Genomic DNA, 72089 nt, shown 5'->3' on the forward strand with positions numbered 1-72089 from the left:
TTTCTCAGTGCTTTCTTTTTTGATGATACCTTACCAGCCTGCAAAGGTTAATCCAGCTCCTACCTGATATAAGAGACCTGCATCCTGAAAGCCAGGTTAACAGTACCAGGCAGAAGCAAGAAAATGTCAAAGGACTATGATGGTTAATGTGGCAAGCAAAAACAGTTGGGAGAAGTTGAAATGAATCCTTTTTCAAGGGAGAAGAAATAAAGAATGTATGAGTGAGACAAAAGTGTTTTGCAAAAATGTGGGTCTTATACTACCTGCATCAGAATTACCACGAGAGTCTGTTAAAATTACAGATTCTCATTCCCTACTCAGAGCTCTGGGGACAGTGACTAGGAATTTGTATTTTATTTTATTTACTTATTTTAGAGAGAGACAGAATTGGCACGCCAGGGCCTCAGCCACTGTAAGACTCCAGATGCTTGCGCCACCTAGTGGGAATGTGTGACCTTGCACTTGCCTCACCTTTGTGTGTTTGGCTAACATGGGATCTGGAGAGTCAAACATGAGTCCTTAGGCTCCGCAGGCAAGTGCCTTAACTGCTAAGCCATCTCTCCAGCCCAGAGTTTGTATTTGTAATGCATGCCTTAGTAAGTCTGGGACCGGGCATGACCAGAAGCTAGTGAATGAGCAGCCATTCAGTGTCGTTTACTTGTTCTATAAAATGAGGAGGTGAAGGCCTCAGACAGGAGGAAGAATGATCACATCTAAACACGGAGAAACCTAGAAGGGAAGGGTGTCCTTGACATTAACACAAATACGCACATGTGCACACTCACAGACATCCACGGAGTCCTGTACTTCCAAATGGAGGTGCCTGGGGCTTTTTGGTATTTGCTGGACCAAAGATTTTTAGCTGGTTTCTATGCCTTTCAAATGGAGAGATGCTAAGCTAAAGACTTTCCCAAATGCGACTGAGTATGGCTCCCACTGATCCAGGTCAGTTCTTGTGCAATTGCTCCTCCAAGTCTGTGGAGAGTTCTATGAGTTACCAAAATAAATAGGCTCCTAGACCCAAGTAGGTGCCATTCACTTTCAGGGACAGGAAGATAGCACTGGAAGGACAGTCTGTTTTCTCTGACTTTGTTTTCTCTCAGAGCAGCAAGGTGCTCGGCAGACAGCATTCTGCATATTTGATGAGGGCTGGAGAGATGGCTCAGCAGTTAAGGTGCTTGCCGGCAAAGCCTAGTGATCCAGGTTCATTCAATTCCCCAGAACCCACTCAAAGAGCCACCTGAGGTCGGGCGTGGTGGCGCACACCTTTAATTCCAGCACTTGAGAGGCAGAAGTAGGAGGATCACTGTGAGTTTGAGGCCACCCTGAGACTACATGGTAAATTCCAGATCAGTCTGATCTACAGTGAGACCCCACTGTAGATAAAAAAAAAAAAGAGCCAACCAAGAACTGAACAATGCTGTAGTCTTTTACCATACAAACAAAACCCAAACAACTCCAGTTATAGCCAATGATTACAGCTTCAGAAAGTTTGCAAAAACAAGTATGATTTATTATAAAAATTAAGTGACATTGGGCTGGAGAGATGGCTTAGCAGTTAAGCGCTTGCCTGTGAAGCCTAAAGACCCCAGTTTAAGGTTTGATTTCCCAGGACCCATGTAAGCCAGATGCCCGAGGTGGCACATGCATCTGGAGTTTGCAGTGGCTGGAGCCCTGGCGTGCCCATTCTCTCTCAATCTATCTGCCTCTTTCTCTGTCTGTTGTTCTCAAATAAATACATAAAAATAAAACAAAAAAAATAAGTGACATATTTTTATGATCCAATAAATGGTATTAGAAACTAAGACCAAAAGGCAACAGATACTTAAAACTCATTGGTTTCTATTGATTTTCCTATGTGCTGTAATCACTGGCTTTCACAAGCTGGTATGAGCCACCTCTGGCATTCTCACCCCATGCCCCAAGAATTTCTCTGCCACTAACCTGTGGCCAGAGATGGAAGGCCATAATCAATCCCTAGGAAGTCAGTCTCAGAGCTGATGAGAGCCCACGGCTCTTGGGGAGGGTCCTTCTGAGGTCACCACTGGGTGGCAACAGAGCCTCTTCTCTCCCTGGATTATGTCCTCCCTAGGCATAGCTGCCTCTCTTGAGTCGCTATAGAGCAAGCAGTAGGTGTCCCACAGGTCCTTTTCAGCACAACTGACTCATTGCAGTACTGGACCCATGGTGGTGATAATATTTCTTTCTTTAAACCCCTCTCTTGTGTGGGCATGTGTGCATATACACACGTGATAGGGTCTCTTGTGTGGCAAAAGAGCTTCATTCTCACGGGCCACTTTTTTTTTGCAACTGGCTCTATGTGTGTGGCTGGGGAATTGAACTCAGGCATCAGGCTTAGCAAGCAAGTGCCTTTAACTGCTGAGTCATCTCCCCAGCTCAGTCCGTAAAAATTGTTGAAAGAATCACCATAGAGGAATGCCCTGGCCCAGGAGCTGGGAGAGCTGGGTTCAGGTCTTGGTTCTGCCATTATTAGGTTGTATAACTTTGAAGTCTTTGGGCCTCAGTTTCCTCATTGTATAAGGAGGGGGTTCACCCCTAGGATCCTGAAGTCTCTACCAGTGATCTGGGACTCTTGTCCATACCAAAGGCCCCGTCCCGGTACTGACCCAGCTGGCTCACTCCCAGGGTTTGCCTTCCATGGAGCTCACAGGGTAAAGGAACCCTCTGACCCCAGGGCCACCTAGGGAAGAGGCTCCGATGCATGGAAAACTTCACTGAAAACCCAGCTACCTATTCATGGCGAGAGTCCAGTTGGATGGACAGGATTCCCCCAGAAATTCCAGACAGGGTGTGGCTGTGCCAGTGGCCCACAGCAGACCTTGGGACCTCAACCTGGGTTGCCTTGGAAACATGCCAAGGAAAGTTCCAGCTTGGGGCCCTTACTCTCTCCCTGAGGGGAGGTGCCAGCAGGATAAGAAGTCCCAGGGAAGAGTGAGTCAACTGAATGTCACTGGATGACTCACTTCTAAGTAGCAAATTTTAAGTGAACTAGGTGAATTACATTTCAGTTTTTCTTACATGGAAGGTGTACATGCATGTATTCACATGTGTGTGGGGTTCATATGTGTGGGTTTGCACATACACAGGAGGCCAGAAAGTTGACATTCAGTATCCTCCTCATTCTCCACCTTACACTGCCAAGATTACGGGCATACCCCATCAGTGCCAGCTGGGCATCCAACCTCAGGTCCTTACACTTGTGAGGCAATCACTTTACCCACTGCTGACCCCTGGCCCAGCTCTCAAGTTTTAAAACATGTGAATACTTCCCAAAGCAAGGAAACAAGAAAGAGGGGGAGGTTGGAAGGTAGACAAAGGTGAACACATGTTCTAGAATTCTCCAGCCAAGTTCTCTTACAGGGCTTCCCTTTTGGAACAGGAGTTGGGAGTGAGTGTGTTTATTCTGTCCCCTGATGTAGCATATTGGATAATCACTGGATGAGCTTCAGGTGAAACCCCAGTGTCCAGTACTAGAAGAATGGGAGGTCAAAGTGAAAAACCCACCTTGCCCAGAATCAGGAGCAGTTGCCCAGCTCCAGCCCTCCCAGAACGTCCATCTGTCCCAGCTCTGGGTTCTTCGAACAAGTGGTGCCTAGGGGTTCTGAGCCCCCTCCCCCAGCAACCCTTAACCCCTGTGGAAAAAAAAAAAAAAAAAAAAAAAAAAACCTTTTCCTTTTTGTTGAGCTGGATCTGAGGTGGAATTTTCCAAAAGAACTTTTCCTCTGAAACCCAGGGGAAAGAGAAGCACAAAGTCCTTACAAAAACGCCACTCCACCAGAGCGTAGATTTCCACAGCAGTCCAAGCACAGACCAAGGTTTAGGGGAAGGGCTAGTGGGTCTCTTCCTCTGGCCTCAAATCTGAGCAGGGTCCCCAACCATGAAGACCACTCCTCTGCTGTTCCCCTGCCATCCTGGGATGTTCCAGAACCCAGCTCCAGACCTGCCATGAAGCCATGTGCAAGGCTGGGGCTGTTGGAGCTGAGCCTTGAGCAACAGACCCTTTTCTGAGGGCCTATGCAGAGCATTGTGTTGTTGTTGCTGCTGCTGCTGCTGCTGCTGCTGCCGCCCACGGTGGGTTTTAGAACCACAGAGGAGGGCTGGAGAGATGGCTCAGAGGTTAAGGCGCTTGTCTACAAAGCCAAAGGACCCAGGTTTGATTCCCCAGAACCCATGTAAGCCAGATGCACAAGGTGGCACATGTGTCTGGAGTTCATTTGCAGTGGCTGGAGGCCCTGGAGCACCCATTCTCTTTCTCTCTCTCTCTCTCTCTCTCTCTCTCTCTCTCTCAAAGAAATAAATAAAAGTAAAATAAAGTATTAGAATCATAGAGGAAAAGATCTGGCAGATGGCATAGCTGCAACTCCTTGTTCATGCCCACTCTCCATTTTCCAGTAAAGCCACATAGATCCAGATGGCTGACATCTCTTTCCTAGGATCAATCAGGACGACCTGTGTGGCCTCTGGGCTGGCCACTAGGCCCAGGACATTCTGGAAGCCAGGATGGACAAGCCTTCTCGTGGCTTCTCCAGGACTATAGTGGGCGGAGAGGGCCAGGCCTCCTCCTTACATGGCCTGCTACCCAGAAGGACCTCGTGGTCAAATGGCTGGCAGGAGGAAACAAAGCGGCCCATAGCATCGCATCATGTCCAGGAATGCTGCTCACTGGCGCCCTCTTGAGGAAGTTGTTGGTGGCGGTGGCTGCTGATTTATTATGGGTAGGGTTGGACCAGAAGGAAAGGAACCCAGCAGTCTCCCTGAGGGCTGGGTGGCCCTGCAAATCAGAAATACAAATGGAGGGCTGGAGAGATGGCTTAGCGGTTAAGCACTTGCCTGTGAAGCCTAAGGACCCCGGTTTGAGGCTCTATTTTCCAGGACCCACATTAGCCAGATGCACAAGGGGGCACACGCATCTGGAGTTCGTTTGCAGTGGCCGGAGGCCCAGGTGTGCCCATTTTCTCTCTATCTGCCTCTCTCTCTCTCTCTCTCTCTCTCTCTCTCTCTCTGTCCGTCGCTTTCAAATAAATAAATAAAAATAAACAAAAAATTTTAGAAATACAAATGGAGAGTTGAAGGGATCACTTAGCGTTTAAGGCATTTGCTTGCAAAACCAAAGGACCGAGGTTCAGTTCCCCAGAACCCACTTAGGCTAGATGCACAAGGAGGCACACGTGTCTGGAGGCCCTGGCACACCCATTCTCTCTCCCTCCCTCTCTCTTTCTCTGCCAAATAAATAAATAAATAAATAAGTAAATTTAATTTAATTTGGAAAAGAAATACAAATGGAGGGTCATCCTTAGGCCCCCTCCAATTTTAATCATGCAGCAATTCTAAACTAAGATGGACGTTATGATCCACATACGCTCAGCCTATGGGAAAGAATCGAGTTTTTCGTGGGCTTTCATGTTTGATACAGCTTTGGTTGGCTGCCAAAAGGTGCCCCTGGCATGCCTGACTCACTCTTCGCAGCCAATTGGTAGCTGTACCTCTCCAGCTCTGGCAGACCTGGGTCCAGCGAAGAGAAGGCAGTAAGGGAGCCCAAGGAGGCCAAAAGGACAGCGGATTTCTCATCTGAACGAATAAATAGTGAAGTCATGAGCCAGACTGGGGGAGGAATCCACTGGTGGAGCTTGCACTTGACTCCAGATTCATTTTCTGCCTTGTAGGGCATGGAGCACATTTTCCAAATGTGGTATCTATGCCACCTCCATCAGAATCAGAGTTATCAGGCATAGTTGATAGAGGTGAAAATTCAGCTGGAGAGATGGCTTAGTGGTTAAGGCGTTTGCCAAAGGATCCTGATTCGATTCTGCAGGACCCACATAAGCCAGATGCACAAGGGGGCGCATGCGTCTGGAGTTCGTTAGCAGTGATTGAAAGCTCAGGCACGCCCATTCTTTCTCTCTCTCTCTCTCAAATAAATAAACTAAAAATAATAAATAAATACATTTTAAAAAGCTGTAAATTCTACTGGCCCACCCAGAATCTCAAGGAACAAGAGGTTGGAATTTGAAAACACTTGGTCTTAGAGATTCATGACTCTCCATCTCCACCATCGACTACTCTTAAATTTGATGTTGGGGATACAGGAAGAAGAGCAAGTTTTCGGGAGATTACAATGCGTTTGATTTTAGAGATGTTTAAAAGTCTAATAGGCAATTAGATATTAAAAGCTAGATCCCAGGAAACTGCTAAGGCTGGAGTGGATAAAGCTTCAAGAATATAAGTGGAGGAATAATTTATAATTGCATGCAATTTTCCTCTTTTGTCTTCATGAGTCTATATGACCTTTATACACAGACTGCCCTAGGCAGCCATATGTCTGGGAAGAGATTAGGGCTTCTTACAGAAAGATTGCTTAGGAAAAGGCCAAGCTGATTACCACCTTTGACATTTAGAATAGGAGAACATCATGGTAGGGCAATAGTCTTCAAACGAATATATTATTCTGAGAGAGGTTTCACTAAATTCCTTTCCTTTCTTTCGCCCTAACTGCTCAGGACAAACAAAACCCTCTTCCCTATGCCTGTCCCCCTTTGAGAGAAGGGAGCATTGGAGGCTGTAAGATGGAGCAGGAGGCTGAGGGGACTCCTGTTATTGACAATTGAGGGGTGCTCAATCATCCAGGGACCTCACTGGGCCCATGTTGACCAAGCCCAAGTTAGACAGCTGTGAGTTCAAGAACAGGGGCCATGAAGACACACAGTGAAGATGTCAGTAAAAAACTGTCAGCCAAGTAAAGAGGCCTTTCAGAGAACACAGTCTAACAGAGCCAAGCCAGACCACATGGAAGGCTGAGCAACAGAACCCAAGAAAGACTTGAATACCTACGGGAGTTTTACAGTTGGTTATCCATCCTGGTTAAATTTCCTAGGTTATAGGCCTTATTCCTTATTTCTAAATTGTGATTTTACTCCTACATATTAGAGATGTGGTATAAGTTGAGTTTTCAGTTTCATGGAGGGTCTGTCCATAGCGATAAGAAAAGCTGTGGGGGAAAAAAATTGACTGAGCTAAGGAAGTTGGAGAAAACAAGGATATAGGCTTCCAGAGGAAGTACAAAAAGAAAAAAAGCAGTCAAAGCTATATGGAACAATGGGCTGGAGAGATGGCTTAGCGGTTAAGCGTTTGCCGGTGAAGCCTAAGGACACCAGTTCGAGGCTCGATCCCCCCAGACCCTCCTTAGCCAGATGCACAAGGGGGCGCACGTGTCTGGAGTTCATTTGCAGTAGCTGGAGGCCCTGTGGTGCCCATTCTCTCTCTCTCTCTCTCTCCCCCTCTTTCTGTCTGTCACTTTCAAATAAATAAATAAAAATAAACACACACACACACACACACACACACACACACACACACACAAAGCTGTATGGAATGAGACTGGAGATGTGGCATCGGGGAGCAGAATGGGTCATTGGGCAACTAAGAAACAAAAGCGACATTGAAGAGTAATGACGGGAAAGAGACATGTCAGTTACATCTACGATATCAGGGGTGAGTGGGCGACAATACGGAAGTAGCCAGAGGGTTTGCTTTGAAGAGCTTACGAATGGAATCAGTGTGAAACGATGAACTGGGTAACAATTTGCCTTGGGGAGCTTATAGAGAGAATTGAGGAGCAGGGCATGGCATGTCTGTGGCTGGATAGAGGGGTGTCTGGGCTTCTCCAGCTCTGGTAGCCCTGGTTCAGTGATGGAGAAGAAAAGAGCAAAAATGTTAGATAAAAAAGGTCACTTTTGGGCTGGAGAGATGGCTTAGTGGTTAAGCGCTTGCCTGTGAAGCCTAAGGACCCCAGTTCGAGGCTCGGTTCCCCAGGTCCCATGTTAGCCAGATGCACAAGGGGGCTCACGCGTCTGGAGTTCGTTTGCAGAGGCTGGAAGCCCTGGCGCGCCCATTCTCTCTCTCTCCCTCTATCTGTCCTTCTCTCTGTCTGTCACTCTCAAATAAATAAATAAAAAATGAACAAAAAATAAAAAAAAAAGTCACTTTTATTTGGCTTTGTTTTGTTTGGAAGACAAGATCTTGGCCTTAAACTCACTCTCTGTAGCTGAGGGTGACCTGGAATTCCTGATCCTCCTGCCTCTACCACCCAAGTTCTAGGAATACACTCCTAGAGCTCCATCATGTCCTGCCCCAAACAAAGCTTTAAGCCCATTACTGTTTATATTCTTTCTTTTTTATCTCATTGTTATTATTTAGTATCATCATTACTATTTTGTTTGTTTATAACAAAGCCTCATGTAGTCTAGGCTTGCCTTGAACTCACTATGTAGCCTGATCCTCCTGCCTCCACCTTCCAAATGCTGGAAGGGATTACAGGTATGTGCCACCATGCCAAGCTCTAAAAGGAGCCATTTGAACATGATAACTGAGTGGGCTATCACAGGAAGATTAGAAGGGATCATGAAAGGAATGGAGGCGAGGAACTGACCTTGTGAAAGAAGAAGGGATTCTTTCCTTAAAGAGAGTAAGAGAGCAAACAGGGATTCTGAGGTGGAGACGGATGTTTTTGAATAGAAAATACCAAGCCCAGCGTGGTGGCGCACGCCTTTAATCCCAGCACTCGGGAGACAGTGGTAGGAGGATCGCCATGAATTTGAGGCCACCCTGTGACTGAATAGTGAGTTTCAGGTCAGCCTGGCCTAGAGTGAAACTTTGACATGAAAACCCAAACAACAACAACAACAACAAAAAAAAAAAATCCAGAGATGTGCCACTCTCCCCCTTTTTCTTTAGCAACTAAGAAGTGAAATTGTATGTAAATGAGGCCCACATCAGGATGGAGCATGAAGGATTGAAGAGATGTACCCTGATGAACAGTGCCTATGTGTGATGGGCAGCGTGTGTCTGTGATGACAATGACCATGAGTTCACAAGTGATAGAAGGGCAGTTGAACTGCTGGAGAGATGGCTTAGTGGTTACGTGCTTGCCTGTGAAGCCTAAGGACTCTGGTTCAAGGCTCCATTCCCCAGGACCCACGTTAGCCAGATGTACAAGGTGGCACATGCATCTGGCGTTCGTTTGCAGTAGCTGGAGGCCCTGGTGTGCCCATTCTCTCTCTCTCCTCTCCCTCTTTGTCTCTCTCTCTCAAATAAATGATTTCTTTTTTTAAAAAAAAGGGCAATTGAGCATGCGTGATGGTGTGTGTGTGTGTGTGTGTGCCTGATGGGCAGTGCATATGTGTGGTTGACAGTGAGCATGCACCACGGACAATGAACATACATGCCAGGCAATGAATGCTCATGATGATGGACAGTGGACACTCATCATGGGCATGGGGGTGTATAACAGGGAATGAGCATGTGTGAGGGATGGGCAGAGCATATGTTTAATGAGCAGTGGACCTGAGTACCACACATGCCCACTGGGTACTTTGGCTCACCTCTGACCTATCTTTCACATATGAGTGGAATGTTGCTGATGCAATTATACACTGTCAGCTGTGAGGCTAACATAATTGTATATATGAAGAGCCAAAGGAATGGGAGTGATTCCTGAAGCTTTGTCTGCCTGATTCCTTGTCGATATAAGTGTATTAATTAATTTCTACTCATTGCCCAAAGAACATGACAAATTAATAAATATTTTTTAAATCAAGCATTCACTTTTTTTTATGTCTTTCCAGTCCTAATTCTAATACCCTAATGATTTCTATGTGGATGCAGCTGATACTGTGTTAGATGTCATTTTCTAAAACGGGCCACAATATACCAGTCCTGCATGCTCTTCCAGAAATCTGCCTGTCTTCATAATGAGTGGCATTGCTTTTCCTTCTCCTGGAAGACCTGAGGGGCCTTTGTGACTCTCAGTGAAAAGAGATGGACTTGATCTTGCATAATTGCCAAGATTGGCTTGTATGAAGCGAATCAACTTCTGTTTGGCTCTCTCTGGAGACTTTTGCCCTTGGAATCCAGCCACCATAGCCGAAGACAGCTTGGGCCACGCATGGTCCGGCCAGCAGGGCCAGCCAGCCAAGGTCTCAGCTGATGCCAACATTGATTGCCAAAGACATCAGCGAAAGGACCTCAGATGATTCTAGACTTCGCTAAACCCAGCACTGCAGGCCCAGATCAGCCCTTGTACTATAATCTGACAGAATTCCCTGTCTGCAGTAAGTAGCTGTTTCATGCCACCAAGTTTTAGGGTAATTTCTCATGCAGCCATAATAACCGGAATACATAGAGGGTTCGGTTTGAAAGCTTTTGCTTTCATTAGCATGAGCATTTTCACATGTTGCTTTACAGTCATCCTAATTAGCTAATTTGTTACACAGTATTTTCAGTTGAGGTAGTATACTTATTTAAATATTGTACTATTCTTTGCTATTTAGAAGGCATGTCATCTTTCACTATTTAAGTGATGGTATTAAAAAGTTGTGCTTAGAGAAGTTTCTTTTTTATCGACTTGGTATGTTGGGACAAATTCCCAGAAGTGGGATTACATTTGGGTAGGAACATTTGCATCGCATCCCAAATGTAATACCACTCCTCAAGCAAAGTTACATCCATAGATTCTGCTATTAATTACACTTGGCAATTTCAGGACATAAAATCACCTCAAATTCACTTTGAATCGAAGGGGGGCATATCTATATAGCTGCGCAAAGAGAGACCTTTATTGCATTGGCATCAATGTTAGACACCCTCATTAATTTCAATTTTGCTAACTTAATCAGTGGAAATTGTGTTTCATTGTTGTTCAGAATTTGTATACCTTGGGTGAATGCTAAGGCAAATTTCCATATTTTAGAAATTGTTTTCAATTCTATCTGAAGTACCTTCATGTGAATTCTATCCAATAATGAATTTATCAGTGTTCTTAGTATCATTGGTTTTTAAGTCACAAGTAGTAGACTATGAACTTGATTAAGCAGTCTTAAATAGTATTAAATTTTTTAAAAACTTAGACTCAAGTAGAATGAAATACAAGAGAGTCCCACACACAGAAAATTATTTTGTGTGATGCACGACCCATTTACATCAACAAGGAGGGTCCAATGGGAGGGGGTAGATCATGGATGAACCTAAACAATGGTACCAAACTGCCTGTATTTGCTGAAAAGAAAACTAACAAATTAAATTAAAAAGAAAATTATTTTGTGTGGAAGACTTCTCATTTCAAGGTGTGTAGCAAGCCATATAAAATAAGTTATAAAATATTCTTAGTGCAAAAAATGTTTTAAAATATCAGCCTTATAAATCATATTTATTAACCTTTTCACATTGATATAAACATTTCCCAGGCTGTGACTTCCCTTTTTATTGAATTATCTTTCTTTTGCACTCCTTTAATTTTTCATGCAGTCAGACCCAAGAAATCTTTTGTAATTTCATAGTTCTGTCAAAACCAGAAATTGATATTGTTTCTACAAAGGTGATAAATGATCCGTCCTGTGTTTTGTCAACTCAAGTCTTACTGGAGCATTCTCTGGACACCCCCGCACGTGCAAAAATTTCAGTCAGCTCAGCAAGATGCAAATGAAGATCCTGGCTCCAGCACTGGTTTGGAGCAGGCAAATGGAGAAGAGCAGCGAGATCACGAGAGCAAATAACCCAGTTATCACTTCCCATCATCAGGTTATGTGGCATCGACAAAATGATTTCTGGGGCAAAAGCTGGATTAGCACATATTATAACAGTCACCCAAAGATAACTACACAAAGATGAGAAAAGCAGAAGGGGAAGTCAAGAATAAGACGAGAAGACCTGACCTGATCTTGGAAACTAACTATCACAGTAGAGACTACTAAAACGATCTTGATCATCATAGTAATTATTGACTATTGGAGAGTTCTCAAACTCATTTGCTTCTTGTGGTCTACTGTGGCCTTTTCACAGATGAGAACACTGAAGGGGTAAAAAAAAGCTAGGTGACTTAACCAAGGTGACCTGGTTAACAGGTGTCTGGAACTTGACTTTCAGCCATATGCTTTCTTCAACCCTGGCCCCGATACCTCTCCTAAAGGAGGATGGAGGAAAAGAAGGGGGATGGATGTCTGGGAGGGGAAGGGACTACTTACAACACATGTTAAAGGGATATTTGGGCTGCCCTTCTACTTGGGAATGTTTCTCCATAAGTAAAATATAGTCATGTGGAATGAAGATAGTCTCTACTGAGATATAGGCTGCTGCTTTGTAATCCATCTGTTATTTTCCTGGATTTCATTCAGATCAAGAAAATGCCTAGCTTGATGTTCTCTCAAAGACATGGTAAAGCTGGTGGCTCAGAGCTAACCCAGCAGCCCAACGTGGAACTGATATCCACCTTGGCCTCATTGTCTCATGGGATGTTAGGCAAGGTCTCCTCCTTTGTAGAGGGCAATGCTAGTCCAAACCTCAGAGGTCTGTTGCAAGACAAAACCTGGTCCACTGTAAGGAGTTCATTAATGCTAGTTATTATTATTATTATTATTATTATTATTTTGGTTTTTCGAGGTAGGGTCTTGCTCTAGTCCAAACTGACCTGGAATTCACTATGTAGTCTCAGGGTGGCCTCGAACTCACAGCGATCCACCTACCTCTGCCTCCCAAGTGCCGGGATTAAAGGCATGTGCCACCACACCCAGGGCTAGTTATTATTGTATGCTATGATCATTTCTCTCAAAGCTGATATATTATACATAAATTATCTTTTGTGATTTCTGCTTAGATTCTAGGAGACAACCTAGTCTTAACAGCAGAATATTTACAGGTAAGGTGAGATTTTATGTTGGTTCTTACTTGTTTTTATTAAGTAGAAACTTGGTGTGGACAAATCATGTGTTGGTACTATTCCCCTCCTTCCCACCCCCAGCCCCCTGAGGGTCCTCCTCAGTGGGGCTACTTGTGTTCATCATGGGGTTACGGTTGTGAGTTGTGAGAATAGCAGTCATTGTTGCCAGGGGAGGGACAATGCCTCTGGGTACTCCTTCCCGTTCTGTGGATCTTACAAGATTTATATCTCCTCTTCCGCAATGGTCTCTGAGCCTTGGCAGGTGTGTTGTAAGTCTACTTTACTGTTGAGCTCCCGACAAATTCTTTTATTCGGCTTCCATGTGTTTTAAGTGTCATCAGTGTCTCTCGCCCTTATTCTAGTGCAGGTTGTCAGGCTTGCCTTGAGAGCAGCGCTCTCGCACAACTAGACAATTCCTCTGTGGCTTCACCTGGACCCTGGCTGATGTGCGAGACGTGGCTCCTCCCACGGTAGGGGAGTCAGCTATCTTTTCTTAAGCTGGTTCTTGTACGTTCCATTTAATCACCTGACATTTTGTATCTATTTCTTCAATTTCTAGGACACATGCTAATTAAGTGGAGTGGCCATAAGTCCTGGTTTACTTCTGTTAATCTAGAATAATTATAAGTGGTGCCTTTTTCACACTCAAAAATGCCCTTGCTGCAAAGATAAGGTACATTCTCAGTCTACCTGAAGAACAGCAACCCCTCCCACCTGGGGTCACTGCTGTATTATGTGACCTGGGTCTGAGGCCCAAAACTGTCATAGTACAGTGGTTTTTGTTATTTCTCATGCCCTTTTGGCAGGCTGAAAAGTTCTATGGAAGCCTTCTAAGAATACTGGTTTTAAGTGCATAAAGTTAAATGCACATAATTACAAAGGATTTTCATAATTTTGAAAGCCTGCCATCAAAATATCGAGACAGGGCTGGAGACATGGCTTAGCGGTTAAGCACTTGCCTGTGAAGCCTATGGACCCTGGTTCGAGGCTCAGTTCCCCAGGTCCCACGTTAGCCAGATGCACAAGGGGGCGCACGCGTCTGGAGTTTGTTTGCAGAGGCTGGAAGCCCTGGCGCGCCCATTCTCTCTCTCCCCATCTATCTGTCTTTCTCTCTGTGTCTGTTGCTCTCAAATAAATAAATAAAAAATGAACAAAATATCGAGACAAAACAAATTTGTCATGCAGCAATACATATGCTTTTCTATTAATGATCAAGTAACAGGTCTAGTGATTGGCTTAATAGGTATTGTGATTTCAAAATCATGATAAGCATCAATAGCATCATGAGGAATTTGTAACAGCAGGTATGTGATACAGAAATAGCTGTGGTTTTCTATTAGTGACAATGACACCATCATTTCTATCCTCTTTTGAGATTCACAGTCCAGTCTCATGTTTTCCCTGTCCATGTTCAGTGATCTCTTGAATTTTATCTGGCTTCAGAACCACCCCGTGAGTGTGAGGTAAGCAGGAGGGAGAGAAATTGCAGAGACCAGAAGAAAGACAAATCGAATGTGAATTTGGTTTTTGGGCACAGGAAGTGAAGTAGTGTGCAGGTTAGAATGTAAAATGTCCTCCATGGACTGATGAATACTTAATCTCCAGTTGGTGGCACTGTTGGGGAAGGCTGTGGAAACTTTAGGACGTGAAGTTTTGTGGAAGAGCTGTGTCACTGGGGGTAGGTGTTATAGCACAGCCCTGCTTGTCAGCCTCTCTCTCTATCTCTCTCTCTCCTTCCTCTTTACTGATGTGATGATGTAATACCAGCTTCCTGCTCCTACCATGATTTCTTTGTTATGATAGACTCTGCCCTATGGAAGTGAAGACAAATTAAATCCTTTTCCTTCCATAAACTGCTTCTGGTTTCATCTCATCCTCTTCTTTTCCTTCCTCCCCTCCCCTCCCCTCCCCTCCCCTCTCCTCTCCTCTCCTCTCCTCTCCTCTCCTCTCCTCTCTCCAGATGTGATAATGGGGCCACAGCTTCCTGCTCTTGCCATGATGAACTTCTCCTCAAAACTGCAAGCTTCTCTTGGCATGGTGGTGCATGCCTTTAATCCCAGCACTTAGAAAGTAGAGGTAGGAGGATCACTGTGAGTTCAAGGTCACCCTGAGACCACATAGTGAATTCCTGGTCAGCCTGAGCTAGAGCAAGACCCTACCTTAAAAACACACACACAAAAAAAAAATCCTGCAAGCTGAAAATAAACTCATTCCTTCTTTAAACTGCTTCTGGTTGGGTATTTTGTCCCAGCAATGAGCACATAACTGATATAAGGAGAAAAAGTGATGCATGAGGGCTGTTAGGATATGGAAGGATGAGAACAACAAGGCACATCTGAGCTATCAGATGGCTGGTAATCCAAGGTACCCCATCTGTGGTATATATTGCAGGGACCATGAATTTTCACTGGGACCAAGAACATGAACCTTAAAGTCTTACAGCTGGGTTTGAACCTCATTCCTGCCTGTGCCATAGTTTTTCTTTTCTCTGGTGGGAGCTAAGATACTTAAATCAAAAACTCACTGAGGATTAAAGATGGTAGATATTAAAGGCTTAGTTTCATTCCTACATCCTAAAGCCCTCCATCAACAATGTTGGCAATAGTCTTGTCTTATAACTAAGAAGATCCCCTGCCCTGTAGAAAGCAGGGACTCTCCACCAAGTCCCCAACAATTACTAGCCAGCAGAGGGAAGCATACACCAACCTATAAGCTTAGGAAGCTAAGATGTGGTGAACTTGATTAGAGAATTAAGAGGCAGAAATGTTGATGAGCTGTGAAATATTTGGCATATCAATGAGTTTTTCTTAATTTAAATTCGTCTGTAAAATTAGAATCATAGCAAGTATATTATATATGTATTTCACAGACTTGGTATAAAGATCAAATGAAAACATTTATGCAGCAAACATTAACTTTTATTACAAAATACATGCACAAGCAAATCTATGTAACATTGAAAGATTGAAAATAAATACATATGGACTGGAGAGATGGCTTAGTGGTTGAGGTCCTTGCCTGCAGAGCCAAAGGACCCACATTCCATTCCCTAGGACCCATATAACTCAGATGAGCTAGGTGGCACATGCATCTGGAGTTTGTTTGCAGCAGTTGGAGGCCCTGGCACACCCATTCTCTTGCTCTTTCTCTCTCTAATTGAAAAGGAGTTCAATGAAAGGGGAATGGGGAAAGGAGATAAAAGACAGCAATAAGAGGGTATTATGACCAAAATACATTATGTACATATATGAATGTCAGTTAAGAAGTTCACAAAAATAACACAAAAGAATAGTTTAGGCACTCTTAGAACAAATGAGTATTTAATATTTTTTGTTCATTTTTTAGTTATTTTTTTTTAACTTTTTTAAAATTAATTATTTATTTATTTGAGAGTGACAGACACAGGGAGAAAGACAGATAGAGGGAGAGAGAGAGGATGGGCGCGCCAGGGCTTCCAGCCACTGCAAATGAACTCCAGACGCGTGCGCCCCCTTGTGCATCTGGCTAACGTGGGACCTGGGGAACCGAGCCTCGAACCGGGGTCCTCAGGCTTCATAGGCAAGCGCTTAACCACTAAGCCATCTCTCCAGCCCAGAACAAATGAGTATTTAAAAAAATACTTTTATTTATTTGCAAGGAGATGTAGAGGGAAAATGAGTGTGTGCCTGCGTGTGTGCCAGGACCTCCTGCCTCTGCAAATGAACTCCAGATGCATGTGCCACTCTGTGCATCTGGCTTTATGTAGGTCCTAGGGAATTGAACACAGGCATTTAGGCTTTGCAAGCAAGCACCTAAACTGCTGACCCGTCTCTCCAGCCCCCAGATGAGTAATTTAATTAGACTACCCTTTGCTAAGAATGACTACTTTCTGAGTACCTGATAGTTTTTTTTTTTTTAAACTGGACATTTTGTTTCAGAATTCCCAGGAAAATTGTGGAGGTGGTATAACAAGTTTCCATATACCTCATACCTCCTTTCCTGTTCTTTTTTTTTTGTGGGAGGGGGGCTGAGGTAGGCTCTCACTCTAGTCCAGGCTGACCTGGCATTCACTATGGAGTCTGAGTGGCCTTGAACTCACATTGACCCTCCTACCTCTGCCTCCTGAGTGCTGGGATTAAAGGCATGCACTACCACACCTGACTCCTTTCCTGATCTTAACAACTGGAATTACAAGGATACACCTGGTGTCTGTAGTAAAGCAACAGGGAAACATATTAACTCAAGTCTATACTCTGCTCAAATCGCCTGATGTTCTTTTCCCACCCCAGGATCTCCTAATATTTAACCATCACATCTCTTTGGTGTATCCTCAGTTGTGACAGCTCTCAGCTGTCCCTAAATTTTGATGATCTTGACAGTTTTGAGAAGTTCTGGTCATGTCTGTAGAGAATCCTCTATTTTTGTTTTTGTGTTTGCTTTTGTATTTGTATTTTTGTATTTGTGTTTGCTTTAAAAAAAATTGGGAATTTCAAAGGGGAAAATGTGGGGGGGAGAGGGAATTACCATGGGATTTTTTTTATAACCATGGAAAATGCTAAAAAAAATAATTAATTAGGGCTGGAGAGATGGCTTAGCGGTTGAGCGCTTGCCTGTGAAGCCTAAGGACCCCGGTTTGAGGTCCCACGTTAGCTAGATGCACAAGGGGGCGCACGCGTCTGGAGTTCGTTTGCAGAGGCTGGAAGCCCTGGCGCGCCCATTCTCTCTCTCTCTCCCTCTATCTGTCTTTCTCTCTGTGTCTGTCGCTCTCAAATAAATAAATAAATAATTTTAAAAAAATAATTAATTTAAAAAAATTGTTTGTGTGTGGAAGAGCGTGTGTAGGCCCATGTGTACTCGTGGGGTCCAGAGAGCACCCCTGTGTTTCATCCTGAGGAACACAGCCTACCACGTTGAGACAGCGTTCCTGATCTGCCTGGACCTGGAGCTCGCAGATTTGAATAGACTGGTTAGCCAGCAACCTCCAGCGATTGTCTCTCTCTCCAGTGTTGGGGTGACAGTTGCAAGCCACCACACCCAGCATTTTAAGTGGGTACTGGGGATCAAACATGGGTCTTCACTTCATAAAAGCAAGCACTTTACCCATTGAACTATCTTCTCAGCCTCTTTTCTGATATATATATAATTTGTTTATTAGAATGGTTTGGGGTTAGGTGACAGGCATTGGGTGCCATTTTCACATCAGATCAAGAGTTCATATTATCAACAGGACCTATCACTGTAGAAGTTACCTTTGATTACCCGACAGTACAATTTCACACATGTGTAAACTAGTGTAATTTTAGTGATTATATTAATATAATAAACAAGACTCCAAAGACCTGTATTGTGGACCCCTTTCTACACTCAATTGCTCCATGGGCTTTAGTTGGCCTCACTTCACCTGCAAGCTGAAAAGGGACTGTGGCTTTGCTCCTCTTCATAGCAGGTGGTTGATTACAAATACATACTGATTTCAAATGATTATAACAATGAACATCAGGAAGAGTGGCTGGCTTGTTTTTGACTGATGCCTATAAGATGCACGGGATACAGGAAGGTCCTTGGCATTGCCTTCTTTAAGCCTCGAGGTCATTATATGCTAAGCATTTCATAGATTGAGGAAACAAATTAAAAAGATTCACCAGTCATAAATTAGAAAAAAAAAGGAGTTGCAGCTGCAACTCTGAGATTACAGAACCCTTGGCCATTGTATGGTGAAGATGGGCCAGGGAAACTTGGCAGCAATCTTTTGTGGCTGAGATGTACTGGAGGAGGGAGGTGGTTCAAAGTCGTTTTGGAAAAGTTCCTGATTCTTTTCCTAAGAGCTGACTCTAGGGTCAGGCCTCGTTCTAGAAACTACAGAAAGGTGAGGAAAAAAACCTGGGACTCCCCTCAGACTAGGCTGGGATGTTGGGCTGGAAGACGGTCTTTGATGTCATCATTTGCTTCACTGTTCTGAAACCAAACCCCAGCATGGGGAGAAATGGGAAGTTCCCCGTCTGGACACCCCAAAAACCAAGGGGTTCCTGCCTTGACATGCAGCTAGAAATGTCCGCAAAGGAAAAGAAAGCTGATGTGAATTACTAGGGCTAGCCCCTACAGAGCCAGGGATCCCCAAGGACAGCCAGCCAGCCTCTTTAGGAAAACCTCCCCCATGTAAAGCCAACATTGAGTGTACTTGACCTTCTAAAGATCTGACAATGAGAATCAGAATCACAAGGGCCAGGGCAGCTGCTCCCATAGAGGGCAAGGACAGTGTCAGAACAGCTGTGTCAAAAACAAACAAAAAAAGCCCCAAAGCTTTAATGTTGAAAAGCCAGGGTTTCTTTGTTTTGTGAGGTAGGGTCTCAATCTAGCCCAGGCTGACCTGGAATTCACCATGTATCTCAGAGTGGCCTTGAATTCATGGTGGTCCTCCTACCTCTGCTTAGCATACAGAGTACTGGGGTCCATCCCTTGCACTGCAAATAAACCTTACCCGTGATCGTCTTCAAGTTTTCCCATTGTCTTCAGGCCAACTCCTAGCTAGTTGGGAGTTGCGCATTATCCAGCTAACCTGTCCCGTGTGTCAGCCTGCTCTTGATTATTAGAGGGGACTGAAGGCTTGCAGTTCGACTTGATCGAGACTTACCTATTCTCACAGGGGAACCTGGGCCACCTCTGCCCAGATGGCAGAAGGCAGGCTCAGACGAAGGGCCACCAGGTAGCCTGTGTGAGTGGGGATCTCAGTCCCCATGATGTTTGACTCCAGCTCCTGGGGTTAGGCGCTTTCCTCCCTCCCCAGACAGGGCCCAGAAACCAGTGCAGTCTGGACTTTTGGGGATGCGTCTTATCAGTAACCTACAAAGCAGTTCTCTATGCGTGACCAGATGGCTAACCCTTAAACCAGCAGACGCTAACAAAGCCACCGACTAGGAAACATAAGGCTAACACTGTGTACATTTCCCTCGCATCCCTTTCCTGTCCTTTGTCAACTTAAACCCGGATGAGGAAACATTAATCCCAGGAACAAGCAACTGTACCAGGGGCTCAAATCCTACTCTTGTAATCTTCGAGCTTCATCTGAATCCCACTGATGCCAATTACTTATGCTTCTCTTGCGTTTTGTCTAGACGGCGGGTTTCAAAGACAGCAGTTTTTCTCAGGTAGATCTGTCTGGTAAAAGCCCACTTACTTTGGCCTTCACACATGGGCGGTCTAGCCAAGCAACCCATGAAATCCAAAGCAGGTGTGCATCCTGCCTGGGAGCTGACACTGCGGTTCTCAGCTCTGGCTGCAAGTGAGACTCCTAAAGCCCTTGGACATCACCCAGCTGGATTTACTGAGTGTCCAGTGGCAAGGTAACTCGCTCAGGCTGGCACGACTGACCACGTGACGTTTTCTGTATTTTATCACGTCAGCAAACGTTGAAGCTCCACATGTCACTTGTGCACAGCCAGGATGTGGCCCACCACCCTAATGCTAAGTGGTAAAGTGCCGGGGTGGGAGAAAGGGTCCTCGTTCCTCTTCATAGCTCGCCTGCCTGCACTTGGGTATGCAGGGAAGGGAAGCTGGGAATGGGAAAGAAGAACAAAAAAAAAAAAAAAGAAAAGAAAAGGGGGACACCACCAAGGTCACAAAAGCGCTTTTTTATTTGAGGCAAACAGAAGTCTGGTTGAAAGGGTCACAGTTCCAAGCACTCAAACCTTAACTGTTAGTGGCACTATTTTGACCATAGGTCTTGCTTCTCTTGGGTCGGAAAAAGGTAGTCAGTTTGAACTTTACCCAGGTAGGCAAGAAGAAAGACAGAGAAAGGACCGGGAGAGAAACCTAGTCTACAGACGCTGCTCTTCAGAGCCCACAGCAAGCTAACATGCCTCAGGGTCTGGTCTGCCAGCTGTTGCCTCCTGCTGAGGGACACGGGGACACCCTACACTTGCAAGGACACTGAGTCGGGAGGAACAGGTCCAAGTCCCTTGGGGAAGAGGATTATCCACAGCTTCAGAACTCCGCGTGGAAGGGGTAATCCTTGTGGTTGGCGCAGCTGTTGGGAGAAAAGGAGCCATAAGGACATTTTAAGAGGAAATCACCAATGCCCAGACATGGGCATCTCATCACGGGGGAAAAAGAAGACTCAGAGGCAATAAGCCAGTTTTGTGTCTCAACCCATGTAGTGGTTTGATTCAGGTGTCTCCCATAAACTTAGGCGTTCTCAATGCTAGGCTCCCCAGCTGATGGCAATTGGAAATTAAAGCCTCTTAGAGGCAGTATATTGTTGGGGGCAGGCTTATGCGTGTAAGAGCCACTGTCCCGTTGCCAGTGTTTGGCACACTCTCCTGTTGCTATTGTCCACCCAATATTGGCCAGCGGGTGATGCCCACCCTTTGCTCATGCCACTGTTTCCCCCTGCCATTATGGCACTTCCCCTAGAGTCTGTAAGCCAAAATAACCCTTTTTTCCCACAAGCTGCTCTTGGTCGGGCGATTTCTGCCAGCATGTGAACCTGGCTGCTGTAGCTGGAAGCAATGACTCCGTCTACTCGGCAACAAGTGTGTGACAGATGCAGCCCTGATTCTTGCCTCCTTACACCTCACTTTAGCTAGCAGGATCATATATTATCTTACCAGCTTTTCTGGTTTGCTTGTTTTTGAAACAGGGCCTCATGTAGCCCAGGCTGGCTTCAGACTTTCTATGTAGCTGAGGATGACCTTGAACTCTTGAATACCTGCTTCTACCTCCCAAGTGCAGGGATCACAGTGACACCACGCCCAGTTCATCATATCTTAGACAGTCAGGGGTATACAAGAGCAGAGAGCTCTTAATACCACAGAGGTGTTGGAAAGCTGTAGGAGACTGAACCCCTGAGGCAGCAATGCTCCCAGGACACAGAGAAGGCACCTCCGCGTCAGCTGGAGAAAAGTGAGTCCAGAGCAGTGGCTGCGCACTTGCTGCAGGTAACACAGTAGGAGTCAGCCCACAGCCAAAGCTCACAGTCTGTCTGGTGGGGACAATGGCTTGTGCTGAGAAGAAAAAGGCAAAAACACCGGAAAGACTGGCCAGGCAGGGTGTGGAAGCCCAGGGCTGGACCATATGTAACGCTTATAAAACTTTCACAACCATTCATAAACTGCCTCGTGCCTTTCCCTGCATCCTACGAACGTGAGACTGTCTCTGGCAACACAGCCTCGGCGCAGAAATACGTGCCTACTGGCGAGCTGACTTGTGGATAGATAGTAAGGGAAAACCTCAGGGTATTAAAGGCAGCCTCCTGCTGCCCACACCAACCCTGCTCCATGCCCACTCAGCCTTGCCAGCCCACAAAACCACCAGGCAGCTGTCTTAGCATAGCCCAGAAGGAGCACTACCTAGATATGGAGGTACCAGTTAGAAAGCACCACGGATGGGAACGGGAAGACCAAGTGCCAGAGGCGGGCTCTGAAGAACAGATGCCCTAGCAAATGATTCATTTCTCTCTTGCCCACTACATCTAAAAAGGATCCTCATGGCAAAAGGTAAAGCGCCATTAACATTAGAACATTAGAAAGGGTCTTGAGACTACGTGGCCATCCCACCCTAAACGTGTCTGAGCTCGGAAGCTAAGCAGGGCCAGGCCTGGGGAGTACTTGGAAGGGAACAAGGTCTTGACCGGGACTCTTGGTTGGCTTTTTGGGTCCTGGAACCTGAGGTGTTTGTGACAGCAACAAGCTCACAGGCAGCATCAGCGTGAATCACAGGAGCTGCTGTCTAAGACCTACGCCTCGTGGTGGTGGCTGCAGCCACCACAGTGAGCAGACACCGGGTGACCCTGGAGACTGGGGAGAGGAAGTGCGCCCCGAGGCCATCTTGGGAATAGCAACTGCTTTCACAATGGGCCAGTAGTACTCCCGCATGGGTGGAGGACGAGAGGCCAGGGCAGGTAACTTGGCAGGCATTTCCCTTGGGTCTACACACTTCTTCCTGTTGTGCACGGATGAGGAAGTCATGTGCAAAAGCAAGCAGGGCGGAGCTAAGCATCGGGCCTGAGAGGCCCGCCCGCAGAGATGGCTTTGTTCCACCTATATAGCATGTTGGTGTGGACAGGTCAGCACGCCAGGCCTCACTCACCTCACCAAGGCACAGACTCTCCAGTTCCTGTTGTAGCTGAGTAAGGTGGCCATGTCCTCGCTGCTCAGCTCAAAGTCAAAGACCTTACACACAGGTGGGGGGGGGGGGGAAAGACAGTCAGGTCTGCACTCAAAACCAGACACAGCACCATGCAGGTCCTAGGGAAGATGGCTGTCCACTTTCCCGAGGGTAAAGGGAACATAGACAACATCTACCCTGAGCTGCCACCTGCCTGCAGGGGGACCATGTGGGACTGGCACCAATGAGCTACATGCCCATGGTCGTGCCACGCTCAAACCAAAGCTCAGGTAAGGACTGAGGGCCCTTGGCAGAGCTGCTGTGCTCAGAGGGGACACACACGCGGGGGCTGCCAGGGCCACCCCATAGCAGCTCCTCTCCCAGCTGGCCTTCTCGCTGGTGCCAGCGGCACTGGGGGGGGGAACGACACCAGGCAGCACGGGCTGTTCAAGGACACTCTGAATGCCCGTGCCCGGCACCCAGACTTTCCCACGCTCTGCCCATGACTGCCCGGGCAATTTGCAGAGCCAGTAGGTCAGTGTGTTCTAGAAGGCTCTGTCCATGAACTCAACAAAGATTCCCTGAGCACCTACTGAAGCGCTTACCAGGTGTCGTCAAGTGCTCTCTGCACATCATCTAATTGAATCTTCACACAAGCCCTTAAAATAGGTCTTATTTGATTTGCGTGCAGTCAAGTGACTTGCCCAAAGTCATATAGCTGGCAACTAATGGAGCACCAGGGCAAACGCAGGCAGCTTCCTCTAGCTTAACATTTACTCAGGACAAATGGCCAGTGTCCTTGAGGAGCCTTAACAAAGGGGAGTGTGTGTATGTGTGTGTGTGTTTGTACATATGTCTGCGTGCATAAGCATGGGGAATTGAAGCACGAGGCTCATATCAGCGCAGGAATCCCACCCGTAGGAAGTCACTACCCGGAGACCAAGGTTTGCTCACTGCAAAGTACTGAGGCTGATACCATGGCTCGGAGGATGTCATGACGGCGGCAGGGCATGTGGGAGGGTCCCACAGATGTGACTTCCCAGGGTCGGGATGAGGAGCCTGGAGAACCGCCCGCTATACCAACTCACACACATTCACCGCCAGCTGAGATCTTACATTGAAGTTCTCAGCTATGCGTGCTGGTGTCACAGACTTGGGGATCACCACCAGATTTCTTTGTATGGGGAACCGGATCAGCACCTGTGGACAGAGAGAGATGCTGAGTGTGTACACACACCAGGCCCTCTGTGTCGTGACGGCTCTTAATTGTACGCGCATGACCCGACAGTGACAAACAAACTGCGCAGGTGAGAACAAAGGGGAGGGTCAGAGATGCCCGAGTCATGCCCACTGACAGGGAGGATCACACCCAGGCCCGGATCTGACTCCAGAGGTCTGGCAGTGGCTCCAGATACACCATGAGGCCACAGCAGCGCCAGTCACTTCTGGGGGCTCATACCACCTCGCGGGAGAAATTAACATTTCAGTGGATAAAGAGCTCTTCTACTTGTACAGATGAGTTTTCATGAAAATGAGTGAATGACCTCTTAAACCTTAAGCTGTCTGTAGGGACAGAAGAAACAGACAGAGACTGCTGGCAATCTTCTAAAGCCCGGGCCTGTGCCTTTAAGACCCAAAGACCCAAGCCACACTTCCGAGAGGGCTTGACGGGCTCAATATCAACTCCCTCATGGCTGACAGGGTCCCTGTTCTGGCAATAGTCACGTGTGTCTGGAAATATCCTTACCTGAGCTGTGGTTTTATTGTACTTGTCTGCAATCGCCTTGATTCTGGGATCCTCCAGAATAGATGGGTCCTCAGGCTTGGCCCTGGAACAGCAAGGTACTTGGATCAACAACCAACTCCAATTCCACTCAAGGCAGCTGGCCACCCTAAACACGACCTTCTTGACGCCTTCAAGGCAGTCGACCAGTCTCTAGACCAGAAGCTGCTGACTCTTGGCAAAGGGTCCTCATCTTACTGCTAGAAATGTCCACCTCCCAGCAAACCCAAAGGCATCAGGGGAAGGTCTGCACATGGCCCCGGAAGCATTCCCCTTGACCTTCATTCTTCCTCACACCTGACCCTCACCAGTGAAGGATAACGTGACCCCACAGGACGCTCACCAGGGCCTGTCAGGAGAACCGAGAGGACTATAGGCAGTCACCACAATGCCCTTGGAATGGCAATACTGGATCAACTTCTCCCCTGTCAAGTATGGGTGGCACTCGATCTGCCAATGCAAACAGGAAAGGGCTGATGGCAGCCATGGCACAAGATGATGTGACTTGAGCAAAGTCATGTTAGGTTGCTTCCCTCCCTCTATACAGAAAGTATGTTTCCCAGATAGGCTGCAACAACTTTCTACAACCCCCAACCTTCACATTAAGAACAATAATCTTGTTACTTGTGTTCCACGGCCATATGCCCTGAAGGTGTTCTTTGGCCTTCATCATTTATCAGCTGTTAACAGGCCCGAGGATCTTGCTAGCTGCTCACTCTAAGAAGTCACTCAGTCAGGCCGACCTCAGACTCTCTCTCCCTGCCAGCTTCTGCTCCCAGATGTGCCCATCACGATAAATTAGATCTCAGGACTTGCTTCCTGATTATGCCCTGGGCCCTGTGGACCTTGGGTAAGATGAAATGTCAAAGACGCCAGGCTCCCTGGGGAAGGTTTACCTGGTTGACTGCTGGCTTGTACTTTAAGCCGGGTTTGTTCAAGATCCTCTCAATCTGGAGATGGTTGAAGTTGGAAACGCCAATTGTTTTCACCAGGCCTTCATCCACCAGCTGTTCCATGGCCTGCAAAGCAACAGAGGGGGAGGCGAGAGCCACAGCTCAGTGGATGAGCGCTTGCCACACAAGCATGAGCACCTGGCTTCCTTGGAACCCCCATACAATGCTGGGTGTGGGGGTGCCTGTAATCTCAGCACTGCAGAGGTGGAGATAGGAGGATCCCCCGGGCTTGCTGGCTACCTGAAGAGGTGACCAATAGGGTTAGAGAGACCTTGCCTCAAGGGATAAGGTGGAGAGCTAATGAGGAAGCCACTTGATATTGACCTCTGGCCTTCACATGCACACATCCAGTGTGCATCTGCTTACACACATGTACCTATGTTCATACATGTGCATGCATGCACACACACACACACAATGCATAAAATATAAAAAGAGAAAAGAGGGTCTGTTTGGTGCTGAAATGAATCCCAACAGAGTGAGGGCTAGAAGCAGCCTCATGGGTCCTGCCCACACCATTCAGGGCCAGCTCTTTGGACTTTAAGGAACAGGAGAGAAGTGAAAGGCAGGTTGGCTTCCTCGAGATGAAACAAATAAGACTGGATGAGATAAGCAATGCAAGAAGCGGATCACTCACAGCTGACTCACAAGCAAGGACAGGAAACCAGCAGTGAGAGGTACGGTCCCAGCCACGGCCATCTTACCGTCCAGGTGTCCACAAAATCGGTGTCACTGGGAATCACGTTGCCAGACGCATCCAGTGGGAAGTAGTCAGGGCCAGGCTGTCGTGACCAAAAAAAAAAAAAAAAAAAAAAAGACACCACAAAATCAATCAAGAACAGCTCTTTACAGCCCTGTGAGGGACCTCTGTCTAGATGTGGAAGATGAAAAGAGGCCTATCTGGCCAAGAGTACAGAAGGAAAGCAGCAGGTTTGAGCTGTGAGCCTGTCAGATGGGGAGCTGGCCACCCTCGGTCTGTGACTAAGGGTGCGTGGGAGCAGGGGTTCCGCTACAGGCTGGAATTCAGGGGTCTAAGTCCTGTCAGGCTCACTAGTCTATCATTTCAGACAGACAAACACAAAGGGTGATTATCAAGTCCCTCAGGCCCTAAGAAGAGATCGCGATGTACTGAAGCAGAGCTGGAGGATAAAATCCCCGTTCTTTCAACCTGGGTGACCATGCGGAAATGGAGACAGGGGCTAAAGACAGAAAATGTAGTGATCCAGAAGTCTGTTGGGCAAAGACCCAGGCTGTGAACATATGTTTACACAAGAGATCAAATTCAAGTTGAATGTGGGTACAAAAACACACACGCGGAAAGGGCATATATGAGCATGCGTGTGTGTGTGTGTGCATGTTCCCAGAGCTGGGAGGGAGGATGGCAAGGACTGACTGTACCAATGGCCAGCGGGGACAACAGCAGCCCTGTCTTAAATCCTAGAACCAGCAGGTGAAAAGTGTGTGCTCCCTAAAATCCAAGGGGGGTGCGTTTAAGTCACCTGTGGGTCACATGGCCTAGATGGGGCCTCAAGACTGGTTTCTAACACACTCCAGGGGATGCCACTGGCTGCTGATGTAAGAGCCACATCTGGAGCAGCAGGGCCAGGAAGAGCGCAGCACACAGAACATGCTAGTAAGGAAGGTGAGAACAGGCTCCTGATTGTGTGCGAGACTCAGTGCGTGCGTCGTGCCCCTTACCTTGAAGCCCGTCGGCCAATGAATAAGGTAGAGGTCCAGGTAGTCCAGCTGCAGGTCACTGAGTGTCTTCTGGCAGGCTCCCTTCACCATGCTCTTGTCGTGGAACGTGCACCACAGCTGAAGCCAACGAAAGCATGTCCTATGCCTGCCGCGTGGGGCCGGAAGCCAGACGGCTCCAAGACGGAGTTCCCACTCTGCTCTCCCCGCAACCACTACACTGTGAGTGGCTGGAGGCGTTTCCGGTTCATACTGTGGATCCCAGCTTTGCCGAGGCAGGAGGGATGGCCAAGCCAAAGACACCACGTAGGAACCACACAGAAGGTATGACAACAGAACACACAGGCCAGCCAGATACGAAACACAAGCTTCCAAGGTGTAGATGCCTAACACGAGCTTCCCAGGGCATTTTCTGATCACGCCGCTCTGCGCGGAGGCAGCCTCACCCTCCCACTTGGGCTTGTCTGTGCACCAAAAGCCTCACATGCTAACAGCAGTGGCCACTGCTGAGGATCCAGTTCACATACGGGAAAGCAAGCTCTGACCCCGAAGTTAAGTCCCTAAAAAGGAAGTGCCCACCCCAAGCCAACCCTGGCTTTGGTCTTATCAGGATGGGCTCTAATCCACAGGTCCAACGGAGAGAGACACGTGGGTTAGCAATGGGCCCTCCTCAGGCCTGAGTGGTAGGGTCTGAAAGAATCACATGTCCACTACTATTCGCCATTGAGAGTGTGGTCCTGCCCCCCTCGGTTAAGCCACCACGGGTGTGAACTGGACGTTAGCCCCCCCCCCCCCCCACACACACAGAGATCATACCTTGCTGACGATGAAGAGGTCCTGGCGCTTCACTACCTGCTCCTTGAGCTTCTCCTGGAGGGCCACCCCTACCTCCTTCTCATTCTGGTACACCTGGGCGCAGTCGATGTGGCGGTACCCAACATCAATTGCAATTTTCACGGCCTCAGTCACCTGGCCGGGGGGAGACTGCAAAGGAAAGGGGTATTTGTAAGACGTGGGATTAAAAATGAAACAGTACGGGCCTAGAGAGAAACTCGGCAAGTAAAGTGCTTGTTTCCTAGGCACAAGGCCCCGAGTTCAAGCCCAAGTACCCACATAAAACTGTCAAGAGTGGTGGCACCTGTCTGCCATCCCAGCGGAAGAAAGGGGAGGACAGCAGGTTCCCTGGGACTCTCTGGCCAGCTAGTTCAGAATAACTGGTGAGCTCCAGCCAATGAAAGAGCCTGTCTCGGGCTGCAGAGATGGCTTAGCAGTTAAGATGCTTGCCTGGGAAAGCAAAGGACCAAGGTTCGATTCCCCAGTACCCACGTAAACCAGATACACAAGGTGGCACATGCATCTGAAGGCCCTGGTGTGCTCATTCTGTCTGTCTCTCCCCCAAATAAGCAAGTAATTTTTTAAAAAAAGAAAGAGGACTGGAGGGATGGCTTAGCAGTTAAGGCGTTTGCCTGACAAGGCAAAGGACACAGGTTCTATTCCCCAGGACCCACGTTAGCCAGATACACAAGGTGGTGCATGCGTCTGAAAAGAGTTTGCAGTGGCTAGAGGCCCTGATGCATCCATTCTCTCTCTCTCTCTCTCTGTTAAGTAAATAAATAATATTTTTTAAAAAAGAAAAAGCCTGCCTCAAAGGTAGATGGCATTCCTGAGGATGAAATTCAATGTTGCCCTCTAGCCTTCTCTCTCTCTCTCTCTCTCTCACACACACACACACACACACACTTTTAACAAAGAAAAAAAAGACATAATAAAAGTTTGCACAAAGCCAAGGAAGTTGTTCAGTGGGATCCTGGGAACCAGTGGTCCTAGGTGAACCTCGCTTCTTCTTTGAAGTTGGGCCAACTCCAGTCAGAATATATTTAAGAGGTAGCAACCCACAATCAGCCCACAGATGGGGGACCAAAGTAAAATGTCACATTATTTCACCTCAGCAGGCTCTGACAGCCACTAACTAGTGACAATGATCAGTCTGATGTCTGGGACACAGATATAATCCCAGCACTGTAGAGGCCAAAACAGGAAGATCATGAGATCTAGACCAGTTCTGCTACATAGCAAGACCATGTCTCAAGAAAATAAAAAAAAAAAAAAGGGCTGGAGAGATGGCTTAGTGGTTAAGCGCTTGCCTGTGAAGCCTAAGGACCCCGGTTCGAGGCTCGGTTCCCCAGGTCCCACGTTAGCCAGATGCACAAGGGGGCGCACGCGTCTGGAGTTCGTTTGCAGAGGCTGGAAGCCCTGGTGCACCCATTCTCTCTCTCTCCCTCTAAATGTCTTTCTCTCTGTGTCTGTCGCTCTCAAATAAATAAATTAATTAATTAAAAAAAAATCTCTCTCTAAAGTATTAGGTAATAAAGGACAGCATGCCATTCAAATAGTCCAAGATCAGGCTAGAGAGATGGCTTAGCAGTTAAGGAGCTCGCCTGTGAAGGCTGAGGACCAGGTTCAATTCTCCAGGACCCATGTAAGCCAGGTGGCACATGCATCTGATGTTCGTGTGCAGTGGCCGGAGGCTCTGGCGCACCCATTCTATCTGCTTCTTCCTCTCTCCTCTCTCTGTCTCCCTCTCTGTTAGATAAAAATAAAATATATATTTTAAAAACAGTCCAAGATCATTACAAAACCGCTACATCATTGACCCAATTTCCATTTGGTTCCTGATTTTGGTCAATGAATATCTGCTCTTTGATTTCCCCCTCTCACGCAGGGATTCTGATATAGCACTCATTTTTTAAAAATATATTTTATTTATTAATTTGAGAGAAAGACACGGGGGGGGGGGGTGCGGGGGAAGAGAGAGAATGAATGAGAATGGGCACACCAGGGCCTCCAGCCACTGCAAACGAACTCCAGATGCATGAGGCACCTTGTGCATCTGGCTCATGTGGGTCCTGGAGAGTCAAACTGGGATCCCTTGGCTCTGCAGGCAAACACCTTAACGGCTAAGCCATCTCTCCAACCCCAACACTCACTTGTTCTGGGAAATGATCTTAGTCAAGAAGCCTACTATGCTGATGTGAGCAGGAGAGAGACTGCTCTGGGAGGCAGACCCAGGGAGATGGTTCCTCAGAGGTATTTGCGACAGGGCTGCGTGTCAAGGGAGGATGGTAATTTTAGAAAAGGCATCCACTGAGAGGTGTGTGTGTGTGGGGGGGTGTCCATCAGCTGATGGGGGAGGCAAGGGAAGTGCAGCAGCCACTTGTACCGCCTGGAGCTTCACCAGCACCCAAACTTCACAGCCCCCTTTCCCACCTCCTCGGCGGCCGCTCCTGCTCAGATCACAGAGCTGGACAAGAACAATGTGAGCAGTGAACTGCTCCGTGAACGGGCCGCATTCCTTCGGAGAGCTCGGGCAGAAGCGAGTGAAAAGGAAAACTCCCCCAGGGCCACCAAGCAGCTGCTGACATCTGTTGTTTTCTCAGAAGCTCCTGTGAATGGAACCATCTGGGACAGGAACACAGACCAGAAGGCCAAGTCCACGGCCAGCACCTGTTAGCAGCAGAGCTCATCCCAGCCACGGAAAGGGGAGGGAGGGCTTGCCTGGTGGAGTGGTCATGCCATCCTCACCAGGAGCCTCAGACCATCTAAGCAGCCTATTTTACAGCAGGAACCGAGGAGGCTGCACCCGGGCTTTTCCTGCGTTTCACAGTCGAAGGGAAAACTCTGAGAATGTGCAGAAGCGAGGAATCCCCTACCACAGGTTCTCTGTGGCACCCCGACACAGCAGTGGCTGGCATGGACAGTGAAATTCTGCCCAAGAAGGAAGACTGCCTCCCTGCAGGTGCCCAGCTTTCTTCAGGATCCAGGGCGCCCGGACTGCCTCTTCTCTTAAGAGGCATTTGCGCTTATCTTGTAGTGGCCTACCTGGGGCCTGGCAGTGCCCGGCCCTGGCAGGGTAGACACGCTGTCTGGGCCAAGCACAGCCAAACATCTGCTCCGGCAACTTGCGGGTGGTCCTATGCAGCCTCAGAGACTCCACCTCTAGACCTGAACCAAGGGACCTGCTGAGACAACTGTTACCCCCTGCTGGGCCCCAGCTAGCCACTGGAGAGTGAGAAGCAATCTCGGTGACCTGATTTATAACCCTGAATCACAACATATTAATTCAGGGACGGCCCTGAACCTTCCGCACCTGTATTTTTTTTTCCCACACGTGTTATCCTTTTTGTTTGTTTTCCACACATATACCTATTTTATGTATTAAGTGCCACTACTTAATATTAATTTGGCTTTCCTGCTCCTCAAAACTAAAGGGTGCTTCCTACACCAATCAAACTTGCCAACTAGCACAAAACTGGGTGGGGCCAAGTCTGTGTGATATTTTTACAGAAAGTTAAGAGCAGAATAGGCTGCAAGAGGTCACCGAGAAGTGCCGTGTTCTGACCCTTCCCCCAGACAGGGCAGCTTAGTGTAATCAAGGCTTAAATTTACAACATTCACAATTCTCTGATGGTTTAAAAAAAAACAAACAAACAGAGAAAACCCTCAGAATGACTACAAGGTGCCACCTTTCATGCCCCACCCTGTCACCAGAAAGCACTTATTGCTGGATTCAGAGCAACCAAGTTCACTTGCTCTGGTAGTACGAACTCTGTGGTTTACTGCTCAACAATGCAAACAGCATTTGCAGGTGATAAAGACTGAAAGACCCGGCCCTTGAGAACCCTTTGGTGGCCTTATCTTTCGCAAACATATCCATGTGGCTCATAACCCAGTTTGGCAACAGTATCTGAAATCCGTTCCGCTGTAATACACCCATAAATCTGCCCCGAATTCTAAGTCGCTGGCATCTCCACTTGGTTGAGATGTGGACCCAGGTCTGCTCCTGCGTGGGCAGGATTTATTCGGCTATCTTTGATCTTGAAGAAGTAAAGACTGGGAGACATACAGGCCTGGTCACTGGGCAGGTACCCCAGAAACTAGGATCCTACTTGAATTCCAGTCCCCGTGGTACTTCTCCCCAGCCTCAGGATCTAGGAGTACCATCATGGGCTTATCCTGGCCCACTTGAGAAGTGACAGGCAGTCTCTTGTGTGTGCATAGAGGTAGTACTGTCGTGTGTGTATGCATGCACGTGTGCACCCATCAAGCGACTTCCTCAAAGCACTCTACACCTTAGCTTTCAAGACTGGGTCTCAGAGCCTGAAGCTCACAGATTCAGCTAGATTCACTGGCCAACAAGCCCTGGCCACTCCTGTCTCCGCCTCCCCAAAGCTGGGACTGCAGGCACAAGCCACCACGTTGTCGGTTTGGGGCTTTTACAGTAAGCAGGAGAAAAACATAGAAACAAACAAAACCTGCCATAGCTTTAAAAAGGCCAGTGACCCTCTATGAATCCCAGAGTGCTTAAGCATATGTACAATATTATCTGAGATATTATCCTTTTTTTTTTTTTTTTTTTTTTTTTTTGAGGTAGGGTTTCACTCCCAGCTCAGGCTGGCCTGGAATTAGTCTCAGAGTGGCCTTGAACTCACGGCGATCCTACCTCTGCCTCTTGGGTGCTGGGATTAAAGTCTTGCGCTACCACATTCACATTCTATTGGGGTATAATTAGGCAAACAATAAAAACCTCAAAAAAGCTCTTGAGTGAGAAAGACAGGGTAATAACTGGAAAAGGGATTGAGAACAGTTGTACCTCCATTCTAGAGATGCTGCAAGCATACATGTGGAAGTGACCAAAAAAATTTTAATGAGGTCAAAGACATTATCAGCAATAGTACAGTGGCCTGCATCAGGAGTTACCTCTGTCTTAAAAGATTCTTGGTAATCCAACACCATGGGGGAAATCAAGCCTGCTGGGAAGAAACCCCAACTAAGCCACTTGGGGTCTGCAGCAAGGGTATCCCCCACTTCTCTGAGGAGAAAAGATAGGTTGAGGACCTTCAAGAGAAGAGTGGACCCTAGGCTACAGAGCCTTGCTATTAAGTCTACAGCATCCACACATGATCACGAGAACAGAGAGCTGCCACCCATGCGTCCTCTCCTGCATTTGTCACAACGACAAGCACATGACCATACTATTTGTCCAGTATCTGTAATGGAGCAGGTACACATATTCAAGGCAAAGTATCAAGTCTATACATAGTATTTCCAAGGGGCTGGAGAGATGGCTCAGCAGTGAATGGCTCTTACTTGTAAAGCCAGAGGGCCCGGGGTTCAATTTTCCAGTATACATACAAAGCCAAAGGAACATGTGTCTGGAGTTTGCAATGGCAGGAAGCCCCGGTGTGTCCATCACTCTGTCTGCCTCTTTCTCAAATAAATAAGTGAACTGTTTTATTTATAACATGTATTATTTGAAAGAAAGGAAATCTTCTTTAAGCTCACACTGACCCCATTTATTTCACCTCTCCCCTTCTTCCCTCAGTGTGCGATTCATCTCATCCCCGGGGAATATAAGAGCCTGTTGTCATTGCTGTTTTCTAAAGTTGTTGCTTCACATTAATTCAGTGTAGAACTTTTGGGTAACTACTGCCTGCCAGCTACTGTGGGGGTAGTTAATTATGAAAATGACAGACACTCTCTTTGCTCTCAGCCAGAATGACTGCTCTAAACATATAGATGAGGTTATAATATCTGTACTTTTTGGGTTTTTTTTGAAGTAGGGTCTCACTCTAGCTCAGGCTGACCTGGGATTCACTATGTAGTTTCAGGGTGGCCTCGAACTGTCCTTACCTCTGCCTCCCAAATGCTGGGCTTAAAGGTGTGTGCCACCATCCCTGGCTTGAACAAAGTTATTTTAAACAAGTACACAGCTCTTCAAGAGCTCAAGCAATAGATTTGAATCTTTCTTTTATGAACTGTCACTCTTTATTCACTCAAGAAATAATCTTCCAATTATCATGAATTAAAATTTTTAAAGTGACGCTGGGCGTGGTGGTGCACGCCTTTAACTCCCGCACTCAGGAGGCAGAGGTAGGAGGATCGCCATGAGTTTGAGGCCACCCTGAGACTACGTAGTTAATTTCAGGTCAGCCTGGACCAGAGTGAGACCTTACCTCAAAACTACAGAAACAAAAATTAAAGTTATCGCTCTCAATTTTTGGAAAAATGGACTAGAACAACAATACCAGAATCTATCCTATTTGTAAGGGTTGTTACTTGTGACACTTTTATTGCAAATGCATGTGCAATTGTGTGCTACCTCATGACGTAAGTGTATCTGCTAATGCAAAGAAAGTATGTCATGTTATTCCAACGGAGGGAATTCAATCTCTATCAATGGCTGCAATTCAATCACACCCTTAGGTCACCAAAGGCCCTATGAAAGGAAACACAAACGACATCCTCTGTTCATACTGGCCTGGAAACCCTTTCTGAGAAAGGTAAATGGACGACACAGTTGATTCTGAATCACACCCCTCATCCCCTCCCCCCAGGCCCAGCCCTATTTCAAGCTACCTGAACTCAATCCTTCCTGTTCTCCTGTTCCCTTCTTGGGATGTAAATATTTAATGCCTCAGGCCCGTATTCAAGATTCTGGTGAGAGGAAAGACCCAGGTCACCGCAGTGGGATGCAATACGCAGTACTGCTAACCTGTAATGTGGTTTTTTTTTTTTAAAATACTGGCTTTCCCTCCGCTTCCCTATTCTCCAGTTACCAGGAATCACTTTTCTTGTTGTTTTTTACTTATTGCTTCCCCGCCTTATTATCTTACTTTTCATATTTTAATTCTGATACTTTAGTGCCCTCCTGTCATTTTAACGTGTGTGGGGTGGTATGGTGTTGAGTTTTCCAGGGTGTTCCCCTGACGCCTCCCCCACACCCCAAGCTATCACCGGGCAGCATCCCACCGTGGGGTGTCTGGATGATCCGCCGACCAGAAAGAGGCTGTGGCTCTGGGGACAGGGAAGCGGGTGAGGTCGGAACAAACTCGCGCCACTTCATTGAATTACCGCCGGCGCGCGCGGGCTGAACCCGCCGGGCTCGTTTCCTAAGACCGCGACAGCCTGGAGGGGAGGGGGCGGACAAACCACACGCGGGGCAACAGGACTCCGGGGAGCCCGGCCTCCGCAGCGCCGGCAGTGCCCTTCGCGGTCCGGCGTGCAGGGGGTCCCGGGAAATCCACCCGCCCCGGGTTCCCGCAGGTGGGTGGCCGGCGGCGGCGTCCGCTCGCTCCCAGCATCCTTAAGGGGACGGCGACGTCTCCCCGCCAACCTCCGACGCAGGACCGCGGCCCTGATGCGCGGGGACCCGGGCCCGTCCGCCCGCGCCGCGCCGCGCCGCGCCCCGGGTGACCCGAGGTCGCGCCCCGCCCCAGGCCGCGCGGAGCCCACGGCGAGCGCCCGTCCCGACACCTACCTTCCAAGTGCCCAAGCCCAGGACGGGCATCTGGGCGCCATTGTTGAGCTGGAGGTGGCTGGCCATGTCCGCTGCACGATACACACCCCGGACCACCGCACCGAGCGCCTTTAAATAGCCACGGAGACCCGCAGAAAGGAGGCCGGCCATTGGCGCGCGGCTCGCCGAAAGCAGCTCCTGATTGGTCGCTGCCGCGGTCCCGAGGGGGTCGACGAGGATGCTGCTCCCGCGAGGTCCTAGCGGCACGGAATTCGTTTCCTCTCCAACTGCGTGCCCCCACGCCCCACGTGGCGCAAGTTTCTGCCCGTTGCCGGAGCATTAGAATATGCGGCATTCTAAAAATAATAACAGCCATGCTATAAATAAATCGACTGGAAAGAAGTTTTGGTTTCATTTAAGAGCCCAGAAGAATGAATTCGTCTCTTGCTTAATCCCCGGTAAGGAAAAATGCTTCTTGGAAATCGGGCCAATGGCCTTGCATTTAATCTGCAGGAAACATATTGTCCGCAGGTGTATTGAAGCGCACGTTTTTCTCAGACGAAGGTGCTTAGAAGACAGAAAATAATGTGCAGTGGTTTCATACAACACCACGAAATTTTGGGGTTGCCCATCCTGATATATAACTAACTAGAGAGATCTCTACACTCCGCTGTGGTTGTCTGTACGCACTGAATTTGATTCAACAAGCCTTGCCAGCAACTTTTGAGGTTGGAAGAGCAGATAAGCGCTCTCGGGGGGGAGGGGGAGCTGCGAAGGGTTCAGCCCCATGGAAGTGCATGCTTTAGTGCAGTCTCTTGAAGTTACTGAAAAGGCAGAATTTCACAAGAGGAAAAAATAAAAGTCCATTCTAACAGGATAGTTTCAACTACTCCAAATTAAGAGGCACCAAATAAGAAGTGAGTCAGCTGTATTAGCCATGTTAGGAAAACCACGTATTTTCCCAACATATTCAAAGTTGCTCTAAGGGGCCTGAAGGCAAATGTACTTTTCTAATAGGAAACATTTTTTTTCCATAATGCGCTACCCCATGCCACTTATCTCTTCTGCTTTGTCATGCATGCTTTGTCCCCCCCCACCCACACACTAGATCTTGCATGATTGGGAATTATGCAAGACTGCCCAGTATCTACGCAGTAATGATTCAGGAATCAGACCTCTCTAAATTCCATTCTGGTGATTTTCCATTGGGTTCCTTCTTTAAAAAGTGTCCCCCGCTCCGGAAAAATTTACAAAGAACAGAATAGGCCAGATATTTTCCATTTGACTTTTGTAAAAACTGTTGTCATGAAGAAATTTTGATGTTATTTCCCCCAAGATAGTAGACTTCAAATCTGCATCTTAGTCTGGGAACTCTGTGTGAAACAGACTGCCTGGCCCATTGCCCTTTCCTTCTTGAATCCTTACATCCTCTGGACCTCAAGGAGCTAATGTTTTGTGAAAAGGATACAGGTGCTCACTGGGTGGCCCACATCTCTTAACCCAACACTGGAAGACAAAGGGAAGAGGATTGAGAATTTGTGCATAGTTTGGCTGCATAAAAGACCCGAAGGCAAAAGAAAACAACAAAAAAGAATGCATCTTTAGTGGTGATGTGGTAAACACAGAAGGGTCACCATCAGGGAAACGTGCTCATACCCAAGGCTTTGCTGTTGCAAAACACATGAAATGTAAAGATTGCCTTCTAAGATGAGTATGTTGACTGGGTTGTACAAATGTGGACAGACAGGTCTGTAGAATTACTACTGCATTAATAATGCTAAAGCTAGATATAGTGGGATATTGCACTACTCCCCTATCTTTGTGAAGTACCACTGTGCATATATCCAAAGAGTTTTCCAGTGCTGGGGATAACAAGACCCAGGGCCTTGCCCTGTGCTTGCTAGGTGACCACTCAAATTTTTTCTTAAAAAATTAAAGAACTCAGCAGCCTTCCTTAAGGAAATTTTCTGAGAAACTCTATAAACTCAAAAGTTAAGTACTCTTTACTAATAATCTCCCACCATTGGGATTATTTCCCAATGATATTTTATATATATATATATATATATATATGTATGTATATATATATATATATATGTATGTGTATATATATATATATATATATATGTATATATAAAAATATAATTTTTCAAGGTTTGGTCTCCTCTAGCTCAGGCTGACCTGGAACTCACTCTGTAGTCCCAGGCTCACCTCAAATTCACAGTGATTCTCCTACCTCTGCCTCCCAAGTGCTGGGATTAAAGGTGTACATCAACACACCTGGCAAAATAATTTTTTTTTTTTTTTTTTTTTTTTTTTTTTTGGTTTTTCGAGGTAGGGTCTTACTCTGGCTGAGGCTGACCTGGAATTCACTATGTAGTCTCAGGGTGGCCTCAAACTCACGGCGATCCTCCTACCTCTGCCTCCCAAGTGCTGGGATTAAAGGCGTCCACCACCACGCCCGGCACAAAATAATTATTTTTTGAGGCAGGGTCTCACTCTAATCCAGGCTACTTGGAACTCACTCTGTAGCACAAGGTTGGCTTTGAACTCACAGTGAACCTTCTACTGCAGCCTCCTGAGTATTAATATTATAAGCGTAAGTCACCATTCCTGGCTCCCAAGAAATAATTTAGAAGGGAAACACGCACACACACAGTGCTCATGTACCTATACTATAGTTATGAGACTAAAACTGGGATGAGACAAATGAGAACTAGGTATAAATTTTGCATGCCAGAGATGAGTGTCCCCTGAAATGTTATTTCCTAGGCACTTTGCTTGCCCCTACTTAGTCCCCATGACCCCCCCATCTATGTAATGTGCCTAAGAAAATTCATTTCTATTCACATAAAGTTAAGAAGTGAATGCCAACCATAGAAAGAGTCTTAACAGTATAGTCATTAAAGTGACGGCAGTATAGATAGTGTATTAAACATGATATAAAAGTGTGAGTGGAACAGAGAGTCATGATGTTGTGACTTGCAGAAGAAAACAACATCTTACTTTTGAAAAAAAAAAAAAGGAAATGGGAAATATTGTCTGCCAGATTATTCCTTTAACATTTTGGCAATTAAAAAGACAACCTCCCAGACTGGGATGTGGCTCAGTTAGTGGAGTACTCACTAGCATGCCTGAGGCCCTGCGTTCCTTCCCAGTACCGCATAAGCCTGGTGTAGAGACACACATTGCTGTAATCCTAGCCCTTGAGAGGTAGAGGTAGAAAGAGCAGTTCAAGATCATCTTTGGCTATTTAGCAAGTTTTAGGCCATTTTGGGATACATGATGCCTTGTCTCATAAACAAAATCATGTGGATGGAGTGATGGTTCAGTGGTTAAAGGCACTTGCTTATAAATTCTGATGGCTTGGATTCAGTTCCCCAGTACCCACATAAAGCCAGATGCACAAAGTGGTGCCTGCATCTGGAGTTCATTTACAGTGGCAGGAGACACTGGTATTCCCATACATACTTTTCTCCCTCCCTCTTTCAAATAAACAAAACTATTTTTTTAAATGAAAAGGCAACCTCCTTCTAGCTGCCCAAAATTCTCAGAGAGAAAAATCCAACTTCGTTAGCCTAGCGTTCATGATACTGTGAAATCTGGCACAACCCTATGAATATACTGAAAACCATTGAACTCTAAATTTCAAAACATTGAAATATTTGGCATGTGAATTTGACCCCACTAGGGCAGCTATAAACAAACCAACCAAGGTCTCCAGGCTGGTGGAAGCAAGACTGTCAGGACTCAGAAATACGGCGGTTCCCTTCCACTGTTCAACTGCCACCCAACCCAAGTCTTCAGGGTTTGTCCTGGGAGAAAGAAAGAGCACGCAGAGAGTCGCAAATCAACTGCTCAGATCTGAAAGTGATACACGTCATTCCTGCTGATCATCGATTGACCAGACTTAGCCAATAGGACCTTCCTATTTGCAGTGGGATGGGAAAATGTTACCATTGTGTGCACTAAAAAGTAGAGATGTCTGAGACGTGGGAAGTAGTTGGAGTCTCTTCCACAGTGACAAACATTATGAGCCTTCATGACTTTAGGTATTATATTAAGCACTTGACATACATTGTATGAAGGTACTGCACCTGTGAATTTTAATAGCACTGATGATGATAATAGCTAATGTCAGTGGAGCTTAGAGAATACATAACATATTCCATGAGCATTACATAGATACAGCTCTTACTCTTCATCCCCACCAGGTGTGTGAACATGGCTCTTCATACATTTTACATATGAAGAAACTGAGGCATCAAGAACTGAGATAAGGGCTGGAGAGATAGCTTAATGGTTAAAGTGCTTGCCTGCGAATCCTAAGGACCCAGGTTTGATTCCTCAGTACCCATGTAAGCCAGATGTCCAAGGTGGTGCATGTGGCTGGAGTTGGTGTGTAGCAGCTAGAGGTCTTGGCCTACCCATTCTCTCTTTTCTCTGTCTCTCAAATAAATAAAGTATATTTTAGAAAAGTAACTAATTCATTCTTCTTATAGGTTTTTTAGTTTTTAAAGAACTGAGATAAATTGTTAAAGTTTTCATTTCAAGTAAAGGTCATGGTCATGATTTAAACCCAAGGAATCTTAACTATAGATCCCAATTCCCAAACACTACAGCAGTGACTTTCATATTTTTTTTTTTTAACTACAATTCACAGTAGAAAGTATGCTGCTTTATGACACATATACTTGGGAAGGGTTAACCAAACTAAGGTTGTAGAAAAAAAAACAAAAAAGCCTTATGGAAACCTACCTATTGTACAAGCTGATTAAAAAATATAAAAGGTCTTAAAAATGGCATGTTCTAGTGTTTTGTACTTTAAGTTCATTCAGAACCCCCATGACAAGTGATTTCATAATCCACTAAAGGACTGTAGCCTACAGTTTGAAAACCTGTGACAACCAACACACGGATATAATGACAACTCCAAGGATGATTCACGGGATTAGCGTATGGTTTGTATGAACTGTCCCTCAGGTTCATCTCTTGAATGTTTGGTCTTCAGTTGGTGGAGCTGTTTTGAAGGGTGTGGAGCCTTTAGGAGATGAGGCCTGGCCGACAGAAGTAGGCCACTGGGGTTGGGCCTTTCTGTTGCAGTTACCTTCTCATTGCTGGAACAAAGCACCCCACCAATAGCAGCTGATGGGGGCGGGGGAGGGTTGACTTTGGCTTGAGGGTAAGCCTTCACAATGACAGGGAACGCATGACACGAGCAGAGGCTGGATATCACCTCTGCCACAGCAGGTAAAAACCGTAGCAAGAGAGTGTGCTGAGCTGGGGAATAATAAATGTTAAGGTCTGTCCCCAGGGACGCACCTCTTCCACCAAGGCTCCACATTCCAAATTGTCACCAGCTGGGGGCAAACACAACCCCAAACACCATGATTTAGTTCAGTCCACCACATCCCACCCCTGGCCCCCATAAACTCATGACCATATCAGTGTAAAATGCATTTGGTCCAACTTTAAAAGTTCCCATAGTTTATGCCAATCCCAACACTTTTTTTTTTTTTTTGTGGTAGGATCTCACTCTAATCCAGGCTGACCTAGAACTTACTCTGTAGTCCCCGACCTCAGACTCACAGTGATTCTCCTAACTCTGTCTTCCGAGTGCTGGGATTAAAGGCATATGCCACCATGCCTAGCCCTGACACTGTTTAATAGTCCAAAAACCTCATCAGAAAGCCTATTAACTGCAAGTCTGTATAATTAAAACACAAGTAAAAGACACAGAATGACACAGAATAAACCTCCTCAGTGCAAAAGAAGACATCACAAGGAAAGATTGAACCAATGCAAGATCTAAACCAAGTAGGGCAAACATCAAATCCTACAACTCCATCTCAGCCTGGCATCTGGAACCTGTCCAGACTTTTGGCTGGCTCTCTCCGATTGCTGGTGCACTATGAGGTGGCAAGCCATTGCCTCACTCTTCTGCTGGTATGAGTGGTGCACCCTTGAGGCCCCTTACTTGCCATGATGGACTGGAATCGCCGAGAGTCGAAATAAGTCCTCCCTCCCTCTCCCTTCCTCAAGTGTTTCCATCAGGTGTTTTGTTCACAGCAGTGAAAAAAGTTCTAACGGTGAACTTACGTGAGCAGATACATCTATCTCCCCACTTCTGTCCCTTCACCACAATCTTGCGTGAGAACATCTATTAGTCCTCTGGGCAGGCATGAAAGGTATGACAAAAGAGGAAGAGGGCAGAGGTCCCACGGTGCCCGGTCCCTCAGTGCCAGCTGAGTGTGATGGGACTCAAAGATATAGGAAGTTGATCTTGCCAAAGAGCTGGCTCCATTGTGTCAATATTTGTTCATGATGGTGAGGCCCGATGTAGGGGGCACACGTCACGGAGTTAACTGTTCCGGTGGTACCTTCCACTAGATAGAGAAGGAAGAAAAAAAAAAAACAAATTCAGCAAACTAACAAGTTTTGTCGCTTTGTCATGGCTGTGTAGAGAGTTCTTACAGGTAACAGCATCCACTATGGGCTCAGTTCCTCTGAGCCTCAAAGGCTTCACTTACATTACTGATTCCATCCCTCAGTATCCCCACAAAACAACTACATATATCCTTTAGTTTTTCAGAACCAAGAAACAGGTTTGATTAATTTGTCCAACACCAAGAAGTTACAACATTTCTTTATTTTATTTTAGTTTAGTTTTTCAGAGTAGGGTCTCGCTCTAGCCCAGGGTGACCTGGAATTCACTATGTAGTCTCAGGGTGGCCTTGAACTCACGGCAATCCTCCTACCTCTGCCTCCCGGGTGCTGGGATCAAAGGCGTGCGCCACCACACCTGGCTGAGTGTTTTGTTTTAAGGAATAAATTTTGAGCAGGATCTTGCTAAGTTGCTCAGCTTGCCACTGAACTCGTGATCCACCACCTTAGCCTCCGAAGTGGCAGAATTACAGGCATATACCACCATTCCTGGCTTGATCACTACAATATTGGGGGCTCTTGTCTCCCTTAATTTTGCTCGGAGGGGAAAAATGCTTCCCACTGCCTAAGATCATCAAAAGGAATAAGAATCAAACCACAGTGGCATGGCTCTTCAGACAGAGCGGTTCCCCCATAACTGAGTTGTGGCTATGATGTTACGAACGGTGGACACCTGTATCAGTAACTTCCTTTTGCTTCCAGTCGGGAAAACTCCGGAGAAAGCAGGTGAGGGAAGCGTTCCCGCAGAGAGGACTTTGAGGCTACGTTAATTTGGGAGGCATGCCCAAGGTATTCGTGATTTCCCCTCTGGTAGACTGTACTCACAGCCCTTGGGACACCCTAAGGCCTTGCAGATCCGTGGCTGAGAACCTCCTCTTTCCCGAGTGGGAGGCCTAAGGCAGATGGGTGGCGAGAGAAAGGCTGGCAGCGGGGCTGGGGAACAGGTTTGTGGCACGCGTCCAGGAACATCTTGCAGTTTGATTTAGAGGTTGATGAGGAGATCTGAAGGATCTCTTTACCTATCTGGGTTTTGGGTGGGATTGGGAAGAGGGGGTGCAGGGGTAAAGCCCAAATGCTATCGAGCACACAGTTGGTACACACGTCTTGGCGTTACGCACTTGGATGTGGTGAGTGACTGACACTATCTGGCTGCTGGCTGCTGGCTCTTCCTCTCCTCAGTGGCCGGAGCCTGTCTTCCGTGAAGTGATCTGCTGCCTCTTCAGGAAACTGCAAGGGACATGACTACCTTTGAGACGATGAAAGATGATCTTGCTAAAAAGACAAACTCCCATCTAGGGATCACGTTTGGCACCATTACGGGAGAGGCATGTCCATTCACTCATTCAACAAGCTCATGTGTTTACCCACCAACTATTGACTCTTTTTGTTCCAACTGGAACTGGTTTTATTTAATTTGTCTTTAAATTTATTTGTTCCTGTGGTATGTGAGCACATGTATGGGTGGGCCAGGGCCTCTTGCGTCTACAAATGATCACCAGACACTTAATACCTACATGGGTGGTTCAGGAATTGAGCCCAAGCCAGCATGCTTTGCAAGCAAGGGCATTTAACCACTGATCCATCTTCCCAGTCCCAGGAATTGCTTTAGGTTTCAGTTGATCATATGCAACCTCTTCCTTCCAATAGGAGGAGAAGGATAACAAGCACGAGGAAGGCGGGGTTGGCTGCTTTGACCAGGTAGAGAGGCAGGAGGGGGAGAAACTGCTTACATTCCCAAGGTTCCATTCCAGTGGAAGAGTCCTGAAAAGACCTTGAAGTTTTGGGGTTTGAGTGTGGTGATCAAGTGGAAGAGAAGGAGGAGCAGGGGCCATCAAATGTTGGTATAACAGAGATAAGAGAGTTGCAAGGGATCATGGGAAATGCAACAGGCATTGAAATAGGTGAGCCAGGCACTAAAAGCCTGTTTATAAGGCTGGGTTTTATTCTGAACATGGCTGGAAACCATGAGAAGGCTTCCAGCAGGGAGAGTCATAGGCTGAGATACATGACCAAACGATCATTCTGGTTGCTGTCTGTGGACTAGACTCAGTTTCCTGAAGGGGAGCAGAGAGACCAGTTATTGGTGTAGGAGAGAAAAGACTGGGTGGGCGGGGGCAGCGGGGGAGCTCTTGATCTTGGGTGATGCCACATGCTGGGTTTTCTAGGTAGCAGACTCTGAGATTTAGTACTGGATGTCTTAGCTATAGCAATGAGGCAAGAGCTCTCATAAAAGGGATACAAATTGGAAAGGAAGAGATCAAATTATCACTATTTGCAGATGCTATGATTCTATACATAAAGGACCCTAAAGACTCTACCAGCAAACTGTTAGAGCTGATAAGCACTTTTAGCAACGTAAGAGGATACAAAATAAACACACAGAAATCAGTAGCCTACCTATATACTAACAGCAAACATGAGGAGGATGAAATCAGGGAATGTCTCCAAATCACAATTGCCTCAAAAAAAAAAAAAAAGTACCTTGCAATAAACTTAACCAAGGAAGTGAAGGATCCCTACAATGAGAACTTTAAAACACTCAAGCGAGAAATTGCAGAAGACACAAAGAAATGAAAAGACATCCCATGTTCTTGGATTAGAAGACTCAATATTGTGAAAATGTCATCTTACCAAAAGCAATCTACACATTTAATGCAATCCCCATTAAAATTCCAATGGAAGGCTGGAAGGATGGTGTGGTGGTTTGATTCAGGTGTCCCCCATAAACTTAGGTGTGTTCTGAATGCTAGGTTCCCAGTTGATGGGTATTTGGGAATTAATCCCTCCTGGAGGAAGTGTATTGTTGGGGGCGGGCTTATGGGTGTTATAGCCAGTTTCCCCATGCCAGTGTTTGGCACACTCTCCTGTTGCTATGGTCCACCTTATGTTGGCCAGGGGGTGATGTCCACCCTCTGCTCATGTCATCGTTTTCCTCTGCCATCGGGGAGCTTCCCCTCAAGCCTGTAAGCCAAAATAAATCTCTTTTTCCCAGAAGCTGCTCTTGGTTGGGTGATTTCTACCAGCAATGTGAACCAGATGGCTTAGCGGTTAAGGCATTTGCCTGCAAAGCCACAGGACCCAGGTTCGATTTCCCAGGACCCACGTTAGCCAGACGCACAAGGGGGCGCATGTGTCTGGAGTTCGTTTGCAGTGGCTGGAGGCCCTGGCGCGCCACCCATTCTCTCTCTCTATCCTTCTTTCTCTATCAAATAAGTAAATATAATAAAATAATTCCAATGGCATTCTTGGCAGAAATTTTAAAAAATCCTAAAATTCCTTTGGAAGCACAAAAAAAAAAAAAAAAAGCCTCTAATAGCCAAAACAATTTTGAGCAGCAAAAATAAGGAATTCAGCATGCTGGATGTCATTCCAGAGGACCCTTGGGATCAACTCTTGTAAGAAAAGAAGTGAAGTAAGCACTTGGAGCAGTCAGCCTCTCATGCAGGCCCAATGCAATTAGCCCATCTACTGGGAACTAGGATGCTATCATAGTTCTGAGACATCTTTGCTTGTACCAAGACAATCATGAAGTTCACCAATCCATATGTAACGGTTTATGTTGATTTTCAACTTCACAGGACCTAGAATCACCTGTGAGGGGTTATCTCAATCAGGTAAGCCTGTGGGCACACCTGTGAGAGATTATCTTGATTAGGTTAATTGAAATGAGAAGACCCCCACCTTAACTGTGGACAGCACCATTTCATGGTATAAATGATATCAACAAAAATTCTACTGTATACAAAGAGAATTGGGCTGCAGATATAGCTTAGTGGCTAAGATGCTTGCCAGCAATGCCAAAGAAACCAGGTTTGATTCCCCAGGATCCCTATAAAGCCAGATGCACAAAGTGACACAAGCTTCTGGAGTTCATTTGCAATGGCTGGAGGCCCTGGCATGCCCATTCTCTCTGTCTCTCTTCTCTCTCTGTTTTCAAATGATAAATAATAATTTTAAAATCATATATATATACATATATATATATATGTATGTATATGTATATTTATATTTGACAGAAAGAGGCAAACAGAGAGGAGCGGGGGGAGGGAGGGAGAGAATGGGAACACCAGGACATCTAGCCACTGCAAACAAACTCCAGACGCATGCGCCCCCTTGTGCATCTGGCTTACATAGGTCCTGGAGAATCGAACCAGGATCCTTTGGCTTTGTAGGTAAATGCCTTAACTGCTAAGCCATCTCTCCAGCCCAGTGATTTTTTTCTTAAAGGAGAGAGTTAACTGAGTACTAGCATTCATGATTCTTTGCTTCTTCACTCTGAGCTGAATGTGACCAGCTCTGTTTCAGCCTCCTATTGCCATGCCTGCTCCAGCATGGTGGACTGTAACCTGAAACTGTAAGCTAGATAAAACAAAACAAAACAAAAAACTCTTCCTTAGAATGATTTCTTGTCAGGTATTTTATCCCAGCAACAAGAAGGTAACAGATACCCCATAAAATTCATTAGATATTGGCTGTGGGTGTCTCTGGAAGAAGAGAGACCTTGGACTAGGCAGCTCTTTATCGCTGAGGCACTATCGAAGGCTTTCTTAAAAGCTGAAGGCTGTGTGCCCATAGAATTCTGAAATTTACTTAATTGTGTATGTGTGTTCTGTGTGTGTGAGAGAGTGTGTGCACATATGTATGTGAAAGCTAGACTAGGTTGAATATCTTACTTGGTGGCTCTTAGCTGTATTCTTTGAAGCAGGATCGCTTGCTGAGCTTAGAACTCTTTTATTTGAGCAGATTATTTGGCTAGCCAGTCAACTCCAGGAATCCCCTATCTCCACCGCCCCCATTCTGTGATTATAGCCACATGTACCACCACACATGGCACTTTGGTGGGTTCTGGAGGGTCCTAATTCTTGCATAACAAGTTCTTGACCCACTGAATCATCTCCCTAGCCCTTAATTCTTAACTGCATCACCTGGCAGAGTGCTCCATCTTTGAGAGACAGAATTCCTAGAGCTGTAGATTGGAGAAACTTATTCGTAGCCACCATCATTATCGGGGCTCATGTGCCCAGAAGACGAGGATTGAGAAAGAGGGTTAATGACAGAACCTGGGCAATGCTGACTGGTTGAGTTCCTTTGTCTACTTGGTTATACACCGAGTCTTTCACAATGGGTGACCTCTTTGAGGCATTGATAATGAATATGAAGGTTTTTTTTTTTTTTTAACCTAAAGTAGTGTGTAGATTTATAAAAACAAAGGCATCCCTTCCCACTCCTCTAGGGAGATCACATGGGTGATCACAGAGCACATGTTGAAATCCTCATTGACGTTGAGACAGTACCAGGGGAATTTATGCTTCACCAGCTAGCAGTTCTATCTGCCTTCTCCCACCTTACTGCGAGAAGAGACTGAAAGTCCTTCGTCTTTCTCTTGTCACCTCTCTAAGTTATTGGGCTTTGTTGGAGATGCCACTTGAGCCACAGTACTTGTCAGTCCCACCACTTAGTCACCTTTCATTGTTTCTCCCTTTCTCCCTCTCCTCTCCCATAACAAGACTGAGGGGTTGAAATCAGAAGATGGGGGTGAAGACAGCCTGGGAAGAAGGCCAGGGCTTTGTCAGCCAACCAGGACGCCCCACGGTCCATTATAAGCTTCGAGCACTCTGTGAAAATTGAGAATGATGAAAGAAGTCTTGTTTACTGTTTGTTGTGAGAGTCATCAGTTTCACCAGAATAAGGGCTTTGAGTCACCATTTGTCAGGACTTTTTTTTTTTTGAGAAGAAATGAAAGCAGACGCCCAAGGAATCAACTGACTCCACAGAGGCCTGGAAGTACACGACACCACTTGGGGTGCTTTCCTCTTTTGTCGCCGAAGAAAAGTACGATTATTGTCACAACCATCTGACAAACTTCACCACTTGTGAGAATGAGTCACATGTCATTTCAAATATTACTTGTATAATTTTTGTGGAGAATATTTATTTCTAATACAAAAAAATTCCTTCATATGCACCATATGGAGTATTTGTTTCTACGTGTGTTCATTCAGAAAAGAGTTTTTTTTTTGTTGTTGTTGTTGTTGCTTAAAAAAAAACCCTCTATTTCAGATCTTCAAATGGGTTTGGAGCCCAAAGAGATTAAAATGATCAGAGAGGGCTGGAGAGATGGCTTAGCGGTTAAGCGCTTGCTTGTGAAGCCTAAGGACCCCGGTTTGAGGCTCGATTCCCCAGGACCCATGTTAGCCAGATGCACAAGGGGGCTCACACATCTGGAGTTCGTTTGCAGTGGCTGGAGGCCCTGGCGCGCCCATTCTCTCTCTCTATCTCTGCCTCTTTCTCTCTGTCTGTCACTCTAAAATAAATAAAATAACAACAACAACAACAATGATCAGAGAACAAAAATGTCATAAATTAGCTGGGCATGGTGGCACACACCTTTAATCCCAGCCCTTGGGAGACAGAGGTAGGAGGATCACCATGAGTTTGAGGCTACCCTGAAGCTACATAGTGATTTCCAGGTCAGCCTGGGCTACAGCAAGACCTTACCTCAAAAACAAAATGTCATAAGTTAGATGACTTATGAACAACAGAGATTCACTGCTCATGGTTTTGGGAACTGGGAAATCCAAGTTCAAGGTACAAAGAGATATGGTGTCTTGGTGAGTTCTCAGTTCCTCCCAGTCAGTCTTCTCATTAGCTTTACACGCAGAAGGGGTGGGTGGCCTCTCTGTGGCTTGATGGGGTCAGAAGGCTCAGGTCCTAATCATTTCCCAAAGGTTCTACCTCCTAGTACCGTCATCACAAATGTTTCATCCATTGTCGTGTCCAATATCAAAACAAGACCAGAGAACCATTCTTGAAGCAGGCTTAGAAAACTATTTACCCAATGGTACTCTGATGCCTTCACACATTAAAGACATACTTCTCTATCTTAAAATGTATATATATATATATATATATATATATATATATATATATATATATATATATAATGGATTTATTTATTTGAGAGAGGAAAGTAGAAAGAGAGAGAATGAGCTCACCAGGGTTTCCAGCTACTGCAGATGAACTCCAGAGACATGCACCACCTTGTGCATCTGGCTTACGTGGGTCCTGGGGAATCGAACCTGGGTCCTTTGACTTCACAGGCAAATGTCTTAACTGCTAAGCCATATCTCTAGTCCTCTCTCTTTAAAAAAATATTGATTGGGTACTGGGGAGTTAAATGCAGGTTGTTAGTCTTAACTGCTGAGCAATCCCTGCAGCCCTCTATCTTTTTTTTCCCAAATATCTAAGTCCTTTATTGCCATGAAGTCACAGCATCTGAATATGCACACTTTGTGGAAACAGACACCTCTTAAACACTGGAAGTCACACTTCTGGTATGGGGACAGCTACTATATCTCCTGTGGCCATTAAAGCACAAGGAGAGAATTCTGAGCACCTAATAGCTTGGCATTACAAAGTTTTATTCCCTCGAGTTTTTATTAAGCAAATCCCAATAGATAATATATACATTATTTCAGATTACTAGAGATAAACTCACTATGGGAAATAATTTGTGGCACATTTTGAGCTACTCCTTATGAAGAGAAATAAACTGTTCAACACTTGTATATAAGGCTTCAAAGAGTTGGTCTGGGGACTCTTGGCCAGCTCTATAAAGATGGTATGGTGGGTAAACATTCCACATTTCCTTCTCAGCAAGACCATATGCTGGTGGGGTGCTGGTCCTTTGATGGGTGGGTTCTCGCCACAGCTCTGCAGCCTCCCGCTAGTTCCTTGTTAAGTCGTCCTCCCTGAATGAGCTGGGCCACCTCATTTGTCACGTGACACGCAAACAGAAGCCAGTTTCGAGCCTGCACTTTGTAAGCAAAGCTCATGAATGTCAAAGAATAGCAACAGAGGGCGAATGTCACCTGCCCGATGATCTCTGGAGACTTCTTCATGTCGTTGATGGCAGCAATGGGGGGACCCCAGTTGGCAAGTGGACCCCAGAAGTACATACTCATGAGGTATTCCTGGAACCCCTTGCTCCAGACACAGGGCATAGTCCACCAACCTCCTCCACACCAGTACCACAGCAGTCCATCTGCCTTTGGTTCAGCAGCTTCTCAGCCCAATGACACTCTGGCTATGGCCCTATCTTTTTAAAAAATATTTGTATTTATTTATTTGCAAAGACAAATACATGGCAGATAGATAGATAGATAGATAGATAGATAGATAGATAGATAGATAGATAGATACATACATACATACATACATACATACATACATACATACTACATACATACATAGACAGATACATAGATAGATAGATACATAGATAGATAATAGGTAGGTACGTAGATAGATAGATAGACAGAAAGATAGAGGGCTGGAGAGATGGCTTAGTAGTTAAGCGCTTGCCTGTGAATCCTAAGGACCTCAGTTTGAGGCTGGATTCCCCAGGACCCCTGTAAGCCAGATGCACAAGGTGGTACATGCATCTGGAGTTCATTTGCAATGGCTGGAGGCCCTGGCGTGCCCATTCTCTCTATCTGCCTCTTTGTCTCTCTGTCTGTCGCTCTCAAGTAAATAAATAAAAATAAACAAAAATTTAAAAAAGATAGGTAGATAAATAGATAGATAGATAGACAGACAGACAGACAGACAGTGAATGATGAGCATGCCAGGGCCTCCTGACACTGCAAACCAACTCCAGTTGCATGTGCCACTCCATGCATCTTGCTTCACATGGGCATTGGGGAATCAAATCTGGGCCATCAGGCTTTGCAAGCAAGTGACTTCAATTGCTGAGCCACCTCCCCAGTCCAACATTTCTCTATATTAAGGCTGTCTGGGCTCAGTTGAACACAAGGACTCATTTCTTATTTCACATAATGTATGTTCATAAACATGGAAAGTTCTGGGAGGTCAAAGTAAAATCGACATGTGTGATCATGGTGTAGTGGAGCTAGAGGGGGGATGTTTCTTGTGAGTTGAAAGTAAGTTGAGCTCCAGATTCAAGAATCGGTCATATGGAGATGAAAATATCATCTTTGTTTCTGACAAGGCTGGAGTGGAGATTGATGGTTGAACTTTGCTCACAAATGGTACAACATTGGCCCGCACCCCCAGATTGATTGTCCCTGTCAGTGCCAGGCCAACCTGGATCACCCACCAAGCGACCCTGTCAGGCAGCTCATTTGCTTGGGCAGATTTGCTTCTCTGAGAGAAAGTGTGCAGACTCCGGAGAGGCTGTGCCCAGTGCACACAGCTTCCTTCCCTGAACCTACCAGAGAAGCTCCTCCCCCCGACAGCAGAGTAAGACAGGGTTAAATGGAAGGTTTGAACAGCCAGTCCAACAATCATGGAAAGGTTAAAGACACATGACCAAGTTAGACTCAGTCCAGGAATGCAAAGCTGCTTAAACAGTTGAAAATCAATTTGGGTCATTAATGTAGTAACAGATGACAAAAGAGGTAAACATAAAATCAGACTGAGGAGATGGCACCATCAGTGAAATGTCTGCCTCACAAGCCTGGAGACTTGAGACTGGTCCTTGGTACTTATACGACCTTGTCAAGCGTGATGCCTATGAGCCCAGTACTGAGAAGGCAGAACAAGGGGACCCAGAGGGCTCACTGGCCGGCCAGCCTACAGTACTTGGTAAAAAGTGCAGGATAAGGCAAGATCCTGTCTCCAAACAAGGTGGAAAGTGTTTCTGAGGAATGGCCGCTGACCTACACGTGCAAACACAGGCACCCATGGGTGCTCACACACACACACACACCACCCACCCACCACACACACACCCACCCATACCCACCCACACACACCCACCCACCACCCACCCACCCACCCACCCACACACACACACACACACACAGAAAGAGAGAACAAAAAAGAACCAAAATAATATCCTATATGCAAAAGAAGAACTTAATAAAATGCAGCATTCATTCCTTATATATTAAAAACTCTCACTAAATGAGCAAGAATATGAAAACCTAAGGGACTAAGATGACAAAAATATGCATACTCTTTACATCAAAATCATAAAACACTGGTGAGAGAATCAAAGAAATTAAGTAAATAAAGAAGTTGCACTGTGTTCATTGATCAAAAAATTCAAATTGTTCAGATGCTAATCCTCCTCAAGTGGATGGTGGGCAATCAAAAAGTCACATCACATTTTCTTGTTGCTGCTGTTTTGGTAGAAATTGATAAACTAATACTCATATTCATATGGAAAGACCTAGCATAAAATGCCTCCAAAACTTTGCAAAAAGTCAAAATTGGGGGACTGACACTATTTTTTAAGGTTCATTGTAAAGCTAAGGTGATTGTGATAGCATGGTTACTTTTTAAGAGAACATCTATTAAACCTGTGAAAATACAAAAAAAAAAAACACTAAAGGAAAATATTAATGAATTTGATCATGAAGTTAGGAACTTTTTTTTTTTTCAAGGTAGGGTTTCATTCTAGTCCAGGCTGACCTTGAATTCACTATGTAGTCTCAGGGTAGCCTTGAACTCACGGTGATCCACCTACCTATGCCTCCCAAGTGCTGGAGACATGTGTCACCACGCCCAGCTCCCATTTTTAAAATATATTTTATCTTTTTTGAGAGAGAGAGAGAGAGAGAGAGAGAGAATGGGCTTACCAGGGCCTCCAGCCACTGCAAACGAACTCCAAATGCATGTGCCCCCTTGTGCATCTGGCTAATGTGGGTTCTGAGGAATTGAACCTGGATCCTTTGGCTTTGCAGGCAAATGCTTTAAGTGTTAAGCCATCCCTCCAGACCCAAGAACATGTTTCTGTGAAGTATATCACAAGGAGTGTGAGGTCCAGCTCTACCATGTTCCAGCTACACATCCATAAACAACAAGGAGGCCAGGCATGGTGACTTATGCCTGGAATCTCATACAAGGGAGGCTGAGGCAGAAAAATTAACGACTTGAAGCCAGTCTGAACTACATACCAAGACCTTAAGCTCAAAACCCAGCAGCACATACACAAAGCCAACAAACAAGACCAACACATGCCTCTTCTCTAGCTCTCCAGGATCCATCAAAGACTTACATATCCAAGCGTGGCACCTCACACCTAATCTCAGCACCTAGGAGGCTGAGGGGAGAGGCTTGCCATGATTTTGAAGAAACCAGACTGGACTACATAGTAAATTCCAGAGCAGCCTGGGCTATAGTGTGGCACTCTGCCTCAAAACAAACAAACAAATGAACAAAAACACTCTTACATCAAGAAAAATAATTACCAAACGATAAAAATGGGCCATGACTTAAGAAAAATTAATAAAACTAGAGATTATTTATTTATTTATTTATTTATTTGCAAGGAGAGAGAAAGAGAGAGAGAATACCAGGGCCTCCAGCCACTACAAATGAACTCCAGATACACGCACCACTTTGTGCATTGGTCTTTACGTGGGTCCTGGGGAATCAAATTGGGGTCGATAGGCTTTGTAGACAAACCCCTTAACCACTGAGCCCTCTCTCCAGCTCCCAATCTAGAGATTCTAATGACCAGTAATCATATAAGACCGTACTCAATTTCATTAGTAATCAGTAAAATTCGAAATGAGAAAGTACAGTCAAACGCCATCACTTCCCTTCCAGATTGTAAACATCAAAGGAGTTGATGGCGCTTAATGCTCATTGGCAATATAATTTTTCATGTTTACCTGGAGAAAGTGCATTGGTACGATTACTTTGGAAAGCAGTTATGGCCCGGAAAAAGCTGAGATGCGTTTTCATACCTCAGTCATTTCTATCCTAAAGGAAAGTCTTGCCCATATCTAAGTATCTGGATATCTACGTGTACCAATAACCTTCCCAGCAGTGTCGGTTGCCAGGAACAACTCAAATACCCACCAGCAGACATAGGATAGACACGCTGCAGATTATGTGCACACGGCATACCACGACCAAATTAGTGTGAGCTCATTAAAGTCACTAGAACATCAACAAAATGCACCTCACTTCACACGATCAAGTGAAGCAAACCCAATACGGTACCCAGGCTCAATTACTGAATCTATAAGTAGACATATTTCTTCCTGCATTTCATGCAGCCCCTAAGGTTTTCCCACTCCTGCCATTTCTGGCTGTGTCATTGCCCACAGGCAGTTTGTTCCCAGAGCCACCGGTTGTCAAGGAGCAGAATGAAGCAAAGAAGGTTTCTAATCACTTTATCTGGGACTTGTCACTTGCATGTCAAATCATCGCTGTTGAAACCCCAAGTCCTAAGACACAAAACCACTCCCAGGCTTATCTCTTCTAATACCTTCCTTCAAAGGGGTGCAACTGCTTCCCACATGTTCAGAGGGGGACCCGTGTGAGTGAAGGAAAGAGACAGTGCCATAGTCTATTAGCCTAGTCTCCTGTTGCTCATGAGAAGCAACTGCCCTGACCTCCAGGTAAAGTAAGCCAGCTTCGTTCTCTCCTTTTTCAGCTATATAAGCCCTTGGAATGGCCTGAATTGGCTTAATGATCTTAGGATTGCTTAGACTTTGTATTTACCTTGGTAAACTATCATACATGTTACATGGGCTTCTGGAAGCATGTTTTCTGAGTAATATACGTCTGAATTTCCTTTGTTTGTTTTTTTAAAAATTTTTATTTATTTTAGGGAGCGCAAACGAGTGAGCCAGAGAGAATTGGCATGCCAGGGTCTCAGCCACTGCAACTGAATTCGATGCTTGTGCCACCTAGTGGGCATGTGAGACCTTACACTTGCCTCACCTTTGTGGGTCTGGCTTATGTGGGATCTGGAGAGTCGAACATGGGTCCTTAGGCTTCCCAGGCAAGTGCCTTAACAGCTTAGCCATCTCTCCAGCCTTTTCCTTTGTTTTCCCCCAAACTTTCTCTAATACCTATGTATTTCTTCTGTGAGGTGCCTTTTTCAGTATATTGTGTTATAGCTATCATGAATCAGTTTCATGTTAAGAATTCACATCTTTCAGGGACTAAGAAACTATCTCAGTGGTAAATCAGTTGTCTTGGAAGCATGAAGTCCTGAGTTCTATCCTCAGCACCCACATAAATCTGCTGGATGTGATGGTGCATGCCTACAATACCAGCACTGGGGAAACATACACACATGTGCGCACACACTTGTACACACATGCCTACATACATACGAACACATATACACACATGCACACACCACCACCACAACCAGTAGAAATAATTCTCATCTCTCATTTATCCAATTCCAGTTTATTTCTCTTAACTATATGGTACCTCATCCCTGCATATATTCTTTTTTTTTATTAAGCACAATATTACTTGGGCATCTGAAGTCATAAGTAGGACCAATTCACCTCAGTTTTCCTTGGACTTTCCTGACTTTAAAGTTAAAGGTCCAGAAGCCCCCTCAGGTCCAGGCAAACAGAGATGATTGGCCACCCTCATGAGAGTTATTCGTGAAATGACAAGTCTATCCTATTTACTTGAGAAGTTCAAGGTCACTGGTACTACTTATTCTTGCTGCTTCTTATTTGTTTTGTTTTCCTTTGTTATGTCAAATTTTGCCAACTTCTCTAGAAGTTTTCCCTTTATTTTATGTTTATTTATTTATTTGATAGAAAGAGAAAAAGAGAGTGAGAGAGAGAGAGAGAGAGAGAATGGGCACGACAAGGTCTCCAACTGCTACGAACAAATTCCAGATGCATGTGCAACCTTGTGCATCTGGCTAGCGTGGGTCCTGGAGAATCGAACCTGGGTCCCTTGGCTTTGCAGTCAAATGCCTTAACTGCTTAGCTATCTCTCCAGGCCAAGTTTTCCCCTTTCTTGCAAACATTGTAAGGATCATACTCCGTTATAGTTAGAAGCAAATTTTGATAATATCTGGCTAAACTCAGTGATCTACAGATGATTATACTGATGCTCAGAGAAGCAACCAGTTAAAGACATTTATGTATTTGTTTGTTTATACTATAGATTGAGACAGGGTATATATATATATATATATATATATATATATATATATATATATATATATACATCCTGCTACTTGCTATGAAGCCCAGTGTGTCCTCAACTTCACAGTAATCCTCTTCACAGTTCAACTTCACAATTGATGGGATTATAAGCACATGTCACCAGGGCAAGTTTGAAATTGATACATCTTAAATCCAGAGGTGATTAGACCTGGCAATTATAGTATCTTTAGCCAGGTGTGGTGGCTCATTACTTTAATCCCAGCACTATGTAGGTATGTGAGAAGATTGCCCTGATTTTGAGAACAGCTTTGCTGTATAATGAATCTAAGACCAGCCTGGGTTACAGAATGAAGCCTTATCTCAAAAAAAAAAAGCAATAAACAGTATGTATAATAATGATAGTGATTCATGTTTCTTTGTCTTCAACTCTTCCTGCTCCTTAGGAACAACGTGTCCCTTAATATCAAGTAAAAGTTTCCTTAAACTTGTATCCTACTTATGACAAAATACTTGGCATCTCTTCCCACGTCTCTGGTATTCTTGACATTCTCACGGTTTTGCTGGGCCCCTCTGGCCATAGCCCCAGGCTTTGCTGCTTGGCTGAGGCTTGAATTGCTCTAACCTCCCACATGTGTTCTTCTCATACAAGGCTGCTTGAACCCTGCTGCTTGGGACTCTAGCAGACAAGGATCTAGTTTTCAGGCCTCCATTTCTTCTTGCAGAGTGGTTATCACCGTATGGTTATCACAGGTCACTGGATGATAGTATTCATCAAGATCTTTTCCCAAGCAGGGAGAAACTGGGGGAGGGAACAGGAGGCAGGCAAGTAGAGAGATAGGACAGAGGTGGTGGAAAGGTCTAAGTGGGGGCAGAGGAAATGGAAGGAGGAGAGAAGGGGGAGGGATACACAAAACCAAAGACATGATACTTCGGGTTAAGATGGCAGCGTAGGTACTGTGCCAAAGCAGCCTAGGGGGAAAAAAGACCAAAACGAAAAAACAAAAAAAACTCAGCAAAATACACACTTTTACTAAAAAGTGAGGTGTATTGGAAATTGAAATAGCAGTGGAGAAGTAGAAAAGATCCTGAGCATCCAGAGCCCACACAGGCTAGCAAAAGCGACCCCAGCAGGTCTGCTGACTGCGGCGGCGGCGCACCAGAAAGCCACAAGGCTTGGCTTGAGCTGCAGGAAAAGCCAAGTGAGCTTCCACTCACGCCAGAGCTCTCTGCAAACTCTAGAAACATGATGGGAGAGGGGCAGTGAACACTGGAGGAACAGATCACAAGGTAGAAAAACATGTGGAACAGCGAAAGAACTAGACCAGCATCGGCTCCCTCCCCTCCCCCACCACCTGTGCCCAGCTCCAGCGAACAGAGCAGTGGTTCCGGGACCGGCCACACCAACTTGAGCCGACATCGGGACCCAAGCAGGAGCAGAGGCCGACAGCAACATCAGCGGCTCCGGCACCAGCAACAGCAGCCCCAGTGGCCCCAGTGACAGCAGATCCAGCAGCAGCAGCTTAGCAGCAGCTGCAGCGGTTCCATCAGTGGCAGCTTCAGAGGCAGCTGTTGCGGATCCAGCAGTGGCAGCTACAACAGCAGCAGCAGCAGCAACAGTGGCAGGTCCAGCAGTGGCAGCTTTAGCAGCAGCAGTGACGGATCCAGCAGCAGCAGCTTCAGTAGCAGCAGTAGTGGTTCCAGCAGTGGGGGTGCCGATCTGCAGGGCCACAGTTGCCAGGCTCAGTTTCCCCGCAGGAAAAGCCAGTGCCCAGCTCCAGAAATCAGAGAAGCAGCCCAACAACCCAGGCAGCAACTTGACTGAGACCAAAATCATCCAAAAAGGTAACTGGGATTGCATCAGGGAAGGATCTCACTTGGTCACAAGCTGACTTGGATCCCTCAACAGACCAGAAATCTTAACCTCTTTGTTGATAGAGGATCTGGTTGTTATAATACCTACTGTTACATAAATACTCGGTGCTGTTTTTGATTGAATGTGTACAGTGTTTAGTTAAATTTTAGAATCTACCTATATTTTATTCCACTTAGCCTACTTGAATACTCCCATAGCAGGCAAACTCAACCCCTAGGAACACCTTTGTAGATACTCTGAGAGTCTTAACAGCCACACCTAACACCTTAAGCTCCTACCCTGAAGATATATAATATCAGATCAATTGATACAGCTAAGAATACCCAGCTAGCTAGAAAATCCAAGTATTAACTTAATCCAAGATGCAAAAATATATACATTATAACACAAGAAACACTAAAAAGCAAAACAATATAAATCCACCTAAAAGTATTAATGCATCAGAAATGGCCTACAGTGAGAACAAGTTAGAGGAAATGCCTGAGAAAGATTTCAAAAGAATGATTGTAAATATGTTCAAAGAAGTCAAAGAACAAATCAAAAGAGTCAAAGAGAAACTCAAAGAGGAAATCAAAGGAATCAAAGAAGATGCAAGACACCAATTTCATGAAATAAAGAAGGCAATACAAGACATAAATAAGAAAATAGGGGCTGGAAAGATGGCTTAGTGGTTAAGCACTTGCCTGTGAAGCCTAAGGACCCCGGTTCGAGGCTTGGTTCCCCAGGTCCCACGTTAGCCAGATGCACAAGGGGGCGCACGCGTCTGGAGTTCGTTTGCAGAGGCTGGAAGCCCTGGCGCGCCCATTCTCTCTCTCTCCCTCTGTCTTTCTTTCTGTGTCTGTCGCTCTCAAATAAATAAATAAAAAATTAAAAAAAAAAAGAAAATAGAAATAATAAAGAAAAACCAGTCAGAATTACTAGCAATGAAGAACACAGTTAATGAAATAAAAAACTCTGTAGAAAATCTCACCAGTAGAATGGATGAAGGAGAGGACAGACTATCTAAGCTAAAAGACCAGGTGGCAGATCTAATATAGTCCAACAAAGAGAAAGACAAACTTACAGAAAAGTATGAGTGGGAATTTCAAGATATTCGGGACACTATGAAAAGATCAAATATAAGAATTCAGGGCATAGTAGAAGGAGAAGAATTCCACTCCAAAGGCATAGTAGGCATCTTCAACAAAATCATAGAAGAAAACTTCCCCCATATTGGGAAAGAGGTGCCAATGCAGATACAGGAAGCCTTTAGAACCCCAGCCAGACAAAACCTGGAAAGAACCTCTCCTCACCATATTATAATCAAACTACCAAACACACAAACAAAAGAAAAAATATTTAAAGCAGTTAGAGAGAAAAAACAAGTTGCCTACAAAGGCAAGCCCATCAGGATTACAGCAGATTATTCAACACAAACTTTTAAAGCCAGAAGGGCTTGGAGTGATATATTCCAAGTTCTGAAAGATAACAACTGTCAACCAAGGTTACTTTATCCTGCAAAGCTATCCACTCAAATACACGGAGAAATAAGGACATTCCATGACAAAAGCAGGTTAAAGGAGTATTTGAAGACAAAACCAGCTCTACAGAAAATACTTGAAAGAATCCTCCATGCTGAAGAAAAGGAAAAGCACACATATAAGGAACCTGGGAAAAACAAGCAATACTCAAATACTAATTAACATAAGAGAGCACAGGTAGAACCGGAACCACACACACAAAAAAAGGCAAACATAAATACACACCTTTCAATAATATCTCTTAATATCAACAGCCTCAATGCCCCAACCAAAAGACATAGGTTTGCAGACTGGGTTAAAAAGCAGGATCCTACAATTTGTTGTCTCCAAGAAACTCACCTTTCTACAAAGGATAGACATTATCTTAGGGTAAAAGGTTGGAAAACGGTGTTTCAAGCAAATGGGCCTAGAAAACAAGCAGGGGTCACTATCCTAATATCTGACAAGGTAGACTTTAGTCCAACGTTAGTCAAGAAAGATAAGGAAGGTCACTTTATATTGATTAAGGGCACACTCCAACAGGAGGACATTACAATCCTAAACATATATACACCTAACATGGGGGCTCCCAAATTCATCAAACAAACACTATTAGAACTAAGGTCACAGATACAAACGGTGGGTGACTTTAACACCCCACTCTCATCAATTGACAGGTCATCCCGGGAAAAACTAAAGACAGGAATAAGTCATATAGAAACCTACTTTTTATTAGTTAATTAAATATATAATGAGAAGAAAGGAAAGAGAGAGAGAGGAATTGTACAGAAGTACCCTGATGTGATGGAGAAAGCTTCACCCTGAAGCCATTGGTTGCTTCAGATAAATCCCAGCGCCAGAGATGATCACTCCCCCTGCCCCGCCAGTGAGTTGTTGGTCAGCATGGCCCATGAGGACCTCCAAAACAATGCCAGTACTGCTAATACTTTTGGTTACCCACCAAGAACCACACTACTGCCGAAGACAGTGCATGCTGCGGTCACAGGACACTGCGAAATCAAGCTGGTGCTGAGCTGGAAGCTACCTCCCTGCTGGCTAGCAGCCATTGTGCTAGAAAGGTCTATACACACTGCCAAGGGAGAAAAGTCTTCAACGGTCTTAACAAGCGGTGAACCCCGCAAGCTACACTGTCCACCAGCCAGGCAAGACATGTCTAAGGGTTCAGTCGTGGCACATAACTTAATGGGGGGGGCAGGCGGGTAACCAACTGCTCTCTGATTGGATTTGAGGCCCACTCAATGAGAGGGAGTTCATGTCTGGTACTGCAAACTGAGTCAAAGCCACCACACACACACACACACACACACACACACACACACACACACAGAATTGGCATGCCAGGACCTCAGCCACTGAAATCGAAGTCCAGACACTTGTGCCACCTAGTGGGCATGTGTGACCTTGCGCTTGCCTTACCTTTGTGTGTCTGGCTTACATGGGATCTGGAGAGTCAACCAAGGGTCCTTAGGCTTCGCAGGCCAACACCTTAACTGCTAAGCCATCTCTCCAGCCTGCCCATCACCATTTTAACACCAGCAAGTGGAGGAGGACAAAAGTGACAAGGCATCAAAACTGAGGAAAGGCTACTTGTAAAGAGAATGGGTGCTCAGTGGCATGCAGGTGGGGGAGGGGGATAACTGGGCGATGGGATAGGAATCCAATGAAATTATAATGTCCTCATGTATTAAAGCTTTCAATTAAAGTGTTACTAGCCGGGTGGTGTGGCGCACGCCTGTAATCCCAGCACTCGGGGGTCAGAGGTAGGAGGATCTCCATGAGTTCAAGGTCTCCCTGAGACTCCATAGTGAATTCCAGGTCAGCCAGGACCAGAGAGAGACCCTACTTTGAAAAACAAAAACAAAAACAAAATTATTAAATAAAGGATCTTCTGCCCCGTGTGATTGCTAAACTGATCTTTATTGGAACATGAGCTCACTGAAGTTCCTCTCTTCCTTTCTCAGACTTACTTTTCCTGAGTCTACCCTTCAGTGCCACACAGGTACTTCTCCGACTGAGAACTAGGCTCACTGGTCTGCGGTAGAGGACAATTTGAGAAGTTCCCACCTATCAGAGCAACACGGCCACCCCAAGTCAGGCTTTCCGTGCACACTAGCTAGTGCTGGCCCGGCCCCCACACTGCTCCGATGTTGGGGTGGGGTGGGGGGAGGGGGGAGCTTTCCTCCTTTTGTGTCCTCTCTGGGGAGGAAGTCTGGTCATGGGACTGCCTGCAACTTCTGCAGTGTCCCGTCATGGCTTAACCCAGAGGGGTGGCTTGGGATTTCATGCAGAGGGACCCACCGGGTCTGCACTTTGCTACCCGGCACTTACGGAGTCTCCAGATGTGCACGTGATGCCTATTTGGGATCCTCACTACGAGTAACATCTGTAATAATAGTATCAATAAATATCTCCAGTGATTCCCCCAAGCCCTAGCTTGCTTGCACGGACTTAGTTTTTACTGTGTTAATATCAAGTTAGAGCAAATTCTACCTTAAGGCATCATTTTCTTCTGCTCATGTAGTTTGAGTCTGTCTGTGGGCTCATTCTCACCTGCCCCTGACATAGGAACTGCATCTGCTCAATGATTCGCCAATTCATTTGTTCACAAGCTAAAATGCTATGAATATTACTGACTGTGCTGGGAACGGCAGTGATATAACGCCACTGGGCTTGGTTCCTGCTTTGAGGAAGATTCCAGACTAGAGGAAAAGATTTTGGCCCAAAAGGCCCGAGGAAAACACTAAGAAAACACAGAGGTATTCATGCTCAGTTCCTGGTTCCACCCAGAGAGTTTGAGAAGAGGGCAAAGGAAGAGGTAAGCTAGATAGACCTAGTGGGGAGGGAGGCCATTGCCCTGGAAAGGCAGACAGTGATGGAGACATCTCTATTCATGACAGCCTCTGACCTCCAAGCCAACAGCCATAGCATGAACACGGTTGTGATGCCTGCTGACAGTGGCTGTCTCCTGTCCTTCACCCCTTGCCTGAAGGCATTTTCTGTCCTTACTATGTCAGAGTGTTGCTTTCCAGAGAATCCAGAAAGCAGATGGCCTTCAACCTGCATCTTCCCTGTGCATGACGCTTTCCCTGCCCACTCCCACCCCAGGGGGAATCAGAGGGGTCTGAAGCCCTGCCCCTGTGCACACAATCTCACTGGGGATTGCTCAATCACAAACCCAAAGTTACAAGCGTGAGTCACAGGAACAAAAGCCACAGCTTGGGGCCTCCCTCCTTACCATCTCACGCTGCATGCTGTAAACACTAAAAATAATTCTCTGAACCTTTGTCCAACATTCCCTGAGAAATTAAACTTATGAACTTATTTGTGAGAAATGAACTCATGCTGATAAAAGTATGTCCAGATTCTGAAAAGCTATGGTCACCGACTCTCCCTGATGTTATATGTGATTTTTGTATATCAGTCGCTTTAGTTTGTTTCCTGTGTCATGATGCTCTCAAGATCCCACAGTCTCCACCATGATTATATTATTGATGGCGCTCAACTTATTTTTCATTTGACAATTTGGCTGGCGGCCTCTTCTAGATCCAGCATTTTTTCAGAAGGTCAATTCCAAATGAGGAAAATAAAGGAAGAAGCCAGAGCCTTAGGATGGAGGGCAACTGACCAAATCCTTGCCACGCAGCCTCTTTGGATTCTAGACTTCTCTGCAGACTGAACATTAGAACTTCTTTTCCTCTCAAACCTTCTCCGTGGATTCTTTATCAGAAATTCACCTTAAGCCTTGGGATATAGGTGCCTAGCATATGTGAAATCTTAAGATTAAATTCAAGTTAAAATTTTTTTTTTTAAAATAAGGAATGGAGCTTCAGGGATGCCTTGGTGGGTAATAGTGCTTGTCAAGCAAGCGCAAGGGCCCAAGAGAGCCAAAGAGGGCCTGAGTTCGATCCTCAGCACCCACGTACAAAGGTGGGTGTAACCACCCTCACCTGTAACTCCAGTCCTGTGGGCAGAAGGAGGCGGAGACCGGAGAATAGCTGAGGCGCACTGTTCAGCCTGTCTGACTGAACAGGACAGTCTGCACTGAATGAGAGACTGGCTCCAGGGAACAATGTAGAAACGGGAAGGAGGAGGGCATCGGAAGTTCTCTTTTGGCCTTCACATGCATGCACACGGGACACATGCCTCTGCACACACATGTTCACGCTACACTTCTACACACAACACACACACACATACTAAACACACACATGCGCAAGAAGAGGAAGAGGAGGAAGGAGGAGGAGAGGGAGAGGGAGGGAAGGGGGAGAGGGAAAGAGGGGAATGAGGAAGAGGGAAAGGGGAGGGAAAAGGGAGGAAAGTGGAGAGGGAGAAAGAGAGAGGAAAGGAAGAGAAGAGGTAGAGGAGGAAGAGGAGGAGAAGACCTGAGCTCAGCACCAGGCTTGTCTGTGTTTCTAAAAGAGAGGACTGATGGGTCCTGGGACCACTTGGTTCAAGGAGAATAATGCTCAAGAAACAATCCTTCAGGATACATGTTAAGCACGAGACAGAAGGCTTTACATAGGACCATTCTAAAAGGAACCGGGACCACTGAAATGAGCAAGTAATGAGAAGGAATCTTGTACACGTCAGTGCAAAGATTACTAATAGGAGACACCGGGGTTAAAGGCAACTCTGGCTAAACTGATCTAACAGGATTGTCGCTGAAGGCAGGCCAGGGTACTCAGGCATGGCCTGGGGGATGGTGGAGAACAGGGAACCTGATCCTATAACGAGGACAGGTGGCTCTTGCTAATCGGACATACAGCGTTGCCAAGCTGGGGTTTTACAAAGAAGTACTCAGGCAGACCTAGCAGACATGAGCCTGCCCGAAGTTTGACCACTAAGTAAAGAATCTTGGTCAATAAGTTTTTGGTGGGTTTAACTGAAAAGTGGAATAGGGAACCAATGAGGCCTGGGTCTGGGCTTGTGAGACCGGCAATCACAAAGAACCGTGGGGACAGGCAGGCCCTGGGGACACGGTGTGCTGATGCTCTAACTGATTCTCAGCACACGGAAAAATAGAAAGGACATTCTGAGATCATGATCACAGAGGGAGATGGGAGAGAAGGAGGAAAAGAGGGAGGGAGGGAGGGATGGAGAGAGAGAGAGAGAGAGAGAGGGAGAGAATATCTCAGAGATCTGGAGAGATCCTCGTCATGTTCCTGGATGGGATTCACACAGATTTTCTATCTTGTGTTCTGTCTCCTCCAACCTATTGGGGAGGAACAAAGCCAGAGTCAGGGAGGAGGGGAGCAAGGGGACAGCCTGCAAGGGTGTCAGCACAGTCTGTCTCTTTTTCCTGTTTCCGAAGACCCCACCCCATCTCTCCTGGGTGCATGCAGAGAGGGGTGGGGGTCCCCGCCCTATCACAGGGCCAGTGTGCTTTCCAGCTTAGCCCTGTGAATGCACAGGCACTCCTGAGGGGTCTCAGAGACGGCCCTTCTTCCCAAGGGACCTCCCACACTTAGGATCCGGAGCCACAGGCAAGAATCCTGGGGTGCCTTAACAACTCTGAGGCAGTCACTTGAGCCCCTTAGCGGCAGAAGGACACAGACCCCTGGAAGGAGTTCATAGCATTCTCCCCGCTGGTTACAACACACCTGCTCGCTGTTTACTCTCTTCTCCACGGCTCTGGCAGCAACTCCCCACCAGAACGTAGGGTTTTGAACAGGGTGAGAGATACAAGTCCTTCCTCAAACGAGATTGGGGCGTCCAGCAGAAAGCCTGAAACAGCCTCCCGGCATAACAATTACCTGCCCACAGGTGTTGAAATTTTCTTCCATTCTTTCACAGAACTACCCCCCCACAAAATAATTGCTTTAAGGACAGCAAAAGTTTTATACTCAAAAGTCACGTATTGGGCTGGAGAGATGGCTTAGCGGTTAAGCCCTTACCTATGAAGCCTACGGACCCCGGTTCGAGGCTCGATTCCCCAGGACCCACGTTAGCCAGATGCACAAGGGGATGCACGCGTCTGGAGTTCGTTTGCAGTGGCTGGAGGCCCTGGCGCGCCCATATGCATTCTCTCTCTCTCTCTCTCTCTCTCTCCCCCCCTCTCTCTCCCTCTTTCTCTCTGTCACTCTCAAATAAATAAATAAATAAACAAAAATAAATAAATAAAAAATAAGTCACGTATTTATCCAAGCTGGACTGTGGGCTGTGAATGTTAATCGTGTTCTTTTCTTTCTTCCCGGCATCTTGTCCCCCCCATGTCCCTCGGCTCAGCCAGTCATTCCTAAGTAAATACAGCCAAGTGGTTGGAGGCATATGCGGGGTCTCTCAAGTCCCCCCACAGAACAAATCATAGATCGTGCCATCCAAGGCCACACTGCCTGGCTTCCTCTCCATAGGCTGAAGTCACCTGGGACACTTTCCCTGGTGGATGGTGGTGGCAGGCGTGGGGCAGGATGAACAGGAAATGGAGGTTCGTGGGTGCCAGGAGTGTGTAGGCCGAGCTGGACCCCTGCTTTTATGACTTGCTCCCAGATGTTGCTGAAGCTGCTAGCTGGCTCCAACCCGTCCCTGGAAAAGGAGAGGAGGCACGCAAAACAGGAAGCGAGGAGGAGCTGGACATTTGCCTGGGCTAGGGGGAAAACAGCTCAGTGGGTGAGAGTGCTTGCTGGGCAGGCATGAGGACCCGAGTTCAATTCCCGGCATCCACGCAAAAGTTGGGCATGGGGCTGGAGAGATGGCTTAGCGGTTAAGCGCTCGCCTGTGAAGCCTAAGGACCCCGGTTCGAGGCTCGGTTCCCCAGGTCCCACGTTAGCCAGATGCACAAGGGGGCGCACGCGTCTGGAGTTCGTTTGCAGAGGCTGGAAGCCCTGGCGCGCCCATTCTCTCTCTCTCCCTCTACCTGTCTTTCTCTCTGTGTCTGTCGCTCTCAAATAAATAAATAAATAATTTAAAAAAAATAAAAAATAATAAAAAGAAAAAAAAGTTGGGCATGCTCGCTCTGCAACCCGGTGTAGAGATGGTGGGGGGTGGCAAAGACAGGAAGGTCGCTGGGGCTCTGGTCGGCTGGTCTAACTGAAAAGTGGTGAGCTTCAGATTCAGTGAGAGACTCTGTCTCAAGGAAATAAGAAAGAAGACTAACAGAGGAGAATAGGTGTCTCAGGTCTGTGCAAGACACGCACACACAAACACTTGCCTGTGTGGAAATTGCTTTCATCTATCTCTGGACCTTGGCTTGAGTTCCAGGTTATGTCCTGGATGGTTAATTTTCCGTGTTTACGAACACAGGAGATCTATTCTGTCCCCACAGAGGATAGACATCAAGGCATGCTTTGCATTAGGGTCTGGGAAAGTCAGTGTGGTCTGTGCTGCCCTCTGCTGGTCACAGTGCACACATACACCCTCAGCCCCACCTGGACCTGGTACTGGCTGGGGTTTTCAGAGCACATCTGTTTAACTGCCTGGGCTGTTCTAAACCAGGAAAGACAGAGACAGAGAGAGGGAGAGAGGGAGAGGGAGAGAGAGAGAGAGGGAGGGAGGGAGAGATTGATTCCTGCAATCTAGTTGGGTCATTATGTAGCAAACACCTTTTTGTTTGTGTCTTTTTTTTTTTTTTGAGACAAGCTCACTTATGTAGGACTGGCTGGCCTGGAACTCACTATGTTAACCAGGCTGGCGTTGAACTTGCAGTAATCCTCCTGCCTCTGCCCCTCAAGTGCTGCTGGGCTTGCAGACGTGAGTCTCCACATCTAGCTTATAACAATCTTTTAGATGCCCATATTTTCCAAGCTTTGTCTCAGTTTACTATTGCAGAGTAAGTTCCCCAGACTGGGCATCGGGGCTGTTAGGACGTTTGTGAACCTGTTGTATTGAGTGGTGAGTACTTCAGAATAGTTTTGGAGGTACCCCCCTGTTGCAGTCCGGTTCGCATTGGTGGTAGAAATCACCCAACCAAGAGCAGCTTCTGGGAAAAAGAGATTTATTTTGGCTTACAGGCTTGAGGGGAAGCTCCACGATGGCAGGGGGAAATGATGACATGAGTAGAGGGTGGACATCACCCCCTGGCCAACATAAGGTGGACCACAGCAACAGGAGAATGTGCCAAACACTGGCAAGGGAACACTGGCTATAATACCCATAAGCCGGCCCCCAACAATACACTCCCTCCAGGAGGTGCTAATTCCAAAATCTCCATCAGCTGGGAACCTAGAATTCAGAACACCTAAGTTTATGGGTGACACCTGAATCAAACCACCACACCCCCCAAAAAAACCCAGACAAGAAAGGATATATATGCTGAAAACAATATTCCAACGTTCCTTTTCTTCACTTTGTGTGCATGGTTGCGTGCATGCATGTTTACATGTGTGTGGGAGAACATGTCGTGTGTGTGTGTGCACACGCACACCGAAGGTGGTTGTGGGCTTCTTCCTTAATCTGTCGACCTTATTTATTGAGACAGAGTATCTCAACTGAATGCAGAGCTCGCAGATTCATCTTGTCTAGCTAGCTTGCTTGCTCCATGATTCCTCATCTCCATGTCCCAAGAGCTGGGATTAAAATGTGACTTCTACCCCCATCTGGCATTTGCATGGGCGCTGGGGAGTTTGACTTGAGGCCCTCAGTTCATATGGCAAGAGCTTTCCCAACTAAGCCGTCTCCCTACTTCATGTTCCAGCTTTCCTGAGATGCAACCCCTTGTCTCTGTTGAGAACATCACAACATGACCCTTTTGCCCATGAAGAAACAGGAGTTGGGTGTGGTGGTGCATGCCCATAACCTCAGCACTCACGAGGCTGAGATAGGATCACTGTGTGTTCAAGACCACCTTCAGCTACATTGTGGGTACCAGGACTACATAAACCTTGTCTGAAAAAAAATTTTAGGGGCTAGTAGTTAAGGTGCTTGCTGCAAAGCCAAACAACCCAGGTTCGCTTCCTCAGCATCCACATAAAGCCAGATGCACAAAGAGACACACGCATCTGGAGTTTGTTTGCAGTGGTTGGAGGTCCTGGCGTGCCCATTTTCTCTGTGTGGGTGTCTCTCTCTGTTTCTCTCTCTCTCTACACATACACACATATATACATATACATATATATATATACACACACACACATATATACATATATATGCTTGTTAATAAATAAAAATAAATTTAAAAAATTAAAACTAAACAGAAGAAGAAAACTGAAACTCATAAAGCTAAGCAAAAGGTTGCTTTGGTAGTAAAGAATCTAAATCACAGTATATCAACAAACCCTAGAACTTGGAATCTCAGCCGCGACTCTGCTTAAAGATCACCCAGGAACATGGAGATGGAAGCCATTATGGGTCCTGAAGCCCAGCCTTGTCCTTTGAACGGGCATCAATGAGAGTGACACACTTGGGTTGTCGGATTAAGAGCCGGCCACCAGGGGGCGTGTTGGATGGCTGCAGGAAAGGCTCAAGAAGATGGATATTGTGGCCGCTGGAAGCCCGATGGAAGAGGAAGGAGATTTTCTTTTGCTGCCCATCCTCCTTCCAAGTGTTTCCACATCTCCTTCCAACTGATACTGCACAACTTTCTCTTCAAGTTTCTCTGAAGATCTCTTTGCATATGTGAAGACACTGCGTGCAGAAAGAAAATAGGCAAGTGCCGCTTCGTGCCCTTTCTGTGAACCCACGCATGGCGCCCACCTGTTACAAAAGGAAGGCAGACTGCCCTTCTATCTATCTGAAGGGATGGGGAGCAAGCATAGCTCGAGGCTATCAACTCACAAGCTGGAATACTGCGCTTGCAGCTCAGGTACACAGGTTCTTGCTACCACACTGGCCCCGTGGCAGACGTTACTGGAAGGTCTTCTTGCCAATTCCAGGTGCAAATCAATGTTTGTAATTATGGGGCTGCAGTTCTGATTCCAGCGTAAATTTTCAGGCAAATCCAGGCTCATTGGAATTAACCCTCCTGGACAACCCAAACTAGGCCCGTGGTCAAAGTCTGTCTCACAAGAAAACAACCTCTCTTAGCTTGATAGCCACGGTGAGCTGCCTAACATTGGATAGTCAGACATCAAAAGGTATGCATAGATTCCAGAGAGTTTCGACATCCAGGGAGGAGTTAAGTTTAGATTGGGACAGCCGAGTTATCCAATAATCCCCCACACACTTTCCCATAACTTTGCAAAACTTCTTCTTGATCTCTACCTTTCTATACTTGCTGCAAGAGGTCTGCTGGGCTATTAAGAAGGCTTGTTAATCTAGGACTGAACAGCCTTAATGTTCTTTTGCCAATTTTATCCTATAGGGATACTATTGTATAAGGTCTTTAATTCTCTTCCCTAAATTTAACACCGATGTCAGTATTATCATAATTTTTATTAGATTCTGTGTCATGAATATAACTCTAAATATATGCATATTAATTATAGCTAATTTTCCTACGGGTCAGCAAATATTACTTAGAACACATGATTAAGACATAAATTAAATGCAATTGCAGTGTAATTACTTTGCCCCTTCCAACAAAATCCAGTCTTGCACATATTCTCTGTATTCGTGTCCTATGGCTGCTGTAATCGACCGTGACAAACCCAGGGACTTGAAACATCGCAGCTTTGTTACCTTACAGGTCTTGAAGTCAGAAGTCTAACATGAGTCTCCTGGGTTCAAACTGAGGGGGGTCAGGCTGACAGTGTAGCTCAGTGGTCGAGAGCATGTGAAGCCAGGGGTTCAAAGTCCAGCACCAAAAGTAGAAGCGAAGGATTAAGACGTTATCTAGAGAAGGCTCTGTCCGCAGGCTGCATTCTCTGAGGCTCCAGGCAAAGCTCTGTTTCTTTGCCTTTGGCACAGCTAGAGGCCACCCTCCTGCATTTCTTGGCTCATGTCCTTCTCCCTCCATCTTCAAGGCCATCCACCTAACTCTTCTCCCTCTTCCACTTCCTTCCAAGAATCCCTGGGGTTACATTGGACCCACCCGAAAGGGCAGCAATCTCCAGCTGACTGGCAGCCTTCATTCCATCTGCAAGTGGAATTGCTCTTTGCCAGGGAACCCAGTGTGCTCACAGGTGCCAGAGATGGGGGGGGGGCATGCTGGGAGGGACATTGCGCCCTTCACCATACCATGCCCTGTTATTTCTTCTGAAGTCACGGCCATCATCTCAGAATGCAGCGCCTAAACTAGACACACAGCCAACTTCTCTCCGGGCTGTGAGACTTTCCTAAATGTTGCTTCACAGTGGGATGGGTCCCACACAAGCCTTCCCAGGTCTGCTGGGAAGCAATGTAGGCTTTAACTCCTGTGAGCCGGGGGCATGGCTCAGCTGTTGAAGTGCTGCCTTGTAAAACCTGACAACCTTGGTTCGGTTCCCCCAGTACCCACATGAAGCCGGATGCACAAAGTGGTGCATGAATATGGAGTTTGTTTTCAGCCCTGGGATGCCCATGTTCTCTCTCTGTTTTACACAAATAAAGAAATAAATAAAAATATTTTTTGAAAATTTGTCTCAAAATTATGTCATACATAATTATTGCCCAAGGGTCCTAATTGTTCCTCTACCTCGGCATGAATGTCTGACACACAACTATTTTACTTTTAAAACAAAATACACTGGCACATGGGACATTCAAAGAGTAACTTTTTTTTTTTCCTTTCAGTTCTGTACATGGAATTTAAGGCCTTGCATATGCCAGGCAACACTCTCCTACTAGGTTTTTGGAAACCTTTTCAAAATTATTTCAAGTTTTTTTTTGTTGTTGTTGTTGTTGAGGCAAGCCCAACAGACAGAACTTTTTTTTAAAGATTATTTATTTATTTATTTGAGAGTGACAGAGAGAGAAAGAGGCACATAGAGAGCGAGAGAGAGAATGGGCACGCCAGGGCTTTCAGCCACTGCAAACGAACTCCAGACGCATGCGCCCCCTTGTGCATCTGGCTAACGTGGGTCCTGGAGAATCGAGCCTCAAACCGGGGTCCTTAGACTTCACAGGCAAGTGCTTAACCATCTCTCCAGCCCAGACTGAACTTTTTTAATGAGAGAGAGAGAGAGAATTGGCGTGCCAGGACCTCCAGCCATTGTAATCAAACTCCAGACATATGTGCCACCTTGTGTGTCTGGCTTACTTGGGATCTGGAGAGTGAAACATGGGTCCTTAGGATTTGCAGGCAAGCACCTTAACTGCTAAGCCATCTTTCCAGACCTATTTTTAAATTTTTGAGACAAGTTCTCAGTAAGTTGTCAAGCCTGGTGTTGCAGTTAGGTTCACATAGCTGGTAGAAATCACCCAACCAAGAGCAGCTTGTGGGAAAAAAAGAGGTTTATTTTGGTTTACAGGCTTGAGGAGGAAGCTCCATGATGGCAGGGGAAAACAATGGCATGAGCAAAGGGTGAACATCACCCCCTAGCCAACATAAAGTGGATAATAGCAACAGAAGAGTGTGCCAAACACTGGTAAGGGGAACCTGGCTATAATACCAATAAGCCTGCCCCCAATAGTACACTGCCTCCAGGAGGCATTAATTTCCAATTGCCATCAGCTGGGGAGAATAGCATTCAGAACACCTAAATTTATGGGGGACACCTGAATCAAACCACCATATTCTGCCCCTGGCCCACAGAGAGTGAAAACCATACATGATGTAAAATACAATGCATTCAGTCCTACTTTAAAAGTCCCCATAATTTTATCAATCCTAATGATGTTCAAACATCCCCATACTCCAAGATCTTTTAACTGATCCACAATATCAAAAAATCCCCCTAAAACCCATAATGGCACAGAATAAACATTCATAGTGCAAAAGATGGCATTAAGCATAACAAAGAAATATTCAACAAATATAAGATTTAAAGCAATCAGGGCAAACATCAAACTCTGTAGCTTCAAG

General features: G+C 46.0%; 2 protein-coding genes across 2 annotated transcripts; both read right to left on the reverse strand.

The window, feature by feature from the left end:
- Positions 1 to 20314: 20314 nt before the first annotated feature.
- On the reverse strand, positions 20315 to 35712 carry LOC101600843 (aldo-keto reductase family 1 member B1). The gene is made up of 10 exons (XM_004661196.2): positions 35556 to 35712; positions 28055 to 28222; positions 27242 to 27358; positions 26248 to 26325; positions 25487 to 25609; positions 24934 to 25040; positions 24555 to 24636; positions 23924 to 24007; positions 22790 to 22872; positions 20315 to 20729 (listed from the first exon to the last, which is right to left on the reverse strand). Exons 1-10 carry the CDS (start codon positions 35703 to 35705, stop codon positions 20687 to 20689), a joined length of 1035 nt encoding a protein of 344 aa, XP_004661253.2. The 5' UTR covers positions 35706 to 35712; the 3' UTR covers positions 20315 to 20686.
- Positions 35713 to 49630: 13918 nt separating this feature from the next.
- Positions 49631 to 49936, reverse strand: LOC123463980 (mitochondrial pyruvate carrier 1-like). Its single transcript, XM_045160076.1, has one exon. The coding sequence runs from the start codon at positions 49934 to 49936 to the stop codon at positions 49631 to 49633; it is 306 nt and encodes a 101-aa protein (XP_045016011.1).
- Positions 49937 to 72089: the final 22153 nt, after the last annotated feature.

This window comes from Jaculus jaculus, chromosome 10 (assembly GCF_020740685.1).
Source record: "Jaculus jaculus isolate mJacJac1 chromosome 10, mJacJac1.mat.Y.cur, whole genome shotgun sequence".
NCBI lineage: Eukaryota > Metazoa > Chordata > Mammalia > Rodentia > Dipodidae > Jaculus > Jaculus jaculus.

Bases quoted from the DNA above. Each gene is read 5' to 3' on its own strand.
- LOC101600843 (XM_004661196.2), bottom strand. From the start codon at position 35,705: ATGGCCGGCCTCCTTTCTGCGGGTCTCCGTGGCTATTTAAAGGCGCTC. The intron at 28,223-35,555 runs GTAGGTGTCGGG...TTTCCTTTGCAG, and splicing joins TGGGCTTGGGCACTTGGAAG to TCTCCCCCCGGCCAGGTGAC. The intron at 24,008-24,554 runs GTAAGGATATTT...CTCTGTCCACAG, and splicing joins ACAATAAAACCACAGCTCAG to GTGCTGATCCGGTTCCCCAT.
- LOC123463980 (XM_045160076.1), bottom strand. From the start codon at position 49,936: ATGTACTTCTGGGGTCCACTTGCCAACTGGGGTCCCCCCATTGCTGCC.